Source organism: Quercus suber, unplaced genomic scaffold, assembly GCF_002906115.3.
Source record: "Quercus suber isolate HL8 unplaced genomic scaffold, Cork oak 2.0 scaffold_1054, whole genome shotgun sequence".
Classification (NCBI taxonomy): domain Eukaryota; kingdom Viridiplantae; phylum Streptophyta; class Magnoliopsida; order Fagales; family Fagaceae; genus Quercus; species Quercus suber.
In genome coordinates this window covers 37,133-103,145 of record NW_027070463.1, presented here as the reverse complement: position 1 = coordinate 103,145, position 66,013 = coordinate 37,133, and the positions used below count along the sequence as shown (strand labels likewise).

Genomic DNA, 66,013 nt, shown 5'->3' with positions numbered 1-66,013 from the left:
AAGATCCAAAAATCCTAGGTCTCTGAAAACATGAGCCAGGATCCAAAACCTCTGGTCCTCTGAAAACATGAGCCAAAGCCTCAAAAACCCTTGGTCCTCTAAAGACATGAGCCAAGATTCAAAAATCCTACGTCTCTGAAAACATGAGCCAGGATCTAGAACCTTTGGTCCTTTGAAAACATGATCCAAAACCCAAAAAACCCTTGGTCCTCTGAAAACATGAGCCCAAATCCAAAAATCCTAGGTCTCTGAAAACATGAGCCAGGATCCAGAACCTTTGGTCCTCTGAAAACATGAGCCAAAACCCAAAAAACCCTTGGTCCTCTAAAAACATGAGCCAAGATCCAAAAATCTAGGTCTTTGAAAACATGAGCCAGGATCCAAAACCTTTGGTCCTCTAAAAACATGAGTCAAAGCCTCAAAAACCCTTGGTCCTCTGAAAACATGAGTCAAGACCCAAAAATCCTAGGTCTCTGAAAACATGAGCCAGGATCCAGAACCTTTGTCCTTTGAAAACATGAGCCAAAGCCCAAAAAACCCTTGGTCCTCTAAAAACATGAGCCAAGATCCAAAAATCCTAGGTCTCTGAAAACATGAGCCAAGATTCAAAACCTTTGGTCCTCTGAAAACATGAGCCAAAGCTTAAAAAACCTTTAGTCCTCTGAAAACATGAGCCAAAATCCAAAAATCCTAGATCTCTAAAAACATAAGCCAGGATCCAGAACCTTTGGTCCTCTGAAAACATGAGCCAAAGCCCAAAAAACCCTTGGTCTTCTGAAAACATGAGTCAAGATCCAAAAATCCTAGGTTCTCTGAAACATAAGCCAGGATCCAGAACCTTTGGTCCTCTGAAAACATGAGCCAATATCCTAGGTCCTCTGAAAACATGAGCCAAGATCCTTGGACCTCTATTTTTTTTTTCTTGACCTCAGGTAAGCATGTTTTGTACTCATTCAAAAAAAAAAAAAAAAATTTGCATGCATGAACTACGTTTGGACCTGATTCTCCTACCAAGAGGCATGTATGCAATCTCCTTCGAGATTCGGTCCACATTTTGATCTGCAACATGACTGTCTACATTTTTATCTACATACATCATACATTCACCATGGTTAAATACTGATTGCAAAGTTAGGTGTCTCTTTCATACATTGACATTCGCTTTTCAAGCTCTGCCAATGAGGGGCATTCTGTTGACACCCCATTTTGCAACCCGCATTTAACCTCACATGGAGGGTAAAATGGTACTTTCATCTTGAAAATATGCATCTTGATTCTGGCCATTAAATCCTTAATTTTATTTTGCCAAAATGATCTTGATGTTGTAACGATCAAATCGACTGGTAATAAGCCTTAATCGGACCACCAGATTGAAAATTATCATCAAATCAAGTTTTAATGGCTGAGATGCACTATCACAAATTGAGTCCGACTATATGTGATTATGAACAATTGATTTCAATTGGTTATAAGTGTAATCAATTTAATATCAATGATGTGTCATAATTTGATTGGTTAGGACTACATTTTATGATGAGGTTGCATACATTTAATTAATTAGATAGTTAAACATTAATTATTCAATAAGTAATTTGTGCAATTATCTTTTAATTAGAGTAAATTTAGAACCAATTAAGTCTGAAATGGAGGTGATTGGACCCATTTAATGTTAATTGGGAGCTAATTTTGGACTTATTGATGTTAATTGTGCTAAAACTATTTTCTAACAAATGACCTCTGCTCACCATTTCATTGATATCTCTCAGAATATTTTGAATCTGTGAATGAGGTTAATTTTCTCAGAAACTAGATATCCGGGGCTTCAATTTGAGCACAAGAACGAGACAATTACGATCATAATTAAGTCATATATGATTTTTTGAAGTTGGCTTTACAAGCTGTTACAGCAGCTACGGGAAAACTGAATTTTGGCTTGCTCTCCACTCCCACCAATCTTTTCATTTAATGCACCAGATTTTTTCCAAGGCTAAAATGAGGTCTAATTTCATGATTTTTTGTCAACCTTCATTAAATGGCCTTCCATTCATATTTCCTCCACCACTACTATATAAACCCTCCCTCTCCTTCATTCCAGGGCACACAAAAACTCTCATCTCCTCCCCTCTCTTAAGTTCTAGTGAAGTTGAGTGGTTTTGTCATAGCTTGGTCTTCCTGAGACTCAAGGTATTGAGTGAGACTCACTCTTCCTTTCCTAACTCTTCTTTTCTTCCACCCTTAGGATCTCTACCAAGAGTCTCTTCTTCCACCATATGGACCTTGCATGAAGGTATAATCCCTTTCTGTAACTTGTTTCTTGTGTTGCTATGATGAGAATTTAAGATTAAAGCATGATAATGATCATTTAAATTCCTTTGAATATATTTGAATGTTCTTAGTTGTTCCAATATGTTCTTCACATGTTCTTGGTTGTTCATCACGTGTTCACACATAACACTAGTTTTAATCTTAAATTCACATCAAAAATATGAAAAACATATTTGTTTCATAATTCTTTCAAATCCTTGAATCTAGGATATCACTAATCACACACATTTATTAGAATTTATTTTTCAATCCAAATGCAATGCTTAGTAAATGGAATTAGGGTTTATCACATGCACACACATTAAATTCAACATGCAAATTGATTGACATATTGGATGATATGATATGAATGTTAGCCACCATAGTCTAGAAGACCGGTTTCACCGAGCAAGGTGGGTGCCTAACACCTTCCCACCTTGTAACATAGCCTCCGAACTTAGATCAAGGGTTAGTAGATCAAATGCTTATCCTTGTAATTTTCAATTTTTAGATTGTAACTAGGAAACAAAGTAATGTACTTTTATTTTAGATTGTATCTAGGACCAAAGCCATGTAATTTTCCTATGACCAATATAAATTCAATTGAAAATTAATAAAATAAGGAATTTTTCAATTTTGGTTTTCTTATTTATCCCAATAATTAAATAAGTGGCAACTCCATTGTAAAACCCTTAATCTAAAGGGGAAAATATAACTAGTCGAACCTTCATTTTGAGAGACAATAACACGACTCCACCTATTTACGTGGGTTTGGCCTAACATTCATTAAAACGGGCCGGGGGTGTGGTCTCTCACAATCATAACCAAATATAACATAAAGACCTAAACTGAAACCAATCCAAACAAATATAAAAAAAAAAATTGATCCTATTTAATGCACAAACTGAAAAGCTAATAGAAAAACATAACTTCAAGTTAAAGACCTAAATCAAAACCACTCCAAATAAGATATCAGTTTCTGATCATTTTTAATGAACAAACTGGAAAAAAGAAACACATATTGGTGTTGGTTTTGGCATGATGATGGCAGGAGGAAATTCATTTAAAAACAAACACCTCATACTGACTTTGTTCTCTGTTTTTTTTTTGTTTTGTAGTCAAGCAGTAACAAACAAAAGGAAATTCATTTAAAAGTAAATGCAATAGAAGATAAAGTGGCAATCACAACTTTGCATCAATCCAACACGAGATCAAAACATGCATGAAAGGAAATAAAAATAATACATGAAGAAAAAATAATTATAGTTTCTATTATATGACAAATTGACAATCATAATCAAAATCAATTCAATTGAGTACCAAAACTTAAACCTAAATCAAATCAAACGTTTAAAGCAATATTTACTTAAATAATACCTATAAAGGTTTTAGGCGGCCTGACCCAAGATGTCAGATTGCTCTCTTTCCAACTCTTTTCACATGCCCTTACCAACGCTCTCTTTGAATAGCAAACGTTAAAGAAACAAAAAATAGAGACTACATCAATGGAGGTACGGTCTGATTAGGGTAGAGGGTGGATGTACTATGGCGCAGTTTAACCCAAACAATCAAAACAGAAATCACTTATAACTCAAATACCATAATGAGAACCAAATATAACATAAGGACCCAAACAAATCCAAACCAATCCAAACAAAATATCAAAACCTACTCATAATTAATAAACAAACTTAAATGTGAAGATAAAATCTCACCGGTAGTGGTTCCAATCTCTCTCTATCTTCCCCTGCATGAATAGGGAAAAAAAGGGGGTGGGGGGGTGGGGGAAGAAGAACCCTAGAAACATAATTGAATAGGAAAAAAAAGGGGAAAAAATCAACATCTAATTTCCTGTTTCTATTGAAATGAATTTGGTATATAACTGGAAAAAAAATGGAATAACTTTCAAAAATATGATCTATTTAACAATGCAAAGAAATTTAACAGTGATGGTTGTATTTGCACTGTGCATTTATTTTAATTACTTTCTAACCTTGATTACATAAATACTCAAATCAACGTATCTAACACAAATATGCAAAACCAAACCAATTCTAACCCAAATGCCTTAATATATAAAACAAAATCTAAAATCAAACATGAATTAAAACCAATTTGGCCAAAATACTCAAAGCCAAAACCTAACGGAGAAAGAGAAAACTTTACAAATAGCAACCCTCTGATCTCTCTATTCGCACCTTGTGGAGTTTCTGTGTAGTGGTTTTGGTCGCCTGATAGGGGCGTTAAAGCGGTATTATCTCTCTTTGAGTAGAATCTTTCATTCTATTTTATTTTCAGTATTTTATTTTATTTTAAAAAAACCTTACCCATAATGGCTCCAGCAGTATAACAGTTGGGGAAAGCCAGTTTTTCGATGGCTGCAGACGAACGGTGGTGCCGGCGGCAACGCCCTGAGATGTCTCTCCTTCCCTCTTTGCAAACCCTCAAACTCTCAGTATCTCAGGAACCCTAGAAAATTAAGTAAGGGGAACTGCCAGTTTTGAATTCAAAAACATAGATATATTGAAGATTTAAGCTTCTAATTCGAATAGGAAAAGCAATGGTGAGGAGTTTCAATCTTTCAAACTACAAAAACAGTATTTGAAGAGGAAGGGAGTACACTGACCTTCGGTATAAAAAAACAAAGACCGAAGTTCTGATGGTGGCAAAGCTTGACTTTCTTCTCAGGGTTTTCTCTCTCCACCATCTATGACATACCGAAGTTCTTTCTCTATCGTTCTCTTTCTTGGTTCTCCTTTTCTTTCCGCAGCGTATGTCTGTTTTGGGTTTTTATTTTTTATTTATTTTTTAATTTTTTTAATTTTTTTTAATAAGCGCGTTGGGTTTTATAAGACTCTCCCAAAACGTTGCACCGTGTGGGTCTTTTAAGGGGAAATTTGTAAACGTGTCAGAATTTTAGATAGCCATTTTTCCTAACGTGACAGCACCTCTTTAAAGGCTTCTGCTATTATCTGTATATATTAAGAAGATTCAGAAATTTAGTTATTGCTCTTTTTCCTATCAAAAATACCCCTAAATTAATTAACCAACAACTTAAAAATAAGGGTAAAATAGTAAATTGGAAAAAGAAGATTAGTTATTTTATTTTTTTTTCTATAAAAAATACCCCTATCTAAAACATAAAAATAGGGTTAAAATAGTAAATTGACAAAAATAATAAATTCCTACTTCTACGTTGAAATGCCTTCATACTTCTAATAAACTCCTACTTTTACGTTGATTTCAATTTCTACTTCTACTCACTAACTCCCTACAAAATAGGATTACTCTTTTGTTAGTTTTAAAACTCCTTCAACCTACAAAACTCACCCAAGTATTCACTTTTTTTTTTTTTTTTTACACTTCATCACGATATATTTGTTTCTTATATCCTCTTTTTTTTTTGGTTGTGATTGGAAAAGGTAGAAATTCCAAATTATAATAAATGCAAATTATTAATTTTTACTTAAAAAATAGTAGAACCTTTGAGCATGCACGTGAGCGTGTGCTCAAAGGCTAGTATATAGTATTAGATTAGATTTTCCATTATGGATTTTTGTCTCCTATACTTTATAAGTTAGTTGTATTGATCAAGAACCCTAAACTGCTCATTTGTTTTGTGTTTTTGACCCCCACAGTGCCTTTAGACATTTGTTAATGTGTCATTTTAGAAAAGTTTTAATATCAGTTTTATGGAAAATTTAATTTTTTTTTAAATCAATTACTTTTTTTCTTTTCTCCTAAAAAGTTTCTAAAAAATTTCCAAAACTAACTCCTTTAGGGCATCGATTAACTTTTCTCTATTATTATAAAATATAAATGTTATGTTCACAACATTTTTACAGCAAATCTTAAGTGACAGATTGTTACTACCTAATATTGATGGGCAGAAAAAGTAATTTCAATAATGGATTTAAAATTAAAACCAATAATAACATACCATCTAAGATTTATTATGAAAATGTTGTGAATATATCACTTCTCATTATAAAATACTTCAAAATAACAATAATGATGTACTCCCTCACATGTGGGTTCCACTATTATATTATTTAATAAAATCTACAATTATGTGAAAAGATAAAGTATATTATTGTATTTTAAAATATTGTTTAATTACTCTTCATTTACTACTTGTGGAGTTAAGGTACATTTTATTTTCCTCTTTTTATGAAAGAGTCAAGTGTATTTGATTGCCTCTTTTGTTATGAAGTATTGTCTCAACTTTCCTATAAAAAATCATAGTTATAATATATATATATATATATATTTTTAATGAAGTTACAATAACAAAAAATTATTTTAGAAAAAGTAATGCGCTATGCATAAAAAGTTGAATAATGCTAGAGAAACAAATTATTTTACAAAAAAATTTACAAATTGCTAATATGGTTAGTGGTGCTAGATGAAAACTAGTAATAAGTTGTTCACATCAATAGTTTGTAAAAATATTGTAAAATAGTTTGTCTATAACATTATTCTAAAAAGTTAGACAAAAATTAGAAAACAACATTTTTTTTTTAAGAAGAAATAACTTAGGTTGAAATTGTAGTTATATTTAAACATGCCCATAAATATATGCAGGAATTACACGAGTTGGATAATCATGATCAAATGCAGTCTCTTACCATGTCTAACTTATTATAGAAATATAATTTCTATGGAATTCTATTTTTTCAAAAGAAATAATAATAATAAGGCAATCCAAAAGATGTCAACTTTTTTAGGAATTGTGGTGGATTAACGAGATGGTTACAAAATTACAACTGCCCATTTCCATGGGATTTTGCGGCTATGGTCATAGAATTTGTTGTTTGGTTGCTCCCTTATTATCTTGTTATTGCATAGATTAATTTTGAAGTATTCTCGAAACATAATGAATGATGCTCATTATTCTCATATATATATATATATATATATTTTATACAAAATAGAATTTCTACTCTAGCTTAATTTAAGTGTATATGTATGTAAAGCTCCTTTCTGTAGACTTGAACCTCGACCCTTGCCTCCACACCCCACAAGTATTTATACTTGTAGAGTGACCACTGCACTAAGGATATGCGGTGATCATTCTTCTCATATTTATTATAGAGTTACTATGTTTTAAGAGCACCTAATAAATTTTGAATTAATTTAAATGGTCTTATTGCTGATTGCAACTTGCACGTGCCTTACAAATCCAACGGATAGAGGTTAAAACATTTATTTATTTATTTAGAAAATTAAGCATATATTATTTAGGGATGCGAATAAGTGTATTTTAATGTGATGAGATGCACTGAAGTTTCAAGAAGAAAACTTCGCCATGATGTGCTCAGGACCTCCTTCTATGTTACGACGTTTAGTTTTATTTATTTATTTATAGTTTTTTTTTTTTTTTGGGCAGGCTAATAATAGGGATAGATTTATATTTTTAGAAACAATCCAAAATAAGCATATTACAACTTTACAACTTAAAAGGTTGCAAAGTCTAGTTGCTTTTGGTGTATATGAGGTAGATTTATATTTTATGAGAAATGTTAATGAGTACTATTGGGTACTTGTTAAGATTAGACTAATATGAGTCTCATTTAATAAAAAAAATGGATTAAAAAAAAATAAAATAAAATTAGCCACACAGTTTATTTTAATATTTTTTTTCTCTCTATGAAATTAGTCCCATAACTTATAAAGCTGAAAAAAAAAATCATAAAACTACAAAAAAGACAAAAAATTGCAAAAAAACAAAGATAAAAAAACTGCTGTTAATGGGGACGGTAACACAACCCATACTTTATAGCCCAGGAAAGGGGACGTAAGAATTTTTCCTTTCAAAAAAAAAAAAAAAAAACAAGACTAAAGGAGGAAAAGAAGGACGTTTCCAAGTTCCACCGTAAAGGGAACTTTCAAATCTCTCTTTCCCTAGCTATTGAAATATTAAAATTTAAAAAAAGAAAAAAGAAAAAGAAATAGGGGATGTAATTCTATTTCTTTATTCTTAATTATAAATTATTAAAAAAAATTCTAGTTTTCCTAATGTCTTAGAATTCGATTTTGTTTTGGTTTTTGTTGTGAGAATTGGGTGAATTAATCTGCTAACACAAGGTTAAAGAAAAGAGAGAAGAAAATATGACACTAAGAATTTACGTGGTTCAGCAATATGCCTACGTTCACTGGAGACGATAGAAAGTTTTCACTATAACTGTAGAGATTACAATAATGACTTGAAGACACTCACATAAACCCAAACCCCAAATACACCTTTAGTTCTCTCACAAATAAATAGAGAACACCTATTGTATTTAGACAAAAGTTGCAAGACACTAACTTCCTAGCTCTGGGGCACACACACAGAAGAAGTTATTTTGTTATCTCTGTAGTTCACATTGCATCTTCCCAACTTGATCCACCTCTATTTATAGCCAAGGATTCAGCCGAAATGTCACCAACGTGAAACACCAATTGTTAAGAAAGTCAACAATAGTGGCCAAGTATTTATTACCAATTGAATCATACATTTCGGCTAGCATAATATTTGGTAGGGTGTGCATGGGTCGAGTTGGGTCAGGTTGAGGAGATTGTGGGTCAAAAAAAATTCAACCCAACACAACCCAACCCACATGGGTTGGGTCGGTTGAACCCATGGGTTGAACAAATTTTTTTTATTACTATTATTATTAAATTGAGCAAAGAAAAAAAAAATATCACACTTGCCACCTAAGTTGATAAACAAAATATACATTAGTATATAAACTAATATTCCAACTTAGTTGTAAACAAAATATATTTAAGTATCCAACTGAGTTGATAAACAAAAGATAAATGAACTAGTATCCTAATTCACTTATAAATAAAATATTCACGAGTTCCTAACTCAGTTATAAACAAAATATATCTAAAATTTTTAAATTTTTTTATTAATTATATAATATATTTAAATATATATTAAAAGAACTGATTGGAACTTACGAAGTGCTCGACAACTGGTTTTTAAAAAAATTCATTAAATATATAATATATTTTAAACATATATTAAAATATGGGTGGGTTGGGTTGGATTTGGCAGGTTTTTAATTTTATGACCAAAACCCAACCCGACCCGCTATTAAAAAAAAAAAAAATTGTAACCCAACCTAACCCACCAAGCCTTAAAAACCAACCCAACCCAACAAGTTGAATTGGGTCGGATCGGGTTTGGCGGGTTGGCGAAATTTCTGCACATCCCTAATATTTGGTAACTTCTACCCTTTCTTGACAGTTCATGAATGCCAATGAAGCCATATATTTTGGCTGCATGTCAAGTGTTCTGGACCAATGGGAATGCAAGACTTCTATCAACCAAGAAGTCAATATACTCGGCTGAGTCCATGCAACAATTTCATGCAACTTCTTTGCATTTCTTCACGTATAGCAATTATGCAACTTTCTGATGGTTTGTTGTCTAATTGTCAAGCTACCAATTCTGACAATTCACGCCATTCCAACAGTTTTTTTTTTTTGGAAATATATGTTAGAAATAAACATATACTGAAATAGTATTTTTTTTTTCTGTATAAAAATATACTGAAATAGTTTTATTTTTTTTTTTTTTTTGCTGAGTAAAAATATACTGAAATAATTTGGTCAGAATTATGTTCGCCTACGCAAGCTTGGATATGGAATGATAGAAATCTACAATGCTAGACTTCAAGCGATCTTGGGGAAATTGAACAGTGGTGCCGGCTGTGTCTTCTTTTTTAATTAAATTAAATTATATTTTGTGGAATCCTACTACCACCTGATGTATCTGAGAATTAACAAGCCTAGATTACTGTAGTAGTAGGTGTCTTGGATATTATCATCACAATTGTTTCTTCTGTCATGCTTTGAACTTACACAAGGGAGATAGATAGATAGATATCTGAAACAGGCAGAGAAAATGGATCTCTCTACTCCCTAGGGCCTATTTATTTGCCCCGCATCCAAGGGGCAACCAGCTTTAAACTACTGCATCCTCCAGGGTCCATCAAGCTTAGAGCATTTGCAGCAGTGTAGGCAAAATTTTATCTATTTAATTACACAAAAAGTCACTTTATCTATTTTACCTCCACACATGCTACAGCAGTGGATCTATTTTAGCTTTCAACACAATAAAATAATATATACATCACAATAAAATAATATAACAACTACAATAAAATAATATATTCTACTATAAAAAAAAAATCCACTCTACCATCAGTCACAGCCAAAGCCGCCCCCCCCCCCCACCACCACCACCACCACCACCACCACCACCACCGGCCACAACCACCCTCTACTTTGGCAACCACAGCACAACATAGAAAAAAAAAAAAAAAAAAAAAAAACAAAAACAAAACCAAAGATCAAGCTACTGCCAAAGCCAAAATCCACTGTCAAAGCCAAACTCATCCTCCACCACCACAACCAAAATCCACAAACCCACTGACAAAATCATCCACCACCACTACCATAGCCAAAATCAACCACCACCACCACAGCCACCAAACCCATATATTAAAAAAAAAAAAACCTCAATCACAGCAAAGAGAAAAGAGCGATGGGCATGGCAGCGGTGGCTTGCGGGAGCTGGATCGGCGAGCTGGGTTGGTCGAGAGAGGTGAGAGTGACTGAGAGAGAGAGAGAGAGAGAGAGAGAGAGAGAGAGGCACAGATTGGGCGATGGGGCTTGGGGTGGGACGGCGAGCTTGGTTGGCAGAACAGATCGACGATGAGGAGTGGCCGGCGAGCTGAGGGATGAGGGAGTGGCCGGCTTGCTAGAGAGAAAAAAATTGAGGAAGAAAGAAGAAAGAAAGAAGAAAGAGAGAAGCCGGAGAGAGAAAGAATAGGAAAAGATTATTTAATGAGGGATGAGAGAGAAATGTAATAAAAAAATAATTTTTTTTTTACCTGTGAGCTACAGTACACATCTAAATATAGATGTGTACTGTAGCTGTGGAGCTAAATTTTTTAGATTTAGCTCCACTGCTACGTGATATTTTTTGTGATTTTGAGCTAAAAATATAGCATTATATCTATATAGCACCACTGCTGTGAGTGCTCTAACCTGTTGTGATGCATTTCTGATTTCACTATAATAAGATTTTTTTCCCCCAGGAATGTCTTTAATTAGATGATTTAAACCTTGTTTGGATTTTTATTTCATCATTCATCACTATTCACTTAATTTTCAACACTCATCACTCATCAATTAAAATACCCCAATTTTCTAATACCCACTCATCTGGTTTTTGTTTTCACTTCACATCACTCAAATATTCCACATTTTTGTGGGTCCCATACCTGAGCACTTAGTCAAAGACCCATACATGATTTTTGTTAGCTTACCCGCATCACTCTGCCTCACTTTGCCTTGATCCAATCTTCAGCTCTCACTTTGCCTCTCATAAAATACCATACTAGCTTCGGTAAAAAAAAAAAAAAAAAAAAAAAAAACCCTTGGACCCAAATGCGTGAAGAACAGAGTAGATGAAGCCCAGCAAAACTTTTCTCACATTTTCTCACCTTTCTTTTCCCTTGTGATGATCTCCACCGTCACCATCGGCGGCACCATGAATTCCTTTTTTTTTTTTTTTTTCCTTCAACCCCTAATACCCACAATGACGATCAAACCTACAACGATGATCAGACCTGCACAAACGACGAACTAATGCAAGAATAGTCGGACCTGTGATGATCTCCATTGTCATCACTAGTGGCGAAGACCAAATGGGTTCTGTGAAAAAAAAAAAAAAAAAAGAAGAAAGAAAGAACTGTAGCGAAGACCAAATGGGTTTTGTGATTAAGAAAAAAAAAAAAGCACCTAAGACCATCAAAAGAAAGAAAAAAGAATTGAAGGCAGCGAAGACCAGTGAAAGGAGAGAAAAAAGAAAGAAAAGTGGAGAAGAAAGCAGTGCCTGAGACCATCAAAAGCATGCCTCACGTGTGTTGGTCCCCCTGTGTGTGGTTAATTACGAAAATGCCATTAGAAACTGAAAACATCTAAAATGTGTTTTCAGTTTCCATAATTCATCACTCAAAACTCAGAGAATTGAGTGATGGAAACAAAAATTAGAAGCAAAAACCAGACGGACTTCTCATCACTAGGTCCCACCATTTTTGAGTTATGAGTAAGTGAAACAGAGTTATGAGCGATGGAAACAACAAATCCAAACAGCCCTTTAGCTTTTTGCACATTGTTTATTTTATTTTATTTTTATTTTTATTTTTATTTTTTTTATAAACTGAAGTATACGAATAATAAAAGAAAACGAAATTAAAAAAGAAAAAAGAAAAAAAAAAAAAAAACTTTTATACAAGCAAAATAAGATAAAAAGGGTTCATAATATTAAAAAAAAAAAAAAAAAGAAGATAAAAAGGAAATGAGAGAAACTAGTGACAAACGGAATATACTACCACTTTCTTCTCCTGCTAAAGATGGTACATATTAGTAAATGAAGTTTTGAGTTATATATTATACTGAGTTTCAGTTAGCTCAATTGGTAAAATCTTTGATGGTTGAATAAGAGATTTGTAGTTCAATTTCCACCGGCATAAAAAATCGATTGGTGTATTGATTTGATGACAAATAGTGAAATCATTAGAAGTAGACGTCATAAAAAATGAATGTCATAATGTGTCCAGATAAATACCAATAAAATTTTATCAACTCAATTATTATGTTCTCTAAAAAAAAGGGAAAAAAAATCAATTATTGTGTATATAATATTGCTTGTGATTAAAATATGTTTTGATCCCAAAGGAGTACATAAAGATTACAAGAGTAGCTTCCCATAACAGCAAGTCTATCCGTATAGTTGGTTGTTTATTATTATTATTATTATTATTATTTAGGTATGATAAAATTTTAATTTATGACGTTCATTTCATGATTTTAAAATTTTTTTTTATCATAAGACCATGATAAAAATTAATTGATGATGTAAGTGGAATTTAGATTCCAAATATCTTAATCTGCGACAAAAAACTTATTACTATTATTATGGAAGATCTGCTTAATAGAAACTTGCTACTATGTAGCAAGGAATAGGATGGGACAATGAGAAACCACATAAACCATCTACTTGAATGGAATCAATTTCGTGAATTAAGTTTCTAGTTACAAAAAAGAAAAAAAGAAAAGAAAAAACGATTATGTTTGGTAACTGTTTTTCCCCTTATTTTCTGTTTCTAAAAATAATTTTTTTATTTTTGAGACTAAAAAACTTGTTTGGCAACCAAAAATAGACAGAAAACAAAAATTGTTTCAAAACTCAATTTGTGAAAGAAACTGAAAATATACAAAAGACTATTTTCAGTTTCTATTTTTTAAAAGTCAATAAAAATACGCATTTAATTCGATGAATCTATTTCATTTAATGAGTTAATATTAGAGTTCAAATCCTAGTAATAATATATTTTAATATTTTTTATTTTTTCTTCAAAAAACTTATTTTTTTAATTTTAACTAACCAAACATATTTTTGATTTTAAAAATACAAAAAAAAAATTATTTTTTAAATATTTCCAAAAAAAATTTTGAAAATAGAAAATAAAAATTGTTACCGAACATAATTTTAAGCTTCTAAATCCAAGTTCCAGGCCCGCAGTTGCCTTCCCTTAGAGCCCATTATTTGGCATTTACATTGGTTGATGTATAGATAAGCCCATCAACCAATTCCCCAGATGAGGCAAACAATCTTTTCAGAAGCCTGAATTGTCTTCGGCCTTTGGAGTCACCAGATGTATTAAGTTCGTCACTGTTTGGAGTCCATAAGATCCAACCGGGAGGCGGAAATGATCTTCCTTTAATCGATAAGCACAATAATAAACTTATGTGCATGAACAATTTGTGGAATTCGGGAATCCAACAATTGAAAAATAAGTTTATTTGATAACCAAATATTCCAAATAGAAAATATTAATATTAAAGACCACTGAAGACTCTGGGCAATTGTAGTGTTCATGTTAAAGTGACACCCTTTTGAAAACATCTTTAATTAGTCGCTAACCCATGCTATGCACGGGAAAGTTCAGGAAATTTATTTTAATATATTATATGTTTTTTTTCCCTTTATTAAGCACTAATAAATAAAATTTGTACATTTGAACAAATAATCAAAGTTTATAGTAACAATTTCCACATTAAAATTGCAATAATATAACATCAAAAAATTACATACAAATAAATACAAAAATAATTTGTTTATGCTTATATGCTTCCACTTCTCATGGTTGGAAATCTTCTTTACTGTATACAATTGTATCTTTGTATGATGTAATCTCATTTTAACCTCAAGACAAAGTTAAATCATGGTCCCAAAGAGCAAAATAAGTTGTTTTAAGCCCTTGACAATGTTCTTTCTTTTCCATGTACCCTAGATCTCCAAAAGTGCAGCTTACATGCCTTGAAAAAGAAAATAACTTATTAACTTCCTTGACAATAACAAAGACCACCATATGAAAATGTCCACTTAACCAGGGCATAGCCAGGAATTTTTACATGGAGGGCCGATTCGAACCATGAACGTTGAAATCGACGACGATGAGTATCATCGTTGTATGGATAATCTATATTTTTAGGTTGATATGGACCTTTTTTGAGATAAGCTTGTCGGATTTCATCTTGTTTGCTGATAGGGAATTCACATATTTGTTTACGTGATCTTGGATCACGATCTATCTTTTCAAATTGAATTCTTGAGCATTTGGAGGGGTCAGAGTGTTCATCAGGCATTGAAGTATCAACATTTGTTTCTACAGGCACATGTGTCCTAATTTCTGAATTGCTAACGTCTTTTTTCTTAAAGAATGCATCAATTGTTTTTTGTTTGCTTATAATTCTTTTAGCTTTAAGAATATGACTAAAAAATTAACCTAAAAAGAAGTTAAAAAAATAAAATTTTAATTAGAAATTTTTACTTAGTTATATGGATGTTATTTATACTCAAGAAAAAACAAAATTTCTATTATAATTTAAACATACAACCCATTTTTAATATGACTTTAATTAATAATAACCCCTCAAACAAAAACAAAAATTAAACACACAAGTATTGTACACAACATAAACCAAACAATTTAACAACACCTACAGCCACATTTACAGTCACATGATATCTAACTAATCAAAAATAGGTAATAAATCAAAACAATTTTACCTTAGAAACTTTGTCTTCACAAAGTGCAAAGATGGGTCACCCGTGTGGTAATGCCTACTACCTCTGCCTGACTGCCTTCAACTTTAGATCTTCCCTTCAAGACTCATCACAAACAATCTCCCCATGCCTTCAATCATGTATTTCTCTAAAAATCTATGAAAATATAAAGAGCATGTGAATATTTAGGTGTAGATAGTTGAGAAAAAAAAAAAAAAAAGACACTAAAAAGAGATGAATGTCTAATGCTTAAGAAAGAGAAGAAAACTCACAAGTCACCAAGTTCCAAAACTAAAGCTGATGAAGAAAGAAAAAACTGGTCAGGATTTTTTTTTTTACTTTATTTATTTTTTATTTTTATTTTTTCCGGACTATGAGTACAGAGGACTGGAGTTTTGGGTGCTGGTAGGTAGGCAATGGTACCGGTGCAAATGAAAGTGTATCAAAGAAGACCAAACAAAAGAATAAGAAATAAAGAAAGGGATTCGGTGGGTCAGTGGGTGGGTTTTTTGAGATGAAGAGAAAGTGAAGTTTTGTTTTTAGTGTTTAGACTTGAGCAGGCCAGCTTGTTTTATTTGGAATACATAAGGTAATAAGGCCTAAAACTAAAGCTGAGCTTGGGAGAATATTTGAGCTGGGCTTGGGAGAATAGTTGAGAATTGGGCATGGGGGGTCCAGCTATCCAATATTGGGGGAGCCCAAAATTTTTTTCTACCTACTCTAATGGAATTTTTTTTTTTTTTTTTTGCAGGGCCTGGGGCCCCCCCAAGCCACTATGTGGCTTCGCCCCTGCACTTAACAGAATAAAAATCATATTATAATATTATTTCGTTTCACTAATCCGCAATTGAATTTAGTAACTCACATTAAAGATAACACCAAAGACTTTAAATTACATACAATCCATCATTTCTATCATGAAAATCAAAAGATATGAGCATGTGGTTTGAAAATCATCGTCTAAAGCATTGGCATGTCAAATAAGAAAAAGAATATAAAGCATTGAGCACATGCTTAACATGAAATGTAAAAACCTGGTCTTTTTTTAATTTGAGAAGTGTAGCTCTTTTATCTAACTTCAATATTAAAATAGGAAAAATAGGAATTTAATATTTTTTTAAAAAAAAATTATATCCCTAAACTTATTATTTAATGGGCAAAGAGAAAGCAAAGAGTTTAAAAAATGCTTTCACATATATCTTAGACGTGAATCTTTTCTACCATCCACACAAAGTCAATCACTACGCTATCATGCATGAAAATGTTTGTGGAGTGGTTTCACACCATTGGCATAAATGATATGCATTTCAAAGCGTTTTGATTATTCAACCTTCCATCAAACCCCATATGTTCTATAGGTCATCATGCACAATTCAAATTCCCATTCTCACTAATTTAAAGTAGCATCACATCAACAATAGCAATATTAAAAAGTTAAGAGATATGATTATGAATCTTTAGTACTCTTCTCAGATACTACCAATATGCATGATTATTCATTCATATAATAAATAATTTAATATGCATACAAGTAATCAAGTCAGTATGTGGAAACTTAATATGACATTTTTAATTTGGTACGTGCAAACATGTAAATATGACATTTCTAGTTTAATTTGCATTCAGCAGCGTGTGATTGTAGAATCCTTAAAAGTGATGTGCACAACTTTTCTTTTTCCTTTTTCTTTTCCAGCTAAATGTGCATTACCATTCTAGAATATTTGTAAAGTATATTAGAAGATACTGGAAAATTGGAGGAAAATAGATCAAAAAGAAATTGAAAGAAGTTAGAAACACACACCTAAAAGGAAGTGGCAATTCAATAAAGCACTCATTATATATTTATAAATTAATGATCAATTGTCTATTAATTGTACATATCAAGAGGCCAACTCTACCTCAAACTGAGAAGTCTATCTTTGTGAGTTTCAGATTAGGGATAGATTTTTTATTCTTAGATAACATATCTACTTGTTATAATTAGTACATAGTTAAAAGGAAAATCTGCTGCAAAATTGCACAAAATAATATAAATGAATCAAAAAAAAAAAAAAAAGTGATTGTGCTGCTAGGTTTATTTTTATTAATTTTCTAACTTGTACACGTCAATTAGATTTTAGATTGTTGTCATGATACCCATTGACAAAGCATCAAATAGGGCCAAGAAAAGCCCTTTCTCAAACCTTTTCTTTTAAAGTCATAGATAATAGGTCATATCAAATGGATTTGTGGCAAACTATAATGGAATAAACTTCAAAACCCCAAGATTTATAAGCTACTTAGGTAAAAAAAGTAAATTCCCAAAGCCATTATCTATTTATTCTAAAGATAACAACACACAAATACATCTAAATGCTAACAGTTCTATATAAACAAAATTATAAATTAAAGAAATCAATAAAGACCTATAAAGAATATATAAACCAACTTAACTTTGAGAATTATCAATTACCAAAATATCAATCATCTTAATCACAATATCACATAGAAACGATTATATAAATAAATTCATAGGCTTCAACTTATCGCATAATAACATATTTCTAGTAAATTTTATTTATAATCAGAATTTTCCAACCAACCCAAACAATATCCACTTAAAGCTTTTTTCTTCTTTTGGTAGCAAATCTAAGTCATGGATGTTTATGGGGATAGAACAATATACTACCACTATAAAAAGGCTTAGACAAAGATACTTACCTAAGAGAATGAACTTTTGATAGAATCATTGATTTGAGAACTTCTACTTTTAAGAACCCCTTCAAAAAAAGAAGAGTTCTGACATAAATTGACCTAAAGCTGTAATCCCTTTGAGTTTTTCTTCTTGCATGCATTTCAGGGTTGGATGTTTCCTCAACTTATTGTCATCCACTGCACAAAAAAATATATGAAACCAAGAGGAATAAGTTTCATATAATAAAGCTCTAACATAAATTTTCTAATTCCTATTGATCAACAGCGAGTCAACAATATCAATAAAAGAAAATTGAAATTTGAAAAAGATCAGATTGTAATTTTTCATACATGAAAAATAGTCCAACATCAGAAAAGGATCCCAATTCTTCAACAACTAATATGTCTTACTTGCACATCATCGGGTCTAATTGTAACCTTATGGCCTATACAATCCTAATGAGTAATATCTCCTTAAAATCCAAAAAACTCAACTTCAGTTTCTTTTCAATTAAACCTAATAGTAATCAAGTAATTGAATAGCTTTGAGACAAAGTATACCTATAACATGTACGTGACAATCTCAAAACCTGTAAAACATAAATCACATCAGAATATACCTAATTAATTATACACAATGATCCACGATTAATGAATGCACATAATATTCTATCTTTGATGTCAAAAAAAAAAAAAAAAGAATTCACATAATATCAAAAACAACAATGAGGGCAAAATCTATGTGTGGATGATTTGGAATTCCACTAGAAGGAGTCATTGCAATCCATATCAATAAAAGAAATTTGAAATTTGAAAAATATCAGATTGTAATTTTTCATGTATGAAAAATAGTCCAACATCAGAAAAGGATCCCAATTCTTCACATCAATCTTGAAAATTTAATACCCAGAAGATAGAAAGTCAAGAACAAAATAACCATGAATCAAAGTTGAAACCAACCAACTGATAAAACAAATAAAACAACTATATAAAGATTCTTGAATCCCAAACACACTAAATAAAAACACAAAATTATTTATAATTTGAATCCTACAATTTCACACTAACCCAACAAAAATCATTATTATTATTAAACAAAATTTAAAAACCAAAGCAATAACACAAAAAGAGAGAGATGGGATGGAACATAAATTTGAACATCTTCTTTGAGATGCATGTTTTATGTTAATTTAAAATTTCCAAGATTCCTTGAATTTCATATGAAAAGTTGCTAGTCTCACATCTAGGAATTTAGGATTTTGAACATAATGTTGTAATAATGTATTGAAAATAGAAATCATGAAAATGAAGATAACTCACCCTGCACAATTAGCTAACATTACAACAACCTTATTTAGCTTGGTTGGAATGAAATTGAATTCCCCCTAATGCAATCCTAGCAACAAAGTATAAAATATTAAAATATCATCAACTAAAAGTTCATAGCTTTAAAATTTGGAGTTAGAAGATTGCATAGCAAAGATCAGCTGCTAAAAATAAAAATGCCAACCAAGAAGAAACTTAAGAGGGAGATCATCACTGAGCCGCCCCTCTTTCAATGAGCTAAACTTTGAACATGACTTCTACCTTATGTGCAAAAGGGCTTTTACAAAGTATAAAATAATTATAAACTTGAGAAGGATCTTACAAATAAAAAATAGGAATGAAAATACAAGCAAAAATTAGTATAGAGACATGTACCAAATACAAAGAAGAGAGGGTATATATAAAACCCAGACGTGGCAAATTGCTAATCAAATACCACTCAAACACACCTAACATAATACTGTCATGCATTGAAAAATTAAAAGAATCCAAACTAATAACAAATAAGCAACGACTTTGAGGTTATGCTCAAGCCAAGCCAAAAATCTCTACCTTGACCCTTGAATTAGATCAAGCCTCACAAACAATACTTCTATGTACACTTTCACCAAAGCCCTTGAGAGAGGATAAACTCAAATTGCAAACACCAATCAAATTCATGTAGTACTTGAACTTGTGCGAAGGAGTTGATTTAGTCATCATGCATCTTAGTTGGATTATCTACATTCTTAATCTTCTGAAGAGGAATACCTCCCTAATCAACAATTTCTTGAACGAAGTACAGTGAACATTAATTAAAATTGAATCTAACCCAATTAAGTAAATCAAAACCAACCAACCATACCCAAAACTAAATTCTATTAAACGCCCAAATTTATAAAATTTTAAGAAAAAAAATTTTAAAAAAAACCTGAAGACATTCAGGGGTTTGGCTGTGCAAAGGCTTGAATCAACCATGAAGTGAATTAGTGATAGGCCAGAGCTCTGCGTTTAATGAGACTAAGGAGAAAGAAGGGAGGTCTACGTTTATTGAGATTGAGGTAGTCCTAAACGTGCTTATGTATTTATTATCGGGTTTAATAAGAATTTAGGTTTTTGTATTATCGGGTTCAATATTTATTAAAATTTTTGTTATAAAATTTTAGTTGAAGTAAAATTTTCAAGTTTTTGAAACATATATCTAATAGAGTTTTACTTAAACGAAACTATTGTAATATTTGATAAGATAATTACATGTTGAAGACAAATAATAAATATATAAGATAAAAAAAAACCTAAAAAAAAAAAAGACAAAGAAAAGAAAATAGTGTGACGTGAAAAATTGTGAGAGCTCCAAAGGTTTCGGTTATATATATATATATATAGATAATAATAACAATAACAATAAATATAAATAATATATGGGTTATGGGGCTTTAATTGGTCCCAAAGTCATTTAGACTAAAGACATTTTATTAATAAATCGATTGGAGACTCTTGAGATGTGTTCATGTACAAAATTATGAGGAAGGGGAAAAATGATAGATCTTGATGGGATACTTAGGTGAATATATATATATATATATAGGGTCATGCTATCGAGTGCCCTTAGGGCATTGTTTAACAATCAATTTTATCCAATTTAGGAAAGTTTTGACACCACTTTTATGGGAAATGAAAAAAGTTGTCAAAACACTAATTGTTTTTTTTTTTTTTTCCTTATAATAACTTTTTTTAAATTGATTATTACCCAATGTCCTAAGGGCATTCATTAGCATTTCCCATATATATATATATATATATAAAGCCAAAACTTAGAGAAAAATTTAATTAGAACTCAAATTAGATTTTAATTGGAATCTAATTTTGCGTCTAGTGTCCATTTGAACTTTCTTAATTTTAGTGAACCACAATAATGGCACTGCTTCAATTTTAATACAATACTTATTACTCATCTGTGCTTGATATGAGAACCCTACAAAATGTGTGTCCCATTCATTGTTCATATATGTGTCACTTAGGAAAATGAATTGGTGTAATAAGTTTGTTTTTTTTTTTTTTTTTTTTTTTTTTTTTTTTTTTAATTTTTTAAATAAGGGCAAATTATAGTAAACCCATCTATGGTTTGGACCATTTTCACTTTGCCTAACCGTGGTTTAAAACTTAACACTTTGCTCGCCTAAGGTTACTTCTGTTAGTGAGTTACTCACCTCCCCGTTTTCACCATTAAAAAATACATTTTTTAGATGAAAACAAACATAAAATGAATAAAAAAAAATTAGGGTTTGAAATTTAAAAATAAATGTATATGAACTTGACAAATAAAATTCCTAACTACAAATCAAATTCTCTGAAATTAGAACAAGTACAAATCAATGAAATGCCCACAAATTACAAAGAGAGCTCACATATTACAACAAACACATAACACAACACAAGATCTCAGAGAGAGAGACAAAGATCACAACACAAAAAATAGGTTCCACCATGGATATGGGTTCGGTTTAGATCAAAGAGAGAGAAATAGAGAGAAGAAAAGCTTAAGTAATGGGTTCAGTGGTCTGGTGTCGAACAAAGAGAGTCGGGCAAGGAGGCCCTGCCATGGGCGTGGGTCGACATAAGCAAAGAGTTAGAGAGAGAGAAAAAGTATGAGGGGTTTAAAAGGAGAGAGATCGGAAGGAAGGGGAAGCCACTGCTATTGGTGGTAATGGTGATAAGCATGCAAATGAGAAACACACTTTTGGCCATGACTTCTGTTTGGGAGAGAGAGAGAGAGAGAGAGAGAGAGAGAACCCAATGAAGCTTTTACCATGGAGGTTGGTGGTGGATCGGTACGGTGGTCCTGGAGATCGATGGTGATGGGATCTGGGTATGGTGGTCTTCATGGGGGTTGGCTTCCACGTTGAAGGTGGGTATGGTGGGTTTTGATTTCAGACAGTGAGTACCAGTGGATTTCCTTGTTTGTTGGTTGTTGTGATTGTGGAAGAAGAAGGTGGATTGAGTTTTTGAGATTTAAAAGCCTTTAATTTAGCCCTATTGGCTAAACAGGGTCGGCAGTTACAAACTTGTACTAATAGTTTGGTTCACGGAGTATTTAAAGCTCGATATTTTCCAAATGGAAGCTTCCTATTCACTAAATTGGGTAATCACCCATCGTACGCTTGGAGAAGTATTTTTTCAGCTCAATCAATAGTACAACAAGGATACCAATGGCAAGTAAGGAATGGAGATTCTATTGGAATCTGGTATGATAAATAGTTACTGATAGGGGTATTTTAGATATAGATTCAATACTCCTGGATACGTTATGCAAGGGAGCCAATGGCGCCCACGGGCCCATCAGCTTCACGGAAACAAACGGAAGACCTAGGGTGACAGTAACACAAACGACGACCCTGCAATGACAACCTAACAAGCGCTTCTTTAAGCTGATGAGGGACCCTTGGATGGGGTGAAGAGGCCGACGGGGTGGAGAGTTTGACCGGTCCAGCGTGGCTTGGCTTGATCCCCACGAATACCTATATGTCGAAACATCTTGCATAACACGAAAGACAAAGCCCATTACTCACCCATATCCCTCTCATATGGAAAGGTATCCTAAAATCTTGGAAACCCTAAGTGCTAGACCCTCACAACAAGGAAAGATCCCTACTTTGAAGGAATTCTGATTCACCACTCACCACTATATAAGTGCCAAACCCCTACTTTTCTTAAGTACGCAGAAACTCTCTAGCTCTCTCACTATAGAGTTCTTAGAGACTTTTCATTTACTAACTTGACCTTCGGAGGGTTTTTGGCTGGTACCACATCGGTGCCTTCTGTTTAGTCCATTTGGTCCTATTCACATGTATCTATTGGAGTGACTTGGAGCCTATAACTCATTGATGATTCTAGCACATCATCAGTTGGCGTTGTTTATAGGAACAATTTTGATTAACCATATCACCGCTTTTGAGACAAAAGAGTTGCATGGTCTAGATGCGTTCAATGGCTACCATCAACCAAGAAACAAGAAATCCCTCCAACGCCTTGGAAAGACAGGTGTAGACCTTAGTTGCAGCAGTAGAGCGACTAAAAACGCAGCAGCAACGTAACCTAGAAAATGTAGCAATGCCCACAACAAGAACGCAACAACGCAACCCAGAAAACGTAGCAACGCAACCCACAAAAATGTAGCAATGCATTAGCAACGGTTCGGATTCTCACTCTCTCTCTCTCTCTCTCTCTCTATAAAAATCAGACTTGCAGAAACCTTAGCCTTTGGGTTTTGGTATTTTTTGAATTTTGATTTGGGTTTTAAGGAAAAAAAATCGTATTCTCACTCTCTCTCTAAACCAGATTTGTAAAAACTAGAGCCTTTGAGTTTTGGGTATTTTTTGATTCTCAAAAAAAGAAAAAGAAAAAGAAAAAGAAAAAGAAAAGAGTTTTGGGTATTTTCTGAATTTTTGATTTGGGTCTTAAGAAAAAAAAAAAAAAAGAACGAAAAACAAAAAGAATTGGAAGGGAAAAGAGACGTAGGAATTGGAACTTGAGTTCCTAAAACTTGAGTTCCACATAAAAATCGAGTTTAATAGACTCAATTTACTACAGTGAACTCATGTTTTTTAGACTCAAAATGTTAATTGCTAAATAGTTTGGAAATGTTACTAACTAACGAATTTGTTTGAGAAAAGATGTTATTTTGAAAAAAAAACCCTTAATATTTCTTCAAACCATAGGTAGTTTATTGTATTTTACCCTTTAAAATTTTGTCTACATATAATAATAGAATGCAATTCAGGGAAAAAGAGGTAATATTAGATACAGTAGTGGAGAGCGAGAGCAAGCCTGGAAGTTACACTTACACCTTCTACTTGGGATCTGAATCCCAATACCCACTGGCACTGCGCAGAAATACTAGAAAATTAAAGTTTTGATTGAATTCCCGTTCTAATAAGAGTCCCTTACACGTTCCTCTCAACGACTCCAATTCAACCCCTTCAAAGACGATAACTCCAAATTTCTCTGATTCTTCTCTCCTCTTTTCTTAATATTTAGCTTTGGGTTTGGTCAAAATTCAAAATTCAAATGTGAACAAACTAAACTAAACAAAACCATAACTATAAATACATAGATCTAACCATGTTTAATTCCTTAGATTGTATCGAAACATAGGAACTGTAAAAAGAAATAAAAGGCAGCTGGTTTCTTGAGTTTCAACATGACTAGAACTAGGGATTTTTGTGATGGTCCGACCACCAGAGATTTCGTCTGCAACGCTTGTGCTGGTGCCTCTGCTGGTTAGCTTTTCATTTCAATCTCAATCTCTTTCTCCTAGCTTTAACTCATTTAGGGTTTCAAATTTGGTTCCAATTTTAACATTTTGATTACATTTGGTTGTGTTGTGTAATAATGAGTGATTGGTGATTTGGGTTTTTGCATTGTAGGTGCTATTGCTGCCACCTTTGTGTGTCCATTGGATGTAATCAAGACAAGGCTACAGGTCCATGGCCTTCCTCCTGTTCATAAAGGTTTGATAATGCTACAATCTCTGCCTCTTTTCACAAAGGGAATTGCTTTTGCTTCCTTTATGTATGATTTATAGTGTGTTAAGTAACACATTTGTGATGTTCTGAGAAACTAGAAATTTGGTTTTGCGAATTTTAATGTTTTTATATTGTTATATTCGAGATGACTCAATGTGATGTCGAGCATCAATTTTGTGCTAGTAACTAATAGACTAAGGGCCTGTTTCGATTGAGGCAGAGGGGAGTGGGAGTGGAGGAGAGTAGAGTAGAGTTGGCTAAAAATATGCTAGTTTTGGGTCATTTCTACTCTACTTTCCCTCGATCCAAATGGAACTTAAGTTAGCTTTAAGCATTAGTGAGAACTTGAAATTATGCGGAGTACTGTACTAACTTCAAATTATAAGTGTAACTCTTATGGACTTGCTACCCTTTGTATATGGTATACTTAGACTGTGTTACTACACCCTTATGATTTCCTGAAAAACTAGAAATTTGATTCTGCAAGTTTTAATGTTTCTATGTTGCTATGTTAGAGATGATTCAACGCAATGTTGTGTATTATAGTTCCGCCATCAATTTTATGGTACTAACAAGTTGTATAAGCTACATGGACTTGAAGCAATAATGAGAACTGGAAATTATATGGAACAATGTACTAGGTTGAAATTATAAGAGCTACTCTTTTTGATTGATGTTTTGAGTTTTGGACAAGGTTCAAACTAAAATTTGAGCTTGATGAAGATTTACTAGTTGGCTATCACTCTGGATAGAGATTTGGAGAATTTTTTTATTCTTAGTTGTAGGGTGAATTCTGTGAGTTGCTATGCTTATTAATTGCTGTTGTTATTTGTGTTTTTCTCTTTGGCGGACACTCAGGTAGCATCATTATTACAAGCCTAAAGGACATATTAAGAACTGAAGGTTTCAAGGGAATGTATCGTGGCCTTTCACCAACAATTGTAGCACTACTTCCAAATTGGGCAGTGAGTACTCCTTTCCTTGACTTGTTTCTGAAAATAAATGCTCAGATTCTTTTTTCTTTCTATGAGATACAAGATTGACTTGCCAATTCTCCCCTGTGAAAAAATGCTTTTGGGTGCATATGTAGTTATCATTAAAGATAAAAATGAGAGGAATTCTAAAAAGTAACACTCAAGATGTGGTTTCCTAGAATCTATTTTACCCCAAACTTGCCTCTTGCTTTCTCTGTCTACTATGAAATGTATCATTTACTAAGTTAGTGGCATTTAACAAGTCTCAATCTATTTATCATTCAAAAATCCCCCACCTTCACCATATGGCTTGTAAGAAGCTTTTATTAAACCCTTCCCCCACCCTCTTCCTTCAACCAATCCCCTTCAATTGTGTTGCTGGCTGTAAAGAGTGGACTTTTCTGCCCTACAAATTTCTTAAGCTGCTAGTAAATGTGGCCCTTTGAATGCAAAATTCTCTACCCAATCTTTTATTGCACTTATCTGGTTAAGAAGGGAATACCATGAAATTAGCTGCCACTGCCATATCAGAGGTTGAAAAGGGAATACCGAATACCATGTAATTGGCAATCATGTTTAAAAGACTTTTGAGTGAACAATTTACTTGCCATTTGTCATCCTGTTGGTTCTTGGCAAGTTGAAATCAAACATAAGGAACATTTTTATTTTCCCCTCTTAAATTGATCAGAATGAGATTTCTTATATACTTTTCCATGTAGCTAACACTTGAAGTTTCTTCTTGTGTATTTCTCATAATTTCCCAAGTGACAAAGTGCTCATTTCATATGTAGGTCTACTTCACAGTTTATGAGCAACTAAAAGGGCTACTTCATTCACATGGTTTGTGTTTTATGTTGTTACATAGTTGAAAAATATGTGTGTTCTCTTGATTTCTTATGAGGCAAATGGTTCAATCAAGTGGGTTATAAATATTTACCGAGTAAAGAAAAATATTGAATCTTGCTGGGTTGGTTGGTTTGGTTTCTTTTACAATTCATTGTTGCCACTTTGTAGGGGATAGCGACAATCAACTTACAATTGGTGCAAATATGCTAGCTGCAGCAGGTGCTGGGGCTGCCACTTCCATCACAACAAATCCATTGTGGGTTGTTAAGACCAGACTCCAAGTAAGTTGGGTGTGCTTATGTTTGTAATGCCTTGTCTCATTTCAATAAAATTATTCGTACTTAAAAAAGAAAAAAGGATGTTTGTAATGCCTTTAAATATATGAAACTATGGTAGCTGTGTTTGAGTCAATTATTTTTCCTGGTTTCATGCTTAATTCATGAGCAATTCTCTTCAACCTTTTTTTTCCTCTTTAAACAGTCAAATGACATTTGAAGATACATTTTGTAGCTGTGTTTAGTACTAGGTATTGGTTTTTCTAGTTGCAACAATATCTGCCTCTTTTCAATTTTAAAATTGGGAAAACAAAACATTTTCTCACACATCAGAAAGAGAAGCATTTGCCTAACTGAAGAGCTGATAAGTTTGATTATTATGTGAATGTCAGAAGAAAGTATTGCCTAGTAAGAAAAAAGAATAAACTATTGACTGTCAGAATCCATTATTAGTCAGAATGATGAAGCTACAATGTAAGGATAAAGTGAGACATTTTTTAAATCAATTAAATTATGCTTTGCTGTGACATAGCATTCAGACATGTGCAGGAATGTCTACAGCATTTTACAACATGGGATTGATTTTGTCATTGCAAGTAATATAACCACTGTTGATTGCATTTCACTACTTTTGGAATTTTGTTTCCCTCCTTGTAAACCGTGATTTATTGCTTGAAAATTCAAATTTTTTTTGTAGAAATTATGAATCCATGACCTTCACAAAAATGTCTGGTGGAGAAAATACCATACACAATGAAGGAAAATTAGTTACCAATACAGCAACCAAACGGTGAAGCTAAAACTGTCTTCTTTAAGTTCTATACCCGTATTTTAGCAGTAAGGTTTATTTAGAATTGACAAAGTGGAGATTCAGTGGAAGACTGCTAGAAATGTTAATTCAATAGCAGCCCTAGGTGGTTGATGCTTAATCACTTTTAAGCTGGCAAGTTGTTTCTCTAAGATAATAAGAGATACATCTCTCTAATGCATTTCTTTGAGATGCCAAGGGATGGATATTTTAATGTAGCTGGATTTGTTGTTTTGACTTCTTTGGGGAAGCAAGAACTGGAATATCTATTAATTACTGTGGGTATATGAGATAGTAATTATTGGACTAGGTACATTTAAGCCAATTATCAACTCACAACAGTTAATGCTTTATTTTCACCCTCCTTTCTCAAAGTTTTTCCTCCTTATTTTTTCACTCTAGATATGCTTGCAATATTTGATCCTTCTGCCACCCTAGTATAGCCATACCTCATTTTTCTGTAGACTATCAGACAATATGATTTGGTCTCTCTCTCTCTCTCTCTTCCATAAAGTTCACATTATCTTCAATCCTTGTAATTTGCAACCTGTCATATGAGATGAAGGGCTGTATAAGCCTGATATGGTAAGATGGTAAACAGATTTTATATATGTTGATTTGTTGATAACATGATATCAATGGACAATTTGATTTTAGGAAGAGTGGTTGACTTTGAAAAGGGTGTTAAAGAAAAAAAAATTGTAGAAAGGTGCCAAATTAAGGAGAGGTGCCAAATTAAGGAAAGGGTGCTATTAGAAGAATATCATCAAGACATCAACAAATTGACATATATAAACTATGATATATATATATATTCAATTGTTTTTAATTATAGTGGATGGCAGTATTGTTTTTATTGGTCAGTAAGATTTCCACCTATGACCTGTCCTGTCCCACCATTTTTACGGCCTAATCCAAGACTTAGGGGTCTCAAAATGGTTAGTAGCGTTGTGGTTTATCGTCTTAAGTAGTCTTAAAATATAAGGCATTAGCTGATGATTCTGTGCTTGTAAGCTGCTCAGAATATGCATTGTCTTTCGTAAAATGATATTGTAATGTAATAACATGATATGGCTGGTAATACCCAAGTTTCCCGACATATCACATTTTGTTTATGTTTCATTGAGGTGTTTTGGATAATCATTTCTTTTTCATCTTCATTCAGACACAGGGAATGAGGCGGGATGTAATTCCTTACAAAGGTATGCTTTCTGCTTTGACAAGGATAGCACATGAGGAAGGCATTCGAGGATTGTATAGGTAAGTTCTTCCTTAGTTTGATGTGTATTATGTGAGTTTGCAAATGACCAGTATCTGGGATCCAATCTTAAATACATTTATGAATAATTGTGGTAATTAATGCAGCTAGCTACTCTTTTACTGAAATTGGTTATAAATTATATTTTAAAAAGATTTGTTAGAATGATTGAGACCCATTCTGCTCAAAGCGATTACTGAAGTGTGCTTTCCACGTCTTTTAATTCAACAAAGAAAATCTCCATGCTGTATTCTTTTTGTCATGATATTTTTTTGGTTTGAAACAGTGGCATTGTTCCTTCATTGGCTGGGATAAGTCATGTTGCCATTCAATTTCCTGCATATGAAAAGATCAAGTTTTATATGGCAAGAAGGGGTACTGCTTATTTGTTTAGTTCTTTATTGGGTTAAATATGCTAGAATTTTGTGTGTTTTCTTACATTTAATTGGTGTTGATCTTAAAAATTTAAATTGTCAGGTAACACAACAGTTGATACGTTGAGTCCAGGAAACGTTGCTGTTGCATCATCAGTAGCAAAAGTAGTTGCCTCCGTGATGACTTACCCACATGAGGTATGTTTGGCTGCACTCTTCTTTTGCCAAACTGAAGTATGGCCTAATGCCCGAGAAACTCTCCCTTTCTTATGATTTGTTTTTGTTGTCCTGACTGAAATTTAAATAACCAGGTAGTGCGTTCCCGGCTGCAAGAGCAAGGGCAGGCCAGAAATACTGAAGTCCGATATGCAGGGGTTATTGATTGTGTTAAGAAGGTGTTCCAAAAGGAAGGCCTTACTGGCTTTTACCGTGGTTGTGCAACTAATCTGTTGAGAACAACTCCATCCGCTGTTATTACATTTACCAGTTACGAGATGATACGTAGATTCTTGGAGCGGGTTGTACCTCCAGATAATAAGCAGTGACAGCTCCGCCAAGGCTATGTCAAAGTCTCTGCGGGGCAACGGATGCACTGGAGGAGATTATGACACCAACTTGCGGCAATCATAAAACCCAATTGACTAACAGCAGACAGTGATTGACTAATTTTTTGTCCTCTGTACCGTTAGAGAATTTTTGTTTCCAAAGAATAGAAATGCTCAGTTAGCTTAAATTTGTCCGGCTGAAAAGAAAAAAAAAAAGTCCGGCCCCCAAAAAAATAACTTAAAATGTGAAGGTGAATAAAAGCAATTGCATTTTTTTTGAAAACAATTTTATTTGAGTTCAATATTGTAATTAGTACTTCCCATATCTCCGTTCCATTCGGAATGTGGACTTAAAGCATTTTATTGAGTTTGTCAAGAAAAAAAATGTAATAATTCTGGTTATAGAAGCAAAAGTTGTAAGTTCGATTGGATGAGCAAGAATCTTCTAAAGTGACTTTAAGTATGAGCCCTACAAATTATTTCTTCTCAGAGCCAATCACTTCTATGCTTTCTTCAATGTTGTGGTCCAGAATTGACCTCAATACGTCTGCACTGCCATGTATATTGATAAAATTGATGGTTGGAAGATCCCAGTTGGATTAAACCTAGCAAGTCTATTTGCAGAGATTCTCTTTGATTTGCTTTGCTTTGATTCTTATCTGAAATACGTAGGCTTTAAAGGAGTCATGCAAAACAGAGCTTAGCTCAACTTGTCGTCCAAATGGTACATTCCTAAATGTAATTTAATGTGTATAAACTCTAATGGTAAAAATGAAGAAATTTCTCAAGTCTTAAAATTGAAAATGACTGAAGGAGAGTCTCATTTTAATTTAATTTAAGGCGAAAACACTATTTTGGTCCCTATATTTTGAAGTTATAATCAATTTGGTCCCTACATTTTGGTAGTAATAAATTTGGTCCCTGATATTTTTAACTTGCACTCAATTTGGTCCCTACCGTTAACTCACTAACGGAAAATGCTTATGTGGCAAACGGTATGCATAGTTGGCATACTTAAAGCTTAGGTGGCAACTAAAATAATAATATAATATGAGCAAAAATAATAATTTATCAATTTAAAGAAATAAAAAAAATTAAAAGAAAAAACATGAATTCAGATCTATTGTTAAACATGAACACAGTCAAAACCCAAAAAAAATTAAACCCAAATGAAATCCACAAATCTCATCTCTTTAATTCAAGTTGGAAGCTGAAGTCTAAAAGAAGAAGAAGGCGAAGAAAGAATAGACGAAGATGAAGAACAAGGTGATCTTACAACTTCTTAAAACCTCTGACTCCAAACTCTTCAGCTAAAATCTATTTCTACCCACTCATACTCTCTCCTCGTATTTAAAATTCAAAACTGTTACTCTCTCCCACAAACCAAAACATTAAAAAAATTTATAAAAAAAAAAAGTGCTAAATCCAAACTCTTCAAACCCAAGGTCTTTTATATTTTGCTAATAATAATGCGAAAATAGGGGGATTCAATAAAAATTTTTGAATATTTGTTTGTGGGTTTTTAAGTGTATGCAATTTGAATTTGTTTGGATGGTTGAGATCCATTAGTTCATGTGTTTGATAATATAAACCCAATGTTTTAAATTTTAATAGTAACATGCTGGGCTTTTTAGTTTTACTTTTTTAAGGGGTGAAATTATATTAAATGTGGCTGGTTGGTGGTGCAAAATGATGAATGCAAGAACCCAGCATTTAGGTCGCTATTCCATGCAATTCGGACCAAATTAACTCACAAACCTTCACCTTGATCTTCATCTTCGTCTACTCCCCTTCGCATTCTTTTTAGCCTTCTGTTTCCAACATGGATTGAAGAGCTGAGATTCGTGGATTTAATTTTTCTGGGCTCTGGGTTTATGTTCAACAACAGATCTGAATTCATGTTTTTTCTTTTAATTTTTTTAATTTCTTTAAATTGATAAATTATTATTTTTGCTCATATGCTGATGTGTCATTTTATATTATTATTTTAGTTGCCACCTAAGCTTTAAGTATGTCAACCGTGCATACCGTTTGCCACGTATGTATTTTCCGTTTGCGAGTTAACGGTAGTGAGTGCAAGTTGAAAATATCAGGGACCAAATTGATTGATACCAAAATGTAGGGATCAAATTGATTATAACTTCAAAATGTAGGGACCAAAATAGTGTTTTCGCCTTAAATTAAATTAAAATGAGACTCTCCTTCAGTCATTTTCAATTTTAAGACTTGAGAAATTTCTTCATTTTTACCATTAGAGTTTATACACATTAAATTACATTTAGGAATGTACCATTTGGACGACAAGTTGAGCTAAGCTCTGTTTTGCATGACTCCTTTAAAGCCTACGTATTTCAGATAAGAATCAAAGCAAAGCAAATCAAAGAGAATCTCTGCAAATAGACTTGCTAGGTTTAATCCAACTGGGATCTTCCAACCATCAATTTTATCAATATACATGGCAGTGCAGACGTATTGAGGTCAATTCTGGACCACAACATTGAAGAAAGCATAGAAGTGATTGGCTCTGAGAAGAAATAATTTGTAGCGCTCATACTTAAAGTCACTTTAGAAGATTCTTGCTCATCCAATCGAACTTACAACTTTTGCTTCTATAACCAGAATTATTACATTTTTTTTTCTTGACAAACTCAATAAAATGCTTTAAGTCCACATTCCGAATGGAACGGAGATATGGGAAGTACTAATTACAATATTGAACTCAAATAAAATTGTTTTCAAAAAAATGCAATTGCTTTTATTCACCTTCACATTTTAAGTTATTTTTTTGGGGGCCGGACCTTTTTTTTTTCTTTTCAGCCGGACAAATTTAAGCTAACTGAGCATTTCTATTCTTTGGAAACAAAAATTCTCTAACGGTACAGAGGACAAAAAATTAGTCAATCACTGTCTGCTGTTAGTCAATTGGGTTCTATGATTGCGGCAAGTTGGTCTCATAATCTCCTCCAGTGCATCTGTTGACACCTAAGCTTTAAGTATGCCAACCATGCATACCGTTTGCCACATATGTATTTTTTGTTAGTGAGTTAACGGTAAGGACTAAATTGAGTGCAAGTTGAAAATATCAAGGACCAAATTGATTGCTACAAAAATGTAGGGACCAAATTGACTATAACTCTAAAATGTAGGGATCAAAATAGTGTTTTCGTCTTAATTTAATTTATTTTAAAATTTTGATAATTTGATTGTTGATGTGCCATTCTTGGACGTAGTTCGAACTGTGGAGAGACAATAATAGCTCATGCTCTCATCATCTCATGAGACCAAGGCGAGACCAATTTTCTCAATCAAATTCTTTCTTGCATAGACAAAAGGAATTTTACTAATACAAAGGATGAAAATTTAGGATAAAAACAGCGCGCTCTTGTTAACTTTAATAAGCTATGTTATTTTAGCTATAAAAAAAAATGAAAAAAAGAAAGAAAGAAAGAAAAAGCTATGTTAAGAAATTCATATATTACAAGCTGCATAAAGTAACACCGCTAGCTACCCGCTACTTTTTCTATTTAAATTTATTTTTTAAGAAAACAACCCACTTCTTCAATCATGGCTGATGGCTTCTCAAAAAAAAAAAAAAAAAAAAAAAAAATAATTTTACTTTTTAGGGTGAAAGTGAAAATATTTAATGTTTAAATCTCAAGTATTTCAACTATTAATTTATAAAAAATAAAAAAGAAAAAAACGAAAAAAAAAAAAAAAAAAGGGCCAAGGTTAAGAATAGTTTTTCTCCCACAAAATTTCTTACACTATTATTATACCGCGCGAATAATATATAAAGGGGGGGATTTTCAAAATGCGAAGCCAAGACCGCCTTTGACTGAGCGTGGCTTTATCTTTTGCCTTTTCACGGAGGGGATGGTTCTCTTCTAGCCTTAACAAATATTCTCTTGCTTCCATGAGCCACTGTCCTAGTCCTGGTCCAACGCACTTTTACTTTCACTTTCCACTGAATTCTTTGCCTTCAAAAGCAGTCCAAGAGGGCCACCATCACAAAAAGCAAAAGAAGAAGAAGAAGAAGAAGCAACAGCTTTTCCCTGGTCCTGGATATGAAATGTGACACAGCAATCATCGGAATTTATTTTGAAGATTTGGTTTGGCTTTGGCTTTGGCTTGTGCGCTGAACTTTGACACAAACATGATACATGTCTAAAAAAAATGACCGTTTTATCAATCTCGTATCACATCCATTATTTTGTTTGATAGATTTTCTTACAATTAAAGTCCCAGAAACGTACCATAAAATAGACTAACATCATGGTGACCTTAACAACCATCTACCAAAGAAAAAAAATTTAAAGAAATACACAAAAAATAAGTAACAGCATCATATATATATAGATTCATAACTTCAACTTCATAGTAACCTTAACGCAATATATAGCAGCACATTTTTTTGAGAAGTAGCATACGAGGTTTTCATTTCTACGAAATTTGGAAATACAGAGAGCACTTAATTACTGCTAACACTAGAAATAGAATCTAACCTCTACGACAACGGCAGCAGCAGCGACAACAACAGACGAACAAAAATACATTAATTGTTCCAATGATAAGCTCTATCATGAACACTTCAAAATTCTGAAGTAACCCAACTATTAAAACATTATTATTTTCATATTTTTAGTGGGTAAACTTGAAAAGTTATGTCGAACATTTGCCCTCATTAACTAGTGACTCCTCAGGAATAGTAGTCAGCACAGGACGCCAAGCCCTCCTTAACAACGACCTGTAACGGAAACCATTCCAGACCGGTTTCGGCGAACCCGGTCCGGCTCTCCAATTATCAAAACCGCCTCCAACCAAACCAAGCCTCTCTTCCATTTCTCCACCATGAGTCTCTTCGAGTCCGAGAGGCGGCGAAGACACGAACAGGTCCTTGAGAGTGTGACTCTGCACCGCCATTGAATCCTTTTCTTTCTCCTTCTTCTTGTCCTTCTTTTGCGGTGAAAATATCGACGGAATTAGTGGCTGAAACGGCGGGTTTGAGCGGCTTCGGCTGAGGAGCATTCGCAGAGTGGTCTTGCGCCGAGGGAGTTGGACCACTGGGCTCGTCCTTGGGCTCCGAGTGGGGCTCGGAGCCACGCCGCATTGCGTCGCTAGTAGCTTGAATTTCTGAAGTGTCGCCATCTCCACTTCAGGTTCTTCAGTTTTCTTTCTCTCTTTGTGATTATGACTCTGTCTCGGTCTTTTATGTGTTGAGAGTTACTTGGATTTCAGTGAATTTGAAATTTGAAAATGGGTTAATGATTTTTAGGGAGGGAGTGATTGAGTCCATAAAGGAAGAAAAGTGTCTGTCGGGAACTGGTTAATCTTTTTTCTGTTTGATTGGATTTTGTTTCTGTTCTTCTTTTGGCAATTTCAAGGCGTGGAATGGATTGGGGCTTCAAAGGTTGATAGGAAATCAAAACACATTTAATCTTTATATTTCGGTAACAATCAATTTAATTTATGTTATTTTTAATTTGTAGTTAATTTGGCCCTTATTCACTTATCATTAATTCACTAATAAAAAATGTCTACATGATTAACAGTTACATTGATGACATGTTTAATATTAAAAAATTAAATTAAATCTGATGTTGGTGCGTTTCTCTAAAAATAAAAAATAAAAAAAAAATTCTGATGCTAGTGTGTTTATATTTTGTTGACCACATCATTGCTTAGATGGCAAAAAGGCCATGTCAGCATTTAAAAAAATATAAATAACCATTCAAATAAAATTTCAAAACTTTATAATAACAATTTAAATAACAAAATTATCAATTTCTTATTTTCTTAGCCGTTGTTTCCAAAAAGAAAAAAAAAAAAATTCTTGACATTCAAACACAAAAACAAATACAAAAAAAAATATCAATACAATACCAAAAAAAATTCAAGAAAATCCACATTTGTGCTAATGTCTCTAGGTGAATCCCTTTGCTGTGAATCACAAATCTAAGCCTTCTCGCCAACACTACTCAAGATGCAACTAAAACATCAAACTTCAACCACAAATCCAAGACGCTCCAAGTGATCGTTGTTCACCCCTCACAGACTAACTGCAACTCAACTGCTTGAAGTTTGGCAACCAACAACTACTCAAATTTCAACCAGCCACAACCCAAGAAATATCTAGTCAACCCATTTTCAAACCAACCCTTCAGATCATATCTCGAGACCTTGTACCTAGGGATGGCAATGGGGCAGGGCAGGCTCGAAGGATGGGGTCTTCGTCCCCGCCCTGCATGTTTTTGTCTTGCCCCATCCCGCCCCGCCCTGCATGACGGGAGAAACTTTCTAACCCCATCCTTGCCCCATGGAGCCTCGTGAAGCCCCGTCCCACCCCGTAAAACTCTACTATTGTTAAATTGCATTACAACTAGTACAATTTTTTTAATGAAACATATTTCATTAATAAAAATATACTTGAAATTGCAACTAAATTTATCCCATCAAATCAAATCAATTTTTAGAAAAAAAAAAATTGAATAATATATCCAAGCGTTTAACAAGATAATCACACAAAAAATCTCATAGTATAACACATAACAAAATAAAGGCAGAGAATCACATTGGGTAGAATAAAATAAGCTAATATTGATATGTTTGTTTAAATAATAGGGTTTTAGGGTATGAAAAATTTACAATTATAACCCTTAGCAATGTGGGGTGGGGTGAGGTGAGGCGGGGCGGGGACGAGGACGAGGAGGGGAGGGGTGGGGCTAAAATCTTGCCCTATTCCTGTCCCACCACCTTTGCGGGGTGGGAAAAACTTGCTTGGGGCGAAGCGAGTTAAGCGGGGTGGGTCAAAATTTCCATCCCTACTTGTACCTGCCAATCTTACCAATAGAATAGTGCTATCGAAATGAGCCGCCAACAACAATAATAACAAAATCGAAGATACCTAGATCGCGATCTAGACCAACAAGAGGCGATCCAAGTGTTGGAATCGACATCTCTAGCTTTGACTTGGAGCAACCACGCTCCCTATGTAGCAAGACGATGACTCTCGTGGCAGTGCCATTGTGCATCTTACTGTGTGGATGCCAACCTAGGTGGACTTGAGATGGAGGAACCAAGAGAGAGGAATGAGATAAACTAGAAAGAGAGAGACTGGAGAAGATTTGAGTTTTGGGTTGTCCGTTGATGAATGTTGAGAGAGAGAAGTGAAATTCCGTAAGAAAAATTAAAAGGAATAAAAAAAGAAAAGGAAAAAAAATTAGTAAACAAAAAGAAAAGAAATTTTTTAATGTTGACATGGCTTTTTTGCCATCTAAGTGCTGTTGCGGTCAATAAGATATAAACACGTAACTATCAGATTTAATTTTTTAATATTAGACATGCCAACAATGCAATCCGTTAGCCATGTAGGCATTTTCTGTTAGTGAGTTAACAGTATGGACCAAATTGACTGCAAGTTGAAATTTAATAGAGACCAAATTGGCTACTACCAAAATGTAGAGACTAGATTGACCATGACTCAAAAATGTAAGGACCAAAATGGTGGTTTTGCCCAAAAAAAAAAAAAAAAAAACGCTAAATTACTATTTTAGTTCATATATTTGGATAGTAATAATTTTATCCTCGTTATTTAGGGGTAATTACACTCCACTTTACCCAAAATTTGATGGGGAAAAAAATTCTAAATTTATGATAAAAAATTATCCTTATGTTTATATTAGTAATAAAATGTTTTAAATTTTTATAAAAATTTCTTTACAAAAGTTTAACCATGGTTAGTAAAAACATAACTGAAATCCATTGAAAAACACTTGCAACAGCAAATCTCTCTATAATCCATTGAAAAAAAAAAAAAAAATCATACACTTGCAACAATTTTTATTTTTATTTATTTATTTATTTTATTATTATTTTTTTTTTAGAAAAGAAGAAAGCTATAATAATATTAAAGAAAGGGTGCCAAATCAACGACAATTATAGAATTAAGATGTGAAGGAACACCCTCCATCTACGCCTTTAAATCACTAACATATCTAGCATGTATGGTAAAATCGTGAGCAACAGAAGTTCCTTGTCTCTTACCATGAGATACAGTAAGACCAATAAAGGATTCTGCTATAACCTTTGCATCCTCAATCAAATGACCAAAAGAAGCAAATAAAGTTTCCTCACTCCTCAAAGAATTTATAACTTTGTCAGAGTCGCCTTCAAGGATAATGGAAGAAAAACCTACTTCTTGAGCAAAAATTAAGGCTCTTACAACAACTAGAGCTTCAATTTTATCAACTGAGGAAGGTAAATAAATATCTATGAACTGCTCAAACCAAGGTTAACCTGTCCAATTTCTAGAATTGAACATGGTTCAAATACGGTTCAGATCATGTTCAATATTTGAAAAAAATATGTTAAAGTTTTAAATGGTAGGAATAAAACCTCAGCACAAGCACTAAACATATCAAGATACTGACCATTTTTGCAAGTGTAGGGGGGCAAAAAAATGAAAAAGGCCTGGCCTAACGAGAACGAAGTTGGGTTGGGAAATAGCCCAATACAACTAATTTGGAGAGATGGATGGTCAAGGTCAACCTTTTATGCCTTGATAGCCTCGGTTTCATAATTTAAAGAAAGATGGTTGACAAAATAACAATTTAAGAGTTGAGTCAAGAAAGAGAGAAATTCTTATTTAAGTTCTTCCTTGGGCTAGCTAAGGAGCAACAGTTCTAGAGTTTTACTCTTCTTAGATTTACAATGCTCACTCTTCCTTTCTATTTCCCTATTTCTCTCTCTTTGAACTTTTTTCAATCCCCCATCCTAGAGGAGCTTCCTTCCTTTATATGGTTACTTGGATTGCATCCCAGCTCTCCATTTGGATGGCTATTGATCCTTACTTGGATACTTGTCCCATCGTTGCATTGCTGGTGGTGGTATAGTAGGATGCAGCCTATGATGGCACTATTTAGTGGTCATTTTGCCATTAATGTGATGGGTGCTTTATTTGGAAGCTTCCTCCTCCACTTGCTTGCATGTCTCTACTTCCTCCCTCAGTTTTCAACCTTATGGCCTTGTTGGTTTGTCCCTGATCTCCCGAGGAGCATTTGCCCCTTGGGCTCGTCTGGTGAGCCGCTCTCCTCAATTTCTTTGATTGGCTTATCTAGGCTAGGCTGGGCCTGATTTGATGAATAGTTGGACCCCATTACCCCTCGGGTGGATTCTACCCAATGACCCTCTCTCTCTGGGCTTCCCTTTCCCATAATAGCCCCTTAAAACTTCACTCCCCTTGCCATTCGAGGGAGTGGGGTTTTGGTAGGAGGTGGGGGAGTTGGCATGCTTTGGGTGCGTTCCCATGTTGAAATGTCTTTTCAACTGCCTTACATGCACTCTTGACATTTTGGTATCCTTAACATTGCAATTAATGCTGTAGACGGCTACGTGTCCCCCCACGTTCTATAGCATGATGAAGATCTTATAGCTGACGTTTTTTAGAGTTAATGGGCAGGAAAATTACCACTATCTTATCACCCTTATATAAAGGGAGGTGGAGGTCATTCTTCCTACTTTCAAAAAAATTTACTTCATCTTCAAAAAAGCTACCTGAGGAGCCTAGCTTCCCACACTTGTAAATTCTTTAAGCTTTTGCTTAGCGTAGAATTCTTTCTTCTTTTCTTTCACTCTTTAGGATGGGTAGATTTGCTAGCTTGGTAGACACTCTCGAAAAGAAAAAGGCTTTCAAGGCTAAGTATAATATTCCCGCCAAGGTGACCACAGAATATTGTGAATTAGGGGATTGGTACACCAAAAGAAAGACTAAGGATGTAGTTATCACCATGATAGCTTTTATAGAGGGTGGGATGAGGTTCCTTATGGATAGGGTTATTAGAGACTTTCTTAACTTCTTTAGGCTCTGCCCCACTTAATGCTCCCCAAACCTTTTTCGGTTAGTGAACAATGTATCTCGGTTGATCGAGAAGAAGGGTGTTTACTTGACCCATCATGATATCAACTAGGTATATAGTTGCCAAGATAGCGAGGACAGGGGGTACTACCTTAGAAATAGGGTCCCCACGGTTAGGTTGATTTCCTGTCTTCCCAAAACTAACAAAAGTTTGGACGAAGACTTCTTGATCATTTCGGGGGACTAGCATGATGGACATCATTTTCCCATAAGAGACAGAACACCATGTGGGGTAAATAGGGGCCTAGGATTGAGATATCCTTTTATTTTACCACCTATGTTTTTTTTTTTTTTTTCAATAATTATTTTTGCAAACAAGGATTTCACCACGAAGAATTTCAACTTAATGAACACCCCCGACCTCAACAGGATCCTTAAATTCGAGATATTCCTTTTAAATACACTTCAATCTCCACTCACTTCTAGTCCTCGAAGCAAGTGATCAAGGCCAAGTATCCTTAGCTTGCTAGGATTGACGTGGTGGTTGAAGGATTCATCAAAGGTCCTCCCCTTATAGGAACTCTTCTAGTTGAACTCACTACTTATTAGGTTGACCAACTCATTCAGGGTGAGAAGGAACCCATACCTTTTGAAAAAGAGCAAGAAGAGGTTGTGAAGGAAACTCTCATTATAGATTTGAAGAGGGTTTTGAAATCTTTGATAGGCCAAAACCAACTGAAAGACTTGAAACCAGTTCAAGACCTAGGCCCGTTGTGTAAGTTAACACCAACCAGGAAGCCACTAATGTACTTGAAGGAATGGTGGTTCAAAAGAGGACTCCAAACCTTCTAGCTCTCTTAGAAGCCCACGCTGGGGCGAGGCTCTTGTTGCTTCGAGGCCTCCGACTCCCATCCTACCTTGGAATTCTCCTGCTGAACAAGTTGAGAAAAAGTGAAAGAGGGATAAAAAGTAGGACAAAGAGACTGTGGAAGAAGGGGAAATTCAGGATCAGCCTCCCACTAAGCCTACTAAAGGGGCCAAATCTATTTGACTTTAACAAAAGAAGAGTGTCTCTGAGGGTATGGCCTCTGAGGTAGCCGCTAAACGCTAATTAAAGGTTCCAAACTAGAATCCAAAGTTGGTGTTAGATGTGCCCCTCTTCCCTCGGATGCCTTAATAAGGGACTTTGCCAAGGGGAGGGTTAGTTATGTGGCTGATGCGGAGGAATAAGTGCTCCTTCTTCCTCGGGACATGACCGAGTTGAGGAACCTCAAGAAACATGAGGTGTTTCTATCCCTTAAGAGGGACTTAGCACTAGTAAAATTTTTAGCTCTAGCTCTCTTTTTATCCTAACTATTATGCCATGTGTGTGTTTTCCACACAATATTAAGCCTTGGTTTAATCATTTCCTACTATTTTCTTATTGTTAGGTTGTTTAGGCATCCCATGTTGTCTAGGAATGGGTGGATTCTGCCATGGCTCAAGTCAAGAAGGAGGAATTAAGGAGGTTCACGACTAACAAGGACTAAACTCATGCCGAGAAGAAGGTAAATGAGACCCTCAACCAACTAACCGAGAGTGAGAAGGCTAAGAAAAGTGCAAAGGCTACCATGGCTGGGTTTGAAAGGCAAGCTCAAGAGTAGCACGTTCATCTCTAGAAAGAGAAGGAGCAACTGGCCATTGTTAGGGAGAACATTGAGGCACTGAAGAAAGAGATGGAAGGCATGAAGGAGGAGATATAGAAGATGGAGCAAGTGGCCTACAAGCTTGGGCAAACGGAGATAGAGACGAAACTGAAGTCTCAGCTTAAGGAGGTTTGCTAAGGGTTCTATTAAGAAGTCTGGGCTAAAGCTCTGAATGCAACCAGAGTGGACCCTTCTTCGGAGCTGAGGAACCTAGTAAGGATCATCTTTCCTTCCTCTCCTTAGCCTTCGACTGAAGGTGGGCATAAAAAGGATGTGGCTGAGAAGGAGAGTGAGGTTGAGAAGTAGGGGCTAGAAAAATAGAATTAGGCCATTTTTGTAATAGGACTTATGATCCTACTTCCAGCCTTTCTCGCAAGATCCCTTGATTTGTAGTTCCCCATCTTTTGATTAATAATAAATGTTTTTTCTTACATGATGTGCATATGTGGTGTACTGTTGTTGTTGTTGTTGTTATTGTTGTTTTTTATTTTTTATTTATATTTTAAATTTAAATTTAAATTTTTTTTAAATTAATTTTTTTTTATTTTTTTATTTTTTAAGAATAATAGCTAAGGAACAACTTGTTGAGACCCTTTGTGAATATCAGAAAGGGCTGAAAAACCATTTGAACTCCTGGTCACCATGAGGAGTACAAGTAAACCGAGAATTTGCCTGACTTTACGGGAACAAATTTAATCGAGATAGGTGATCTAAGGAGTCGACCCTAGCTAAGGTTTTGACTGATCCTTAACTTATTTAAGAGTTAATTTACCCAAGGTAGATGACCCCAGGGGTCGAACCTAGCCGAGATTCTATTTAACCCTTAGCATATTTTATAAATTAATTTACTCAAGGCAGGTGACCCGAGAAGTCAAACTTGATCGAGATTCTGTTTAACTTTTAGCTTATTTCAGGAATTAATTTACCCAAGGCAGGTGACCCGAGGAGATGAACTTGGTCGAGGTTCTATTTAAACCTTAGCTTTAGTTAAGAAATAGATGAAGGGGTTGGCCCTTGCCTTTCTGGATTTCACTTTAGATTTTGATGAGCTTAGCAGTAGTAATAACACATTAGGGCAAAGGAAATTTAAACTAGAAACAGAGCATGAATAACATCAGTGCTTCTCATTAATAATAGTATCTATGTAAATTATTTACATTTTATGGTCGAGGGAGTGGGTTTTCGTCCAAGTCATCCAAGTGATAGGCCCTAGTCCTTACCACCAAAGTGACTTGATAGGGTCCTTCCCAGTTAGGACCTAACTTCTCCCATGCTGGATTCTTCATGTTTCCTATGACCCTTCTCAAGACTAGGTCCCCCGGTACAAATACTCTTGTCTTGATGCCTTTATCATACTCTTATCTGAGCCTTTGCTGGTAATGAGCTATCTTGATGGTGGCCACTTCCCTCCTTTCTTCAATTATATCCATGCTGGTGGAGAGAAGTTGATCATTTATGTTACTATCAAACTGATCAGTCCTCATTGTCGGGAACCCTGTTTCCAAAGGAATAACTGCCTCAGAATCGTATGTCATAGAAAAGGGGGTTTCGCTTGTCGATCTCCTCGGCGTAGTACGATATGCCCATAGAACATGAGGCAGCTTATCCACCCACTTGCCCTTAGCCTCATCTAGTCTCTTCTTCAATCCGTCCACTAGAACCTTGTTAGTGGCCTCAACTTGTTTGTTGCTTTGTGGATAGACTGGTGTAGAAAACCTATTCCTGACCCCTAAGTCACAGTAGTATCTTCGAAAGGCTCGTACTTGGAGTCCATTTTTCGAGATAAGGGTGTGTGGCATGCCGAACCTGGTGACAATGTTCTGCCAAATAAACCTTAGTCTCGAATCTTAGAGAGGGTTCTACCTCCACCCATTTTGTGAAATAGTCAATTCCAACGACGAGCCACCTTTGGTTTCCGGTTTCCTTTGGAAATGGTCCCATTATGTCTAATAATAGCTTAATTTTTCATATTTATATCATTATTATAAAGCATTATCATATTTATTTTGAGTTAATTCATGCATTTTATATATTTGTTTTTGGAATAATGTTGAACAATCAATTTTGTGCTTAATTGAATTTTAATGCGTGAATTTGTATTTTGTAGGAGAATGGAATTAAATGAGCGGATTTGTGCAAAGAAGAATGCTAATGGATTTTAGTTTTACAAGGGCCATGATAAAGTTAAAGAAGGCCCACCCGATTAAATTCGAGTCCAATTAGAGTAAGGAATCAAATGAAATTTGCACCAAATCCAAGTCCAATTCGGACTAGGATTCTAGCTTGCGCACTAGTTCTTATTTTAGGCATTACTTTCAGCTTAGATTTCCAATCGAGATGATTCAAGTTGGGCTAGAAATTTAACTAAAAATGATACAACGTTTTAGTTTACCAAAAGTTTGAATCCTGATGTTAAATGGGCCAAAAACATAGATTAATGTAAGCCTAAAAATCTAAGATTTTATCCAAACGGGAATTCAATTTGTAATAGGATTCCTTGACCTATTTAAAGGCTCTTTAGGGAAAAATTCAAAGAAAAGCTGCTGTAGAACATAATTTAGGTTTTCTTGAATTTTCTTTATAGTTTTTAGAGTTTTATTTGTGTTATGGCTTGCTAGAAGCCTTGCTAAGGCAAGAAACCATTTATTGGTATGTTCTTAACAATTATTTTATGGTATTAATGCTTATTATTATGTTTTTGATTGATTTACTCATCTAGAAAAGTGTTTAGTTTTGTATAATTCTTTAATTTATTATAGACTCCAGGCACGTTAAATGCATATTATTCCTTGTGAACTAATTCACTAGTTTTGTTTTGCCTAAAATCAATCCATTTCATGAAACTACTTTATACAATTAATTCTTGAGTTCTTATTGTTACATCATCTGACTAAGATCATCATTCGTATGAATTTTAGTAGATTTATAAAATAAATATTGTTAAGACTACCAATAGATGTGTTATGTGTGGATCCCTAAACCTTAGCGCCTTAAAATATTGTTATTTTCTCTCAATTTAAATTACATTTACTAAACCATCAACATCTCTTCAATTAAACTTTATTATTTTAGTTTTATTCCCTTGTGGTTTGCTAATCAATTCCCTTTCCCTTGTGAATTCGACCTCGGACTTTTCGAGTTATTACTCTACGACTATCTTGCACTTGGGAGCATTATTTAAGTCACAGCAAGTTATGGGGCCGTTGCCTGGGATTAGGTAATCAAAGAAGCATTCCACTTCGTTTGGAGAGGTTTTCGGCATTAAATATCTTCACATATTTGGTAATATCTCTCCAACTCTTTTCTTTTTAAGTCATTTAGTTTTCTTTTAGATTTTTTCTTTTCTTTTTACTTCGTTTTATTGTTAAGGTTATTTATTTTATTTTCTTTTCTTTTTCTTTTTCTTTCTTGCTTTACTAGTGCATGCATGTTTGGTGTCATAATAGTGATAATCGCTTGGTTAGAATTGAGTCTAATAATTTGTTTGACAATTTATTTTATTCTTTCACACATTCTCACACACTTGATATCCTAGCGGACTTAGAGAGTAATAATGGTGATGAGAATAATCTAAATAATGAAGACTTCCATGATCACCAACCCATTAGAACTCTTAGGGATTATTTGCAACCTACTACGAGTAGTGCACCAACATCATTTTTCCAACTAATGCAAATAATTTTAAATTTAAGCCCAATATGATTTCATTGCTTCCTAAATTTTAAGTCTTAGATTTTGAAAATCCTTACTACTAGGGACTAGCAATGAGCCCAAAAACTTGTTGCGACTTAAATAATGCTCCCAAGTGCAGGATATTCGCGAAGTAATAACTTGGAAAGTCCGAGGTCGAATCCACAGGGAAAAGGGAATTGATTAGCAAAACACAAGAGAATAAAACTAAAATAATAAAGTTTAACTGAAGAGATTTTTGATAGTTTAGTAAAGGTAATTTAAATTGAGAGAAAATAACAATATATTAAGGCGCTAAGGTGTAGGGATCCACACACAATACATCTATTGGTAGTCTTAACAATATTTATTTTATAACTCAACTAAAATTCATACAAAGGATGATCTTAGTCGGATGATTTAACAATAAAAACTCAAGAATTAATTGTCTAAGGTAGTTTCATGCAATTAATTGATTTTAGGCAAAACAAAACTAGTGAATTAGTTCGCAAGGGATACTAAGCATTTAACGTGCACGGAGTCTACGATAAAGTAAAGGATTATATAGAACTAAACACATTTCTAGATGAGTAAAACAATCAAAAACATAAAAACATAAGCATTAAAACCAATAAATAATTGTTAAGAACATACCAATAAACGGTTGGGTTTCACTCCTTGCCTTAGCAAGGCTTCTAGCAAGCCATAACACAAATAAAACTCAAAAAACTATAAAGAAACTTTAAGAAGGCCTAAATTATGTTCTACGGTAGCTCTCCTCTGAATTTTGGCCTAAAGTGCTTTTAAATAGGTCAAGGAATCCTATTACAAGTTGAGAGTTTGGAGAAAATCCTAGGTTTTTAGGCTTCATTTTACCAACGGTTTTGGCCCATTTAACTTCAGAATTTGGACTTTTAGTAAACCACAAAGTTGTAACCCTTTAAGTTAGCTTTCCAGCCCAACTTGAATTATCTTTATTGGACATCTGAGCCGAACGTTATGCTCCAAATATCCTAATCCGAATTGGACTTGGATTAGGTGCAAATTTCCTTTGATTCCTTGCTCCAATTGGACTTGAATTTAATTGGGTTGGCCTTCTTTGACTTCATCATGGCCCTTGTAAGATTAAAGTCCATTAGTTTTCTTCTTTGCACAAATCCACTTATTTAATTTCATTATCCTACAAAAGACAAATTCATGCATTAAAATTCAATTAAGCACAAAATTGATTATTTAGCATTATTCCAAAATCAACTATAAAATGCATGAATTAACCCAAAATAAGTATGATAATGCTTTTATAATAATGATATAAATATACAAAATTAAGCTATTATCACTTACCTACACTTTCGGAAAGGGTTTGAGAAAAAATGGCTAAAGTAATAGGCTCAATGTCTAGTCCTCACTGTGCAAAGAGTCATGGGCTGGAAAGAGGGTTAAGGACCCCTCCTGGCTGATGGATGTTCAAGGCATACCTCTAAAATTTTTCACATTTCTATTCTCAAGGATTTCTTGATGATGATTTGTTTTGGGGAGATCATGACTATTCCAATCTTCGAGCTCCTTTGATTAGCGTTCCCATCCACGTAGAACTCCCAATATGGTAAAAGGGATGCTGTGACAGTCATTACTTCTTTGTCTAAACTACCATGCTCCTCGCTATCTCACTTCTCTGCTCCTTTAGTAAATTCGGCCACCAAGTCGGCCAGAACTTGCCTTTTTATGGCCGTTTGAGGAAGATATTTGATACTCCTAGTATGGTACCTCACTTTGCCACTCTCCCAGTGAAGTCTGACTTCTAGAGCAAAGTTTGCAAAGGCAATTGGGTGAGGATGATAAAAGTGTGGGCCTGGAAGTAATGGGAGAGCTTTTTCGTGGCATGTATGATGGCTAAGATGGCCTTCTCTAGAGGGAGATAATGGGTTTTTGCTTTCTGGAGGGACTTGCTCACATAGTAGAAGGGTTTTTGCATGGCGAAGATGGCCTTCTCTAAATAATGTATCTACAGGTGGGTATATTGTAATTTTTCCTATAAAATATATAATTTTTTGATATATAATATAATCATAAATTATTTTATTGTGACCAATATACTTAATGTTATTATATGTGAAACATCAAAATCATTTTCTTGTTTAAGTAATATTTTTTATATTTGAAGGATTAAGTGTAATTATACATATATTTTTTTGTGCTGTATATTTTTTTTAATATATAAGTTGTGAAAATGTACTTGAATATTATTTAATTTCTCTATATCTTTTTCTTTTTAATCAAGATTACTCATTTTTATAAATTTGTTATATTATTTTTGTACAATGTGATTCTGTATAAATAAGGCGAAACTACACTATTGGTCCCTGAAGTTTTACCCTATGAGCGCAATTGGTCCTTCAAGTTTCAAGTGAGTGTTATTAGTCTCCCAAGTTTAAAAAGTGAGCGCAATTGGTCATTCTATTAATGGCGTTAGTCTCAATGCCTATTTGGCTAACAAAACAATGATGTAGCAAATTTAAGGTGACATGGCATCAATTTTAATATTTAAAAAAAATTAAACATGTTGCTCTCATTAAAATTCTCATGACCTATAAGAAAATTACTCAACCATTTTTTGAGCCATTAACAAAGAGTATTCCCAAATCAAACTCAAGAATGCAACCCTAAATGGCTAAATCTGAAAATAGTAAAGAGATAAAAAATCCCAAATGCTTATCTATAAAACCCATTTTTTGATGGGTCCAAGTCCATCCATATCAGAATCAAGCCAAAAAATCTCTCTTCAATTCTTTGTGGTCAACTACTACAATTACTACCAGTACCATTTTGCTCAATCTAAGGAGTCTTTTGGCTAAATATTGCTAAAATTAAAACATATTTGCGTTATAGGTATTGTTTGAAGTTATTTGTGGAAATGAGGAGAGAGATTGAATTTCGGCAATAGTGTTGCCGAAATTCAACAAAAAGTAGGAGAGAGAATGAGAAAAAGGAGGAAAGAGAAAAGCCTAATGTCAGGAACAGTAAATCTTGAATTTCGGCAACAGTGTTGCCGAAATTCATCTGCCCAAATTTCCTATGCTGCACGGATGTGTGAGAAGTGCAATAATGAGTGGGTGCCCAAAAAAAAAAAGTAATTGTGGCAATGGTATTGCCGAAAATGGTAGGGGAAAAAAAAGTGAATGCGGAAGAATTAAAGAAAAATTTATAAAGTGTTACGTACACAATATTTTTACAATATTTTCACAACAAATCACAGGTAACTGGTTATTATTAATTCAAATTTAAATTTAACATTAAGATTACTATTTTAATCCAACAATAACAATAAGTAATAACCTGACACTTAGAATTTGTTGTAAAAATATTGTAAAAATTGTGTGCACTTCATTTCTAAAAAAAAAAAAAAAAAAAAATTCAATTGTGGCAATGGTATTGCTGAAATACCATTGCCACATTTTTGAAAAAAAAAAAAAATATATCCCAATTGTGGCAATGGTATTGCCGAAATACCATTGCCACATTTTTGGAAAAAAAAAAAATTCCCACAATTTCGGCAATAATAACCAGTTACCTGTGATTTGTTGTGAAAATATTGTAAAAATATTGTGTACGTAACACTTTATATATTTTTCTTTAAGGATAAAGTTTAGCTACAAAATTGATTGTAGCCTTAGGCTACAAACTCACTCAATATCTTTTTATTGGAGGTGAATTTTGACAGATTCACCATTGGATTGCATATTCTTCTTATATCCTTCATGTTTGTAAAATTTCAAGAAAATTAAAGATCAATAGCTATGTCATCAATAAATTTTTAAATTGCAAGTTTTTGTTATTTAAAATTATGCATAAAATATAAGATTATAGATTATATAGTAAATGATATCCGATTGACACAAAAGTTGACATGTGCATTAAGAATGTAAAGAACATGTAATTCAACGGTAAGATTTTCTAAATATGTAGTAATATTTATTTTATTGAGTGAGTTTGTAGCCTAAGGCTACAACCATTGCCAAAATTACCATTTTTGTTTTGGGTACCCACTCATTATTGCACTTCTCACATGTCCGGGCAGCATAGGAAATTTGGGCAGATGAATTTCGGCAACACTGTTGCCAAAATTCAAGATTTACTGTTCATGACATTAGGCTTTTCTCTTTCCTCATTTTTCTCATTCTCTCTCCTACTTTTTGTTGAATTTTGACAACATTGTTGCCGAAATTCAACCTCTCTCCTCATTTTCACAAATAATTTCAAACAGTACCTATAACGTAAATATGTTTTAATTTTGGCAATATTTATCCAAAAGACTCCAATTTGAGTGCATATTTTGAAAAAAATTGATTATAGTTATAGGGCATAGGGTTATGGGTTAATGAAAAAATGGATATAATATCACAATTGCAAGCGAGTACAATTGTAGCATTTAACTTCAACACCTTTTGTACTTTATAATCCTTCGGCTTTGAACAGTTCCATCTTTGAATAACATTTTAGTCTAACATTCCGAAAGAATAGTGGGCTAGCTATTGAGAGAAGAAACCGTGGAACCTTTGCGTGTGGACCCAAAAATTTCTAGAGAAGGATGGCACTGATTGTGGATTTCGTGTCTCTCTCTCTTGTTTTTCATATTAAGGGTAGCATTCTTTTCTTTGATTTGAAAATACCTGTTTGTTAACTAGTTGCAAGACGGTTGAATGATTTTTTGACCAAGTCGTGGGATTTTTAATGAAAGACATTGATGCCACATCACCTAAATTTTGTCACGTCATTTTTCTGTTAGCCACATAGGCACTAAGACTAACACCATTAATAGAAGGACCAATTGTGCTCACTTTTTAAATTTGAGAGACTAATAACATGCACTTGAAACTTGAGGGACCAATTGCGCTTACAAGGTAAACTTCAGGGACCAATAGTGTAGTTTTGCCAAATAAAGCCTACTAATGTTTCTGCTCCAAAATTTTTTTTTTATGGAATTAGGTATGACACATACATCCTGACCTCGATTGGACCCAAGTATGACCTCAAAAACCTTGAACCTTTCTTTGTTACGGTTCTATGAGCAGTCCAGGTCTGAAAACCGTTCATCAAAGTTGACTTTGAACATCGGGTGAGGAGAAGGAATCCACATAGCTCTAGATGAAACACTAGGATTGAGAGTTGGCAAATCATCAAGGAGAATACGAAGAAAATCTACATGAGCCTAAACTGTATTGGGTAGAACTTGAGTGATGGGAAAAGACTTATCCGACGCATGAAGAAGAATTATTCTATTCCAGATTGTAAACACCAGAACAACAAAAACCTCTAAATTCTTCCCTCTATCAATGATAAACTTGAATAAGTCCCCAAAATTGTTGAAAATAGAGGTTTTTTGGAAATCCCACATAGAAATTGAATCCCAGATAGGTGAGAGACAAGGACATTGCCAAAGTGCATGCATTGTATCTTCAGAAAATTGATGATAGTAATCACAAACATCTTCAGTAAATACCTTTCTTCTAACCAGATTTGTCTTCATAGGTATATAATTTTTGCAAGCTCTCTAAACAAAATTTCACACCTTATTTGGCATTCACAAACTCCAAATATTCTTCCGTTCAGCTTGGCTAAGCGATAGCACTTCTGCTTGGCTGAGAGGTAGCACACCAACAACTAAATTCAAGTGCTCATCAACTAACAATTGATACCCCAATTTGATTGAGTAAAAACCCGATTCACATAAAGGCCAAAAGACTTTATTTGCGACCTGATTCTTAGAAAGTGGATTAACAAAATAGAGCTAACCTTGTGGGGAAGCAACATATAATTAAGATGAGATAAATCCCAATGTTTGGTCATCGGATCAATGAGACCAGCAACATGAGCTTCATTAAGAGCTTCAGGCAAAGATAATTGGAGTCTATCATTTTGAAGGGATGGCAGCTGTCGATACCATATTTTGTTCGACCTTGATTCATGCATCAAAACAAATGCCAAAATCCAAAAAATTGAAATCTAAATTATGAAATCTAATGTTCAAATTGAAGTCCAAGATGTTGAATTTCTAATGCAATAAATCTCACACAAAAATTATTTGTGGTTAAAAAGTTATGATCAAAATGGTGAGCAAATGTCATTTTTCAGTATTGTTTTCAAAGTGATTTGGAGCACTTTTGAGTTGTGCATACTTCCAAACTATCAAAATAAGTTCAATTACCCTCTTTTGACATATCAAGCTCATAATTGGGACCGGGGACTAAAGGTTATTAACCGGGTATAAAATGAGGTGTCTACAACAAGCCCTCTCACATCTTTCTCTTTCCAAACTCAAATCAAGTAAGTTTTTGTCTTGAAAAAAGTCTCTTTTTCTCTTGGTTTTAAGTTTTTGTTTGTGTTTAGGTTTGTTTTTACTATATGATTGTTTTTGTAGTTCTTTATGTTTCTTTTCTTATATATTGTGTTTATCTATGTGTTTCGTTTGGTTGTGTTGGTCGTTTGTGATCTTTTATGTTTGTATTTAGGCATGTTTTTCATATGTTCTTGTTTTGATAACATGTTTATTTTTGTGTGATATTTTCATCAATTTGAATTACTTCTAGAGATTAAACCTCATTGTGAGACATAAGTTTTAATTGTTGATCACTTTTTTGCATAATGGTTGTGTTAAACCATCGTTGGGTACTTATCGTCGTATTTGTACCTATGCCTTATGTGCCTTTGGTGTGTGGTGTTTGTCTCTAGGTTATACCTTTTGCTTTCCTTTGTATTTGTTTCTAACTCTTGTAGTTTGCGTATCTGATAACGCCTTAAAATATATACTTGTTATATATTTAAGTGGGCGTTATCTCCTTATTATACTTAATTTGTATAATTAAACCATGATTTGCATTAGTCCCTGTTATTTATCTTTACATAATTTCTTGAATAAGATGTCATTCATTGCGTTTAATTTTCTACTTTTAGGAAATCATGTGAAAAAATGAGTTTACAAGAGTCTGTGAGAGAATGGAGGCCAAACTAGAATTAAAGAGGAGCTAAAGGACCATACTTAAATGTCTAAAGAGGTGCACTTAGAGTGCTTGGGTCGTCTACCATGTTTGGAAGTTTCAAATAAGGAAAGAAATCAAAGAGGCAGAATCTGAAAAGGAAAAATCAGATTTGAGCACTGATTAGTATTTTGGGTGTATCTCTCTTCTAAAAACTCCAATTGACACAATGCTAGATGGGTTGGAACCTTGACTTAAATATCTACAACTTTTCAGTTTGAGTTTTTCAAAATTCACAATTTTTGAAGGCCGAAATTAACTCACAAGTTACTGCTGTAAATCTGGACGAAAATTAAAATAGTAAAAGTTTTATTTTCTTTGGACACTTGGACATTAGGGTTTTGAAGGGAGGCTGTGTAGAACGAATTTGGCAAAGAAAACCTTGTATTTTCCTTTCTCTAATGGTAGCCTAAACTCTTTGCTAGGGCTAGGGGTTATGTTTTTTCTATACGGTATGAATATTCAATGTGATTCTTTCTAGGATTTTATCAACAACATATTTGATTGTTCAATTAGATTTTTTTTTTGATGTATTAGTTCTTCCATACTCTCAATAAGTTCAATCATGTTTTTCTTATTGTTTAGATGAATTTCTAAAGTTTCAAATAGAAATCAGGTTTTAAAGTGAATGAGTTTTTCTGAAAACTTTTCTAACCACATTATTAATCTAGGTTATTATGCGTTCTTGAATTGTCTCAGTTCAACTAAATCATAAGTTTTTAATTGTATAAGAACAATCAATTATGAAATATATATTTTCTTAGATCACAAGAATTTCATATCAATATAGGGAAACACCCTAATGCCCTGGTATTTACATTATTGATTTAAATAAGTTTTTATTGTTATTCTTGTTAAAAATCACCAAGCAAAAGTACTTTTCTTCTTCACCCAAATTGTTGTTTAATTGTATTGTCTTTGAATCTATCCTATTCCTTATGGTTCGACCTTGGTACTCCGAGAATTATATTGCTATGATGGCTTGCACTTGGAAGTGAGCAAGCAGTATCATGTTTTGGTGTTGTGGTGTTTGCTTTGCAGTGGCTCCCAAACCTACTCCCCCCTCAATGAAATGACAGAGGAAAACACAAAGCAATCGAGTCCTCTTCCACTCGAAGCAACAGGACTAGGAGTCAAAGGGAAATCAGTCCATCCCTTGATCACATTGACTTTAGTGATGATTTTGGACCCATTTTGATGATTCAAGAAGTAAAATATGCTAACATTGTTTCTGAAAGAAGAGTTGATTAGAGAACATTTCATGATACTCCCTCACACCTCATGTTTTCTCAGATAGATTGGGACTCTATTATTCTTGATCACAAATGTCCTGTTGAAGAGCTTGTTATTGAGTTCTATTGCAACTTGCATCGTCAAGACAATTGCTTGCAGACATTTCTTCAAGGAACTTGTTACATCATCACTCCTCACCCCATTGCCTCCATGTTTGACCTTCCTTAGATTTCCCATGCCGACAATAGTCCTTATTTCTCTCAAAATGTTGCTGATCTTCCGTCTGTGTGTTTAAAACTTGGTGGTCATATGATTTCGGGTTCCACCTCCATCTCCACTTCTCAATTCTCTCCAGTTCATCAGATTATGTCTATGGAGAGGGTTCCAAATCTATATCCGTCTAATGACCCCTCTAAATTCAACCTTGGTCAAGCGTTCTTTCTTAATGATTTGATTCGAGGCATCCCTATAAACTTGGGTTGACATATTTTCAACATTTTGTGGAGCATGGTTGAAGAAAGTGGCAGATCACACTTTCTCCCATCCCCGTCACTTATCACTCGTTTCTGTCATTACAAGTTGGTGGCTCTTCTGTACACATAATTCAATGCCTCTTCTCATGCCAATTGATATGTCCACCTCCCAAGTTTAAAATAGATCTTGGCATCATGAGACCATTTCTTTGGAAATTAAAATGGGGAAGAAAAATGCTTTAGGAAGAAATAATTCAGGAAAATTTTTATTTTAGGGAAAGCAGAGAAATTTTTTATTTTATTTTTAGGAGTGGAAAAAGGAGAAAGACCGATACAAGAAAATAGTCCTAAGCTCATAACTCGAAATAGAGGTTTTTTTATTTTTATTTTTTTTAAAGAACTTCTCTTACATATTTTGAATAAATGTGAATTTTGAAAATTTAACAGTAAAAAAAAAAAAAAAAAAAACTTCTCTTACATATTTTAAATAAATGTGAATTTTGAAAATCTAATCTCTTACATATTTTAAATAAATGTGAATTTTGAAAATCTAACTGTTAAATTATATATTCTTTATGGTCTTAGCATACATGTGAAATTTTATTCAAATCGGTTATTATTTGTTATTCAATCAATAAACTTATTTTTTATACATACTTTTAGACTACAAAAACTTGAAATTTAAACATTTGATTAGTGACATAATTATTGATCTTTGATTTTTTTTTTAAATTTTTTGTAAGCACAGAGGATATAATAAGAACATGCAATCAAATGGTTAGTTTTTCAAAATTCACATCTAATAAAAAGATATAAAAGGAGTTTGAAGAGTTTCTCTTTACACTAGTTTTGAGATAAACTAATTTCGAGGGAAAGGGTATAAGAAAAAGGAAGTCTAAGGGGAAATAACCTAAAAGATTCTTTTATTGAAACACCTTGAAGGAATGATCTAAGGAACATAATTTTTTCTTTTTCTTTTTTATTTTTTTATTTGGAGAAATTCTAAAAGAAATTGCCTTTTTCTTTTTCTATTGGAAAACATGCTAAAGAAATGACTCATAGAGGAGAGAAAATATTTTTTGTTTTTTGTTTTTATGGGAGAAGGTAGTAAGGGACCCTATGCCCTACAACAAAAATTTCTTGAAGAAAAACACCCTGAGGCGATAACCTAAAGAAATAAAAAATTTACTTTTTTTGGAAATAATTTCATCTTTTAAAATTTTTTTATAAATGATTTTTGAATGCCCTCCCCTTGGACCCATGATGATTAGCCTATTGTTTCCTTTAAGGCTTGCCATGAAAAACCTTTTCTAAAAAAGAATCAAGTCTTAGGAGATAAATAGTTCACCACAAGTTTTCCTGACCTAGGGTTTTTGTAAACCCTAGCAGCCAGTGAAAGTCAGTGCCCACCTTAGTGATTGGGATTGGGGTTTTCTTGCTTTCTGATCAAGGAACGTCATTGGTGATACGTAAGTTAATCATGGAGTCTCTGTCTGAGAAGTGGGAGAAGTTCTTGTTATCGGAGCATGAGGAAAACCAGTACTTGGTCCAGGGGGATGAGATTGAAGGAGGAAACTTCTTGGCAGCCCGTTTCTTCACTAGTCGAGTGCTAAATATGGAGTCCATTGCGCGTACGTTCAAACTATTGTGGCATACACGAAAGGGGTTTGAAGTACGATACATGGGGAATCATAGGATTTTTTTTCGAATTCAAGGATTTGTCAGATGTGGAACGAGTTTTGAAGGGAGAGCCTTGGTCTTTTATAATAATCTAGTGGCCCTTAAAAGAAGGGGCAGAGCCAGAATTTTTGGTTTGTGGGGGCCAAGTTGTGATGTTAATATATTAGTTAAGACAATCCTTTACACACACACACACAAATATAAATTAATTTACTAAGAAAATTTATCATCTTCTAAATTTTAATGAGTATATAAAAGTCATGTATTTCTTCTATTAGACATGTACAAAAATTTATCATTTTCTACATAGTTTAATTTGTTAAACCTCTTAAATTATATGATTTTCGTATAATTTCTTTTTCTTTTAAGAGCACCATTGAAATGACTCAAAGTTTGGGGGGGCTAACTTCAATTTTTACATGCTACATTTTTTAAAATGTAAATAATATACATACTATAAATTAATTTTTTTAAATTTTGGGGGGGCTTTGGTCCCCCCACCCTTGTGTGTGGCTCCGCCACTGCCTAAAAGAGTGTCAAGGCACACTGATGTGAGAAACCTGATTTTTGATAGGACTAGTTTTAGGTGCAAGTGCATAATCTGCCTATTGGTAATTTCTTGTTGGCTGTAGCAAAGGAAGTTGCATCGGTGGTAGGCATGGTTGATGAAAGTGAGATTGAAGTGGGAGATGGAGAAGGGTGCAATTTCTTAAGAGGTAGGAAGATTGTAAGGAGAGATGGCTCGGCGAGTTGGGTTAATTTTAAGTATGAAAGACTCCTAAATATTTGCTACTAGTGTGGTAGGATCATTCACCACGACAAGGATTGCCCATCAAGGTTAAAGAAGAGAGGGAATGAGCATGAAGTTAAGCAAAAATTCAGCTTGTGGCTAAGGGCAAGCACTCTGAATCCTTCACAAGATATAGTCATTCGGGTTGCTGGTTTTGAGGAGGAGGCCAAAGAGAATGATATCTCCACAACCTCGGATAATGATGAATCAGAGGTGGACAAGGAAAAAGCTTCTCTATTGGCTTTAGACTCGATGACAGACACTATCATGGGTCAGGATGTGATTGGGACAAAGCGAGGTGAGACTAGGGAAGCTGCTATTATAGGTGATATGTTGCAGAGCCGTGAGGTGAGCATTGAACCAGTGGGTCTTGATCCGAAGCTATCACATGCACTAGAGGTTGCACCTAATCAATTGGAAGTAGGTTTCATCAATGGAGGTAATTCAGTCTAATCCTCACAGGAACAATTGGAACTCATTGATAGGGACTTAAGAAAGTTTGATCAGATTGAGGGTGGAGTTTCAGCGGATGTGCTATACTTGAGTACTGATTTGAGTCGGGTTTCATTGGGTTCAAAGGTAGCTGGTTCGACGTAATTCCTGAAAAGTTTTTGTTCATAGTGGCTTAAATTCTCTGTTTACAATGGGAAGCATGTCTGAACCTACCCAGGCCATTGGTTCAAAAGTTGCTTATAAGCAGAGGGCCTCAAGGAAAACCAAGAAGGAGCAAGGGTTGTTGTTAATGAAAAGGGTGACTCGAGAATCTGATAAGGAGATGGAGGATGCAGAATGCAACAAAAAAAGGAGAGCAATTCGTGAGGTTAATTAATCAGTAGAGGCTGGTGATTAGCCCCACCGACAATAATGAAACTCTTAGCATGGAACTGCAGGGGGCTTGGGAACCAGCTTATAGTTCAGAAGCTTGTTGATATTGTACAAGCATAAGATCCAATGTTTGTGTTTTTGTCTGAGACATGGTCAGATAAGGGACAGATGGTTAGGATAAAGGAGAATTGTCTTGAATGATGGTCGGGGTGGTGGATTAGCATTGCTTTGGAAATGAGGTATAAAGGTTTGGGTGGACAATTTCTCAAAATACCACATTGACTCAATTATGGATGGGGATTTAGTGAATGCTTGGTGTTTAACTGGGTTTTATGGAGAGCCAGATACTAATCGTAGGACTTAAGGATGGAATATGCTTTGTATGCTTAACTTAGAACCAAAACTACCTTAGTGTTGTTTTGGAGACTTCAATGAACTTCTAGAGCTGAAAGATAAAAAGGGTGGTGCTCTAAGAGCACATAATCAGATGCAATTGTTTAGAGATGTTTTAGATTAGTGTGGTTTTGTGGACCTAGGGTATTTAGGGCCGAATTTTACTTGGCATAGTCGACGAAGAAATGAATTGATTCGGTAGAAGTTAGATCGGGGAGTGGCAAATTATGAATGGTTGTTAAGATATCCCACGGCTAGAATTTGACACCTGCATTGCTTTAACTCAAATCATCGCCTGATTATCTTAGTTCTAGATTCAAATGGAGAAAGTCAGAGATGGAGAAGAAAACCGTTTAGGTTTGAGGCTATGTGGTTGACAGATCTGGGTTGTAGAGATATTGTCACAAAAGCATGGGATTGTAATGTTGAGGGTGCACCTATGTTTATTGCCATAAAAATTTTGAAGAAGTGTAAAAAGATGTTAAAAGCTTGGAATCGAGACCATTTTGGAAGTGTGCAGAACAATATAAAGAAGCTAAAGGATTAATTGTGAAGGGCAGAGGAAGATTCGGTTAGATTTGGGAGCTAAACAGAGGTGGTTCAGATCAAATTTGAGTTGTCAGTTTTGTATGATAAGGAAGAGAAGATGTGGCATCAGCGCTCTCAGATTCAATGGTTGCAAAGTAAGGATAAGAGCACAAAATTTTTTCATGGGCCAACCACTCAAAGGAAGAGGACAAACTTTATCAAGGGTTTGAAGGATGATAATGGAGTTTGGCATGAAGATGAGGATACCTTCTTGGGTTTGCTGAATGAATACTACTCTAAGTTATTCTCCTCCTCACATCCTCATGATTTTGACCGTATTTTGAATGGGGTTGATGCGGTAGTGACCGAGGAGATGAGGATAGATTTGGGTCGACCATATACTTAGAGGAAGTGGATGTTTCTATCAAGGAAATGGCCCATTTAAGGCTCCAGGGCCGGATGATTTGCTACCTTTATTTTATCAAACATATTGGTATGATGTTGGAGTGAATGTCCATCAAGCGGTGTAGACACCTAATTTTGTAACTAGTTAATAAACTTTAGTTCACGGTCCCAATGATGAGCTTGACATGTCTATAAAAGGTAATTGAAGTTATTTTGATAGTTTGGAAGTAATCATAACTCAAAAGTGCTCAAATTGTTTTGAAAACGATGATGAAAAATGACCTTTACTCATTTTTTTTACCATAAATTTTTATGCATATAAAATTTTTGAGTGAAGTTTATTTCATTGGAAAGTAGATATCCTGAGCTTCAATTTGAATATAAAGTTTACCTAATTTGGACTTAAATTGAGTGAATTATAACCATTTAAAGTTGGACTATTAAAGTTGTCAGAATTAGGGTTTCTAGGGATGCATGCATATGCAAGAAGAATGCATTCATACGCATGCACAAACCTGCATACGCATGGCCCGTTACAAAACCTTATAACTTCAGTTTTTAGGGCCTAAAGCCTCCCTTTTTGATGAGGCCCTGTAGACACTGCATTTTGTACCCCTTACGGCTCCGGCTCCGTTCCCTAATGATGCTAAAATTCTAAGGCCCAAGATTGGTTTAGGGCCCAATCAGATTACAAATTGACTTGAGAGGTATAAAAAAGGAAAATACAAATTTTTATGAGCAAATAAACCTATTTTTGGAAAATAAAGGCAAAAAAAAAAAAAAACCCTCGGCCTACGTACGCAAGCATAAACTTGCGTATGTAGCCTCAAAGCCTGTGTACGTAGGTATGAGCCTATGCACATAGGTAGGGTTTCAAAAACCTATGAAAGGTAAGTTTTTAGCATTAAAGACTGGAGTTTGGAACGAATCTCACATCGTCTAGGAGTCGTTCCAAACCCTCGCTTTCATAATATAAATAGCCTTACATGGTATATTTTCAAAATGGGACAGGGAAAATCCTAAGGGAAAACCTAAGGTTTACTCGAAATAGTGAATCAAAGAGGAAGTTTTTCACAAAACATCATCAAGTTAATTTTATTTGATTGGGGCCTTTTTTGGCCTTAATCTTTGAGTTTTGAAGTTTACTAATTAATTTTTATTGATTGTGAATAGATTTGACTGAGAGGAACAGTCAAAATCAAGCTAGAAAAGCTTCTTGTTTGAGGTATTAAGTTCTAACTTTTTCTTTTCATTTATGCTTTTTCTTTTATGTTTTAATCTGTTTCTTTGCTTTACTTATGCTTATATATATTTGTTTAGTTTAGGTTTAGTTTGTCTTCTATCTTAGAAGCATGTTAGGTTGTTAGATTTATGGTTTTAAAGCTTTGCTTTGTTTTTTTGTGATTATGTTTCTGGGTTAGGGTTTAGGGTGTGGCTGTGTGCTTATGTTTCTTGCATGCGTACGCAGGCTCGTAGAATGCGTATGCATACAACTTATTAGCATAGGTAGCCCTATGTATGCGCACGCATACTCGTGCTTAGAAACCCTAATTTTGAGTTTTCTATTTCTGTTTATTCCTTTATTTTACATAATATGTCTCTGTTTGGTTCCCTTTTTTATGCTTTCAAGTCTCTGTTCCTCTGTTTAATAACTTGTTTTCCTTTAACATGCTAAGATTAGGGTTTTCTTTGTATTTCTTGCTTTGATGCCATAAACATTCATTCAAATGCCCATTCATTGATGCCATAAGTGTTGAGATACAGCAAGGTAAGTAAGGTAAGTCATGCATGCACATGAACATGCATTTGTTTGTTAGATGGGTTTTATCTTCTTTTGTTAAACATATATATGCAAATTTGAACGCCATGCTTTGATTGATGATATGATTTGCTGCTGCCTTGTTTTAGATGATATGTTTACCATGCTAGATGAATGTTAGGGTTTATGATGTGATGATATGCATGATTAGATGTATTATAGGGTTTGTGATGTGATGACAAGCATGATAGATGTATGGTTAGGGATGTTTAATGCCATTTTGATTGTTAGATGAATGCTAGTGTGTGTGTGTGAGTTTAGAATAACAATATTGAGTATGCCTTTAATGAGATTAAGACATAAGACACAATGAGAGGAAGCCAACCTTAGGCTTAGGCAGTTTTGGGTGCCTAACACCTTCCTAAGACCGTACCTAAACTTCGAACCCATATCTTTGGTAGTAAGATCAAAATAGGTCAATCCTTGGGAGGAAGCTATATATATGGTTCCTAGACTATTGTAAAAAATAGGTGGCGACTCCCCTCATTGTGTTTGTAGTCCCAGCCCTTAGACCCTTTGGAATGTCCAAAACCCTCTAAATGAGTCTGAAAACCCTAGTTTAAACATATAAATACAACCTTATGCCTCCAAGCTCAAGCCCTAGCAAGAGAGAGTTGAATTTTCATCTAAAATCTTCCAAAACCATTTTCTAACTTTGAACTTTCTGCACACACATCATTGAGCATGTTTTTGGCTTTCCAAAACCTCTCTCTATTACTCATTAGGACAAAAACTATTTTCTAATTTTTTTCAAAACATTTTTCAAACAATCTTTTCAAGAACATCTTTTTATTTTGAGTTATAATTACCTATGAACTATTGAATATTTTGATTCTCTTGATTATCATTCAATTTGATTGTGTAGGCACCGAGGGGCCGGTTAAAATATCAACCAAGTTGTGTTCCATAAGCAAGGTGAGTATCTATTCATGACTCTTCCTTAATTTAGGGTTTTATAACTTGTGTTCTTTTTGTCTTAATTTGATTTATATGTTATGAATGCTTAGAAATATGTTTGGCTTTGTTTAATTTTGTTTTGTTGTGTCTTATCATGTTTTGATTGGAGAAGTGAATGATTGGATATATTGTTGAACAAGTTTTGATGTGTAAAGTGTTGTTGTTGTTTGTTGTTAGATCCAATGCATGTTTAGGAATATATTTTTATTTATTTATATATATTTTTTTAATCTTTATTTTTTGATCTTTGATATCTTTGTTGTTAGTTTAGGTTGTTTGGTTATATATTAGAAGCATGCTAGGTTTTGTTTGATTGTTGTTTGTTGCTTGCTTTAAAACTGTGTTTCTAGGCAGTACGCGTGCGCATACTTATGTACGCATACACATCCTCGCGCCCAGAAACGCAGATTTTGGGTTCTTGATTTTTTATTTGTTTTGTTTTATTTTAATCATATGTTTAGGTCTTGTTGAATATAGTTTTCACATGTTTAGCATTGGGGTCAGTAGAATAACACATTTCATATGCTTTGATTGTTGAATTGATGATTAGGTTTTGTAACCTTGATGAACCACATGAACATGCATATGAACATGAACATGCATTGATGCATAGGTGGTTGAGGTGCTATGGTACAACGAGATAAGTGAAGGTAAGTCATGCATCTGAATATGAACATGCATATCTGAATATGATGATTGGTTTCCTTGATTGATGAATACCATGATGCTAGGTTTGAATGATTGAATATGCTTGACTAAATAATTTGTTGATGCTACTGCCTTGTGATGTGCTTGCTTCCCTTGGATATATATTGCTAGATGAATGGTAGGGTTTTATGCTATAGATGAGTGTGGGATAGATGCCATGTTGATTGCTAGATGTATCTTAGTATGTGTGTGAGCTTAGAATAACATATTAGAGGACCATTTGATGGGATTAGGATTTGGAATACAATGAGTGGAGGCTGATCCACTGGTCGGGTGGGGTTGGGTGCCTAACACTTTCCCATCCCCATACCTAAACTCTAGACACATGTTTTAGTAGTAGACCATTCCTTCCACAAAGAACGCTATATTTATAGTTCCTAGACCTAATCTAGGTGGCGACTCCATTTCCTTCTTCGCCCCGGTCCACTCGGCTGAGGCGTACTCCCCTTTCCTAAGGAGGAAATCGTTGCCCCCATAGACAATTTTGTCAAGCTTAAACTCGAATGTTATCTTGAAATCTATAAATCATACTTTCATCACTTTGATTCCAAAGGTTCATAATCTGGAAAAAGTTACTGATTTCTGGCTTATTAGTTTATGTAATGTGATTTATAATATTGTAAGTAAGAAGATTGCCAATTGCCTTAAGCCTATGATTAATTCTATTATCTCAGAAACTCAAAGTGCTTTTACTATTGATAGATTGATTATTGACAACATCTTAATAGCTTTTGAATCTTTGCATCATATGAAGACTAATTGCACAGGAAAAAAGGGTTTTATGGCTTTAAAGTTGGATATGAGTAAGGCCTATGACCATGTGGAGTGGATTTTTCTTGAAAAAATACTCTTAAAGATGGGTTTCCAAGCTTCTTGGTTGGCTTTGATTATGAAGTGTATATGCACAGTTTCTTATTCCATCCTTGTAAATGAGGAGCCAAAGGGTCTGATTTCCCCCTTTAGGGGGTTGAGGCAGGGTGACCCCCTCTCTCCTTATTTATTTTTGCTCTGTGCAAAAGGGTTGAATGCCATCTTTAGGAGGGTAGCCATGGAGGGAGACATTGAGGGGGGTTTTTCCTATGTAGGAATGGGCCTGAACTTACTCACCTATTTTTTGTAGATGATTGTCTTATCTTTTGCAAATCTACTTTGGAGGAATGCCATAAAATTCAAACGTTGTTGAATTATTATGAGGTGGCATTGGGTCAGATTATAAACAAGGAAAAAACTACTCTATTTTTTAGCAAGAATACTAATGCACAGACACATGATGTTTTCAAAGAGGTTCTTAATGTACCAGCTATACAATACTATGAAAAATATTTGGGACTTCTTTCTTTTATTGGCAAAGAGAAGAAAGCTTGCTTTACCAATGCGAAGGAGCACACATGGGCAAGAATGCAAGGTTGGAAGGAAAAGCTTTTGTCACAAGTTGGGAAGGAGGTCATGATCAAGGCAGTCATCTAATCCATTCCTGCTTACTCGATTAGTGTTTTTAAAATGCTAGTTAGCATGTGTAAGGAAATTGAAACAATGATCCATAAGTTTTGGTGGGGTCATGGTGATTCAAAAAAGATCCATTTGGTGAAATGGAGCTCTTTGTGCTTATCAAACTCGGTTGGTGGGATGGGCTTTAGAGACATCCAAAAATTCAACAATGCTTTATTGGCCAAATAGGTGTGGAGATTAATTCACCAAAATGATACATTGCTTTAAAAGGTTTTTAGTGTGAAGTATTTTCCTCATGGGAGTCTTTTGGAAGCCCCTATTCCTAAAAAATGCTCTTATGCATGGCAGAGTATTTTGCTGGCTCAGGAGGTTATAGAGAAGTGTGCTATTTGGAGAGTAGGTAGTGGGCATGAGATTGAAGTGTGGAAGCAAAGATGGCTCCTGGACCCAACCTATAAAAAAATTATATCTCCACAAGATGGGTCCACCATAACTCGGGTTAGTGAGTTGTTTTACCTGAACACAAGGATATGGGATCTTGGCAAACTAGAAGAATCGTTCTATCCTTGGGAAGCTGAGTTGGTGAGTCGGATTCAGGTTGGTAAGGGCCGTGATGAGGAACTTTTTGCCTGGCCTTTGACAGTGGATGGTACCTACGGTGTTAGGAGTGCATTTCGCTTTCTGGCATCGACAAAAGTAAGCAATTCTCCAAGTTCTTCCATGGGTACAGGGGAACAGAGCTTGTGGAAAAAAATCTGGAAAATACGGGCTTCTAATAAGATTAGACACTTAATTGGCGTGCAGCAAAAGACTTGATTCCGATGAAGGAAAACTTGCGAGCTCGACACATCACTATTGATGAAACCTGCGACCAGTGCGATGGGCATCAGGAGACGTTACTGCACAGTCTCTGGTTGTGTGATCAAGTTTAGTTTGTGTGGAAATCTGATCCGGGCTTTGCACCTTTATTCTAGAAACAATATAGGACTTATGTCAACTTGCTTGAGGGGGTGATGCATAGGTGCTCTCAGTTTTGGGTTGCCTTGTTCTTCACCATAGCGTGGAGCTTGTGGCAACGTCGGAATCAGCTTAAAGAGAAGCAGCCATCTTGGAGTCTACACGAGTTGGGAAGTTGAGCGAAGGAATATGTAATGGAGCATCTTGACACGAATCAATAGCCATCTCGGGCTATTCCCAGGCGTGCTTAGGCTCACTGGTCTCCGCCGTCTGAGCAGATTTACAAGGGTAATTTTGATGCGGCTTTCTTTGATGCTTCGGGTTATGCTGGTATTGGAATGGTGTTCTGTGATCATATGGGTCAAATAATTGTTGCTCTAAGTCAAAAAATTCCCCTTATTCAATCTGTGGAGTTGGCAGAGGCTATGGCAGCTCGTCGTGCAGTTTTATTCGCTAAGGAGCTAAGCTTGTTCAATGTAGAGATAGAGGGGATTGTTAAAGGATCATCACTGCCCTGAGTTGAGGAAATGCTGCACATTATTTGGTCATGTGACTGATGAATGTAAGAGTTTAGGTGCTCCTCTTCGGCTTTGCAAGTTCAGCCATGTTCGTCCGGAAGAAAATAGGTTAACTCATGCCTTGGCTAAGAGAACAATTTTATTTGTAGACACGAATGTATGAGTAGAATTTCCACCTAGTAATTTGGATGTTAAATTGCAATTGGATTTATTCCAATAAAATTTATTTTTTTCTCAAAAAAAAAAAAAAAAAAAAAAAAGAAAAAGAAAAAGAGTTCACCACAATCACTTTACGAAGCCCATGACCCACTTATACCTTTATTATTATTGGTTTTTGGTAGGCCCACTTATACCTTAGGTCCTAAGTTTTGAAATATTTGGACGCCTTTTAATTTGCCAATGGGCTTAAAGTCAAAATGGGTCATGACTTTGTCGGCCTCAAGTTTGTTTGGAAAAAACATGATAATTTTTTGGCCAAAATGGTCCATTACCATCAATTTTCGTAATATTTTGCCAAAAAACACTGTTTCGGAAATAATTGGAGATCTGCCACCTTTTTAAGTACTCGAGTTTGGTGAACTCGAGTATTATGTTTTTTACTTCCACCGTGGCACGCTGACATGACAGCTGATTCAAGAAGTCCAAACAGTACTCGAGCTTCCTGAGCTCGAGTACTGTTCAATGAGATACCCGAGTTCACTAAACTCGGGTATTAATCTGTATTGGCGCCAATTGCTTGTAGCAATTGGATTTAAAAAATTCAATACAGTACTCGAGCTTGGGAAGCTCGAGTACTGTTTAAAAAAATTTCCCAGGTCCACTTAAACTCATTTTTATTTCTAATACCTAAACCATTTCCATTTCTCACTCACTTCTCACTCTCAGAATACCAGAACACCAAAACCCCAATTACCCACACTTAAACCATTACTCCCTCATCTATCACTTTCTCAATCTCAAATCTCCCTCTCAATCTCGCTATCTCCCTCTCAATCTCGCTCTCTCCCTCTCAAAT

The 66,013-nt window shown here is 34.4% G+C and overlaps 2 protein-coding genes and 2 long non-coding RNA genes across 8 annotated transcripts in view; 2 read left to right on the top strand and 2 right to left on the bottom strand.

Moving 5' to 3' along the window:
• Positions 1-14,657: 14,657 nt before the first annotated feature.
• LOC136065624 (uncharacterized) lies at positions 14,658-20,508 on the bottom strand. Of its 5 annotated transcripts, XR_010627248.1 has the most exons (6): positions 20,352-20,508; positions 19,436-19,511; positions 18,677-18,705; positions 15,715-18,313; positions 15,446-15,598; positions 14,658-14,691 (listed from the first exon to the last, which is right to left on the bottom strand). It is a non-coding gene; the product is annotated as an uncharacterized LOC136065624 (long non-coding RNA). The 5 variants fall into 5 exon arrangements; XR_010627246.1 differs by lacking the exon at positions 14,658-14,691 and having other exon boundaries at positions 14,773-15,598; XR_010627247.1 differs by lacking the exon at positions 14,658-14,691 and having other exon boundaries at positions 14,773-15,598; positions 18,143-18,313.
• Positions 20,509-24,192: 3,684 nt separating this feature from the next.
• LOC112039500 (nicotinamide adenine dinucleotide transporter 2, mitochondrial) lies at positions 24,193-30,485 on the top strand. Its single transcript, XM_024072375.2, has 9 exons — positions 24,193-24,699; positions 24,847-24,930; positions 25,804-25,910; positions 26,711-26,759; positions 26,934-27,046; positions 29,014-29,108; positions 29,393-29,481; positions 29,584-29,678; positions 29,792-30,485. The coding sequence occupies exons 1-9, from the start codon at positions 24,621-24,623 to the stop codon at positions 30,023-30,025; spliced, it is 945 nt and encodes a 314-aa protein (XP_023928143.1). The 5' UTR covers positions 24,193-24,620; the 3' UTR covers positions 30,026-30,485.
• A 3,869-nt stretch (positions 30,486-34,354) lies between these two features.
• Positions 34,355-35,417, bottom strand: LOC112039488 (uncharacterized). The gene has a single exon (XM_024072361.2). The coding sequence runs from the start codon at positions 35,168-35,170 to the stop codon at positions 34,685-34,687; it is 486 nt and encodes a 161-aa protein (XP_023928129.1). The 5' UTR covers positions 35,171-35,417; the 3' UTR covers positions 34,355-34,684.
• A 30,458-nt stretch (positions 35,418-65,875) lies between these two features.
• LOC136065623 (uncharacterized) overlaps positions 65,876-66,013 on the top strand; it is a 906-nt gene continuing 768 nt past the window's right edge. Inside the window, exon 1 of the long non-coding RNA XR_010627245.1 lies at positions 65,876-66,013. This exon is cut by the window's right edge and continues 149 nt beyond it. This is a non-coding gene — a long non-coding RNA (uncharacterized LOC136065623).

What these genes read in the sequence shown, in the direction of transcription:
- LOC112039500 (XM_024072375.2), top strand. Translation starts at nt 24,621, where the DNA reads ATGACTAGAACTAGGGATTTTTGTGATGGTCCGACCACCAGAGATTTC. An exon ending in CCTTCCTCCTGTTCATAAAG is followed by an intron (nt 24,931 to 25,803) that starts GTTTGATAATGC and finishes GCGGACACTCAG; the next exon opens with GTAGCATCATTATTACAAGC. An exon ending in GTTTTATATGGCAAGAAGGG is followed by an intron (nt 29,482 to 29,583) that starts GTACTGCTTATT and finishes TTAAATTGTCAG; the next exon opens with GTAACACAACAGTTGATACG.
- LOC112039488 (XM_024072361.2), bottom strand. Translation starts at nt 35,170, where the DNA reads ATGGCGACACTTCAGAAATTCAAGCTACTAGCGACGCAATGCGGCGTG.